The sequence below is a fragment of the Borostomias antarcticus genome, assembly GCF_949987555.1.
Source record: "Borostomias antarcticus genome assembly, chromosome: 15".
Lineage (NCBI taxonomy): Eukaryota > Metazoa > Chordata > Actinopteri > Stomiiformes > Stomiidae > Borostomias > Borostomias antarcticus.
Window position 1 is genome coordinate 16,165,921 of NC_140248.1, and position 60,669 is coordinate 16,226,589.

The following is a 60,669-nucleotide window of genomic DNA, read 5'->3' on the forward strand; positions in this document are numbered from 1 at the left end:
CCGGATCCTAACCACACATTGAGTGGAAGAGAGGTTTCCTTCATGTCAGAGGCTCCTTTTCAACTTTGTAACAGTTTTTTTGTCACACCCGAAACGTTCTCAGGCTCTCTCTCGGCCCGCCTCGCTGTGAGAGCACCCACTCTCTCATTCTCTGTGGCTTAGGATAGGCCTATATAGTCTTACCAGGCAAGAACATAGCAACCGCCTCCCCTGCGACCCCTGACCCGGCAGCTTTATGCGGGCTCGCTGTGGGACATTGTGCGGGTCTGGCGGAGGGGGTGCACCTGTGGCTGGGCAGGTGACACTGTGCTTGAGAGACGGGTCTCTAAACGAGCCTGTTCCACTCCCTGACATTGAGGTTAAAGCCATTGAAGAAAGCGAAGATTAGACTCTCTTTGTACCAGCCAGCGTTAAACAAATTAATCTATTGCTGCTCATCTGGCTGTAAAATCTCTCGAATTACTGTTTCTATGGAGCAAGGCCTGGACAGGCTGAAAACCCTAGAACCCATTGATCATTCAGTAACAATTTGTTCAAAACGAGCTCCATCACTGCATACTTTGTCAGGAATTATGAGTCCTACATTATCGGCCTAATGCGCGCCATAAACTGGTGGGATTGGATAATAGGCCTAAAGAAAGAAAAAAAACAAGGCTTGCGAACATTTCAGGAAACAAAAAAAAAAACTCCCACCCTTTCAACTAGATTTCCTTTGAGGGCTATTTGGAGAATCACTTTTGTCTATCAGTCCGCTTTTCCCCTATCAAAGTACACTAAACAGACAGGCCTACTCTTTTAAATAAAGGCGCTCATTCCGCCTTTGAAGTAGCCTAGGCCCTATGGGCTAAATTCTCATCTGAAAATTAGGCTCTCATACTGCAATGAAAATGAACGGCATTAAGGATATGTTCACAAACTGTAATAGAATAATGATTCATTTTATATCTAAGTTGCTAAAATGTAATAGGCCCATGCAGTTTTTATGAGAGAAAATGCAACACAAAGGCAGTCAGCAGAGAGGGTGTTAGGCGGGGTCAAACCGTGTCAACCCGAGTTACGTTCAGATGAGCGCACGGAAGCTGCCCCGCGTGCACTTGCGCTTGCATCGGGCCGTTTTAAATACCATTCTTTATTTCAGATCCTTTTATGAATTGAATTAAATACCTTAGTTGTATAATTATAGGCTATGGCTATATATTGTATTGTCATCTGCGTAAATTTAATTTAGGCTATTTCTAGGCTAAATGTAGGCTATTGCATTCATGCAAGAGTTGTTCCCTCAAAGACCATTATGACTTGCCTATTAACCGTTCAAAATCAAATAGAGATGACAAAATCTAAATTATTATCGACATCAGTCAGAGGACGGTGAGTGAGTCTATCATTAGCCTATTATAAAACGCTGTCTTTGTACAAGCAAGCCATAATCTGTCGCCTGTAATAGTCCGGCACTGATCATCATCAGGTTATACATTGGATTATTTGTACAGTGTATACTGCAGCATACAATGTGAGCGATTTCCAACAGCTAGCTAGCTACCAGATCGATCGACACGAGTAGTCTAATCTAGCCTATTATTATGGCAGTGTAGCTACCTTGCAAAAACTTCTAATAGTCTACGACTACGTCATCAAGCTGCGCCTAGAAATAGCACTTCCACTACCCACAAACGCAGTCATTTCAAAGGCAGTAGCGAGACACATATCTTATTATATGACAATGCAAAGAAGAATATTGACAGAGGAATTTTACTAAATCATAGGTCTGTATTATATTAATTCCTGCATCTCAATTGTATTGCTGTTTCTCGACCTGGAAGCTGACGACGCGTGTCTTAAGAGCAGTAGGCTAAGCTACGCCACATTGCACTTATGTGAAGCCTTATATCTTATCAAGCGAGTATTAATTTCTCTCGACTTGTTGCTTTAATTATAAAACATGTTTCTATGCTTAGTTTATGTCATTTGTGCGTTGATGGATGGGGTTAGGGTGCTTACTGGTAGATTGCATAATGCACGGTGATGGTTGTCTTGACCTCTAGTTATTCTATTAGGGCAGTTATTTCGCTTTGACTCCTCATGGCAAATTCCAGCATCTGCCAGTACTTCCACAAACATACAAGAACCTCTGTCAGTGTTGTCTACATCTCCTATGCAGTCAACTCTCTTTCATTCCCAGAATGTCTGCTGGCTGTCTGAGGTGGGTGCTTGGCCATGGAGCCAGGGATGTGTGTTGTGGAGGCAGTCTCAACCCCTGGAGACCGTCCTCTTTTCTGCTGCCATGCGTTGTTAGACAGAACATGACACCCTCATGGAGATGGGCTCGATTCACTCCTTTCACCACCACCGTTGACACAACAGGAGAAGCGCCACTGCCCAAAAAGAAAAAGCAGGATCCCCGAGCCCGTGCTACCATCAGCAGTGTGGGACGGAAGATCCACCAGCGCCACCTGCAGGTGATCAGTGAGACAGGAGTGGACCTCGGCACCATGCACCGGGCAGATGTCCTCAGAGTGATGGACGAGCGTGGGCTGAAGCTGGTGCCCCTTAATGAAAACAAAGACCCGCCGGTCTACTGTCTCATGAGTGGTAAACAAATCCACGAACAGCAGCTCAAGCTACGTGAAGAACAGAAAACCAAGGGAGGTATGTTATTTCAAATATTTTTTTTATTACCTTTTAAATGCAAAAGCATACAAGTGAGGGGCATTTACAATTGCATTGTAATTAGGGCCAACAATGCACAATTGTTTCAATGCATAATTTACAAGCACACCTCAATGACACAAATTCAGTATGGCCATCTAAAAACAAGCACAAATTCACAATAGCTGCTGCCACATACAAGGCGGGCTATAAGCTTTTTCAATCTGTCTGAACCTGTTCTCTGGTCTAACTGGTGGATAAGTAACACCTGTGTTCCCACTGTGGCTTGGGCAACAGCAGCATTGCACTTCTACATTTTTGTCGACCGACTGACCAACTGACAGTGAGCTAGAACTGCTGGTGACATAACTCTCCTCCATTTAACCTTGACCACACTGGTCAGAAAAGATGCATCAGCGAGTGCAGAAGTATTTTCTACAGCTCTTTCTACAGGGGCACTGGAATGCCACGTTTTAATTCTCATTTCATAACACAGCGTACAGATGAGACACCTAACAACTAGCATGTCTCCATTTCATAACACAGCATACGGATGAGACACAAAGCCTCGGATACACTAGAAGACTTTCTCAATCTTAACAGATTATGAAATGACGGAGTATACACTTGACTGGCTTCTGCTGATTTTTGTATGACAACTGAAAAACTGGGTATTACACATTTAACGACTGGACGAGTTTACACTACACGATTGCATCCAGAATCTGCTAAAAAATATGAAACGTTTGATATGCTCCGATTCGGATCAGGAGAAGTCTGTTCTCATCAAACACTTGCTGATTTAAATCTGTACCCCTCATACACTTAGATTTTGGGCCAAATTGCCACTCCGACTACCCCCAACTAGTGCAGACTGCTGCTGACTAGGACAGACTCGGCAGGATAGTGAATCGTGTATAAAACTGGGCACAATATCTTGTAGTGTATCCTCAGCTTAACATAACTAGCATGTCTCCATTTCATAACACAGCGCACGGATGAGACACCTGACAGAACTAGCTCGTCTCTCCTCAGGCCCTGTGCAGGTGAAGGAGCTCAGCTTCTCCTCTGACATCGCTGCTCATGACCTCGTGACCAAACTGAAGCAGGTGCAGAGCTGGCTGGACAAGAAGCACCACGTTAGAATAACTCTGAAAGCAGGACGCGTGGAACACACACAACAACTGGTGAGAGATTTGTCACATTTATATGGTTGTGCTTAAATTTTTTGGTTTTCACTTCATTGTTACAAAAATAACTGATTTCTTTAAACCTACAACACAAAAACCAACAAACACACCTTTCACTGTCCGAGATATAGACACGTCTTTTTAGATATAGACACACGTCTTCTCTATAATACAAATACTTAAATAATCCTAATGTCTTGTTCTGACCACAGGACACAACCCTGGAGCAGATAGTGCAACAAATGGAAGTGCCGGTGGGGTTCGTCTCCAAGCCCAAAGTCATCCGTGATGGCCGGTCTGCCATGTGTGTCCTCCGTCCACCGTCCGCTAAGGAGCTGTCCCCAAAGGGACAAAATAAGACCACCGCATCACAGAGCCCACCGGGGCCGGCGCCAGCGGCCAACAGCCCCCCAGACGTCACTTAGGACTCAGTCAAACTGAAGCAGTTCATGAAATAAAGCATCTTCCTACCGAATGTCTCAACAGTGTGTGTACAGAAAATGCACTGTACTGTAAACTATGGCAGAGGGACGGTTGTCTTTTGTTAAATGTTTAAATGACAATTTTTGTTAAATTGTGTACTACAACAAAGCTTCTCAGACAGTCATCACAGAGTTACGCAAACTGGTGTCCTGCAGAAGAGATGCCAGCTCAATGGGCTCCGGTCCATCAGTGTGTCTTTGCTCAGGCAAAGGTCGTAAAATGGACTGTTCCGGCAAGGATTGTTGTTGCTGCTGTGGAAGGCAGGTTCTCTTCCTGGGTTTGTGTCCACTCAGTCTGGAAGCAATAGATCTCTTGGGCCGAGGCTTCTTCTGGAAGGAGAACGATCGAGTTAGCACTTTCCATTACAATTGCCTTTCTAAAATGTTGAGAAACAATACTGTAGTATAAACCTTGTTTGTGCATTGACCTGGTCTATGTTGTATCACAGCCATCTGACATGGAGTATATTAAGAATATATGCTGTAAAATCTAGGACTTCAGGATGACTCAAATCATGAATACAGTATTGCGATCCCACCAAACTGCATCAAGACCTTAACCTGACGCATGCCAGATAGTTTGTTTCACACAATCATCTGGGAAGGCTTAGTTAGAAACTGTAGTTTGTTTCACACAATCATCTGGGAAAGCTTAGTTAGAAACTGTTTGGAAAAGGGCGGGCACTTTCAAGACTACTCAGCAGGTGATTGGATGAACTCAGTGTATCGCGGGTAAATCAAATTCTTACCAAAGCTAGTTGGAGAAGAGCAAAAACATCTTTTCTGCAGAGAAAAGCCTTCAATGTCGTCTTTGCTTTTCTTTCAATTAAGAAATACTCTCCTGTTCAGATGTTACTGATGCTATAAGAGCATCTGCGCTAAACTCTGCCATTATTGTTTTGGAGCAAACAGTTGCTTCTCGCCGTTGTCACAGCTAAACCGTGCCAGGTGTAGCTGCTATCATTTCCTCATAGAACACTGATTAGCTGATCATTTTCTGATCGTGCACAAACAGATCTCTATCGAGCTTTGCCAGACTGATTGTTTTTAACAATAGCCTGCCTGTGACTGTTGCCAGTGCCGAGAGATCTTTCTCAAAACTTAAATTAATAAAGACATATTTGAGGAGCACAATGTCGCAAGAGAGACTGTCTGGGTTCCTTAGTCTTGAGAGCCGATGCGCGCGTAGACTAGATCTAAAGAGTGTTATACAGGACAGTCTAGATCTAAAGAGTGTTATAGCCTACAGGACTTTGCGCAGAAGAATGCCAGGAGACGCTCGTATAAAATAATAAGCTTACTACAACACATGTAGAAAGCAGCTCTCGACTGCAGCCTCTGTAGCCTACAGGATATGTTTTGTTTTTTTGTAGACTTTTCTTTGATACAGACGACTTTTCTTTGATACAGAATATGTTGTGAACCGTTCCGTTGTGTGAACTCAAATGATAGGCTATAACGAATGTTCTACAATACCTTCCTATTATAAGCCTAATACAGAGCCACTTGTTTGTATTTGTCAGTGATGCCTGCAACAAAGAAACATGTTTTAAAGCATCAAGTAGCCGCGATGTCTATCCCATGTCACTCTGTGGGAGGGGCCTGATGGCCCGACCTGCGGGGGAGCCCCGAAAAATTGCGCAACGCCACTGGAGGTATGCTTTGGTTATTGTCTTGTTAGAAAGTCCACCTAGCCAAAATTGCCTGGTACTTGGTGGAATTCATTATGCCCTCATTCTTTACCAATGCCCCTGGACCTTTGGTATTAAAAACAGCCCCAAAACATCCCTGCCCCCCCCACCGTGGGTATCGGACCCTTTCCCTTCTATGCACCTCTGTTTTGATGCCAAACATACCGATGATGTATCTGAACAAAACTTTCAATTTGGCTCCCATCTGACCAGAGCACCTTCATCCAGTCATCATTTTAATGGCGTTTGGCTCCCAGCGCTTGCTTCTGTCTTGTGGTCCGAAAAAGCTTTCTTCAGGCAACCCTTCCACAGAGCCTGTGGTTGTGAAGGTGGCGTCTGAGGGTGCTTTTTGAAGCCTGGTGACCCCAACACGCCACCAAGACCTGACATTCCTTCCGTGATTCTTGGAGACTTTTTCTTCTCTCACCATCCTCCTCAGTATCCCGGGGTGGCAACATGCCGTTGTGCTCCTCAGTATCCCGGGGGGGCAACATGCCGTTGTGCTCCTCAGTATCCTGGGGGAGAACATGCCGTTGTGTCCTCCCATGAAGTTTTCAACGCTTCAGTCCTTTTTTTTTTTCTTTTTTAAAAATAATTTCCCTGATGTTGCTCAGTGGTATATTCAATTGTGGATCTTCTTGTAGCCATAACCAGATTTATGTAGGTCGACCATCTTGTCTCTTTTGAACTGCCAGATCTTTTGTTTTTTTCATGGTGTTGGATGCCAGAGGGATATTGCATGCGTGTTACCTCATTTTTATACCATAGTGAAACAGTGAACGAAGAAATGGCTCAAATATGGTTCCTTATGATTAACTTAAATATGTGGAATTTAATACCTGGTTTAATTTTGGTAGATGCTATGCACAATAATCTTTAAGGGTTAATTTAATTGTGAAACCTTGATTTGGAGGAAATAGATTTTTAATTAAATCAGTAAATGGTTTTCGTTGGTCCCATTGCAACATTAATATAGTACAATATTTATAACATGCTGTTATTTGGAGTGTCTCTAATTATACGGTTTAGATTTTTAGTTAAAGTTTTGTTTGTGCATTGCCTGTTAGGGGAGCCATACTGTAATTTTGGAGCCCACTGTAGATGGCTCAATTGAGAGTCAGGATTAGACATCAACTTTATGGGTTGACGCAAGGTAAAATCAACAGGTGAAACGCAAAGGAATTGGTGTGATCCCGATTTGTGTATATTTGTGTTGTCGGCTACTAAAGCAGGTATCCATTTCCTTACCTGTTTCTTGCGCTCGGGATCGTGGACAACACTGTGGCGTTGTAAGCTTTGCTGTGAACAGAGGTAGAGCTCCGCTTAAGGAGACCTGGGTTGCAAACACTAACACAAAGTTGATGTAAATGTGTTCTTGTGTGCTCTGCCATTCAAGAGCCTCTCAAGAAGTACAGGAACTAGTTTAAAGTGAATCTGGGAATTACAAGAGCAGTAGTCTGCTCAGGTGTGCCTTCCTACCTTCATGGCGAAGGTCTTCCCACAGCCAGCGTGGGCGCAGGTGAAGGGCCTCTGCTCCTCATGGAAGGAGCGGATGTGGTTCTGCAGGTTGAACACGGTGGTGAAGGACCGGTCACAGCCCTCCCGGGGACACTTCAGCACCTGCCGCTCTGAGGAGTGGACTCTCATGTGCTGCTGCAGGAACCACGAATCTCTGAACAATCTGTTGCACTCGTTACACTGGAAAAGCACTGGAGACGCAACAAGACAGCAGCATGGACAACACATTAGTTAAGAAAATGATGGGGGCCTCAAGGCTATGAAACGGTGTGAACGTGCAGGAGTTTGAGCGAGCAGTAACGTTAGTGCGCTTGTGAGATGTCCTTGTAGCCTGGGTCCAGACATTCAAATCCACCCACTCCACCGAGATCTCAGCGTTAACTGACATTCTGTCAAATATCAGGCTAGCATCATTACGGACTAGGCCATTTGGTATAAAACAAAGTTTTTTTTGTTTTTTTTTAAGCCATGAGTTTGATTGATTTTGGTAGGCAGCCCTAGTTTATCGTGGTACAAAATAGATCGATGTAGAGCACCTACTATATTTGAGCACCTACTGTATTTGAAAGTGAAAGTAAGTTTCCGTTGTTGTTACCCGCCTCATATAAACCATACACAAGCTTAACTGCACTAGCGTACCTTATAAGCCCCCTCTGTCCACTGTCTTTTTATAATCTAGTTAAAGGCCCTACGAGGAGTTTCGGGAAGCGGAAGTGTTTGAGAGAGAGAGAGAGAGAGTGAGAGTGTGTGTGGGAGAGACTGTGCGCGTTCTGATGAAACTTGACCTTGCTTCTCCCAGAGGGAGACTATTTTGTCCTGGCATACACTGCAGATGACATGTTACATCTGTCTCGCACACATTGTAGTTCCACAGCGCCGACATGTTTCAGGTGAACGCGCAGGCGTTGTCTCACGTTGTTTAGGTTAACACACATTTGACAATGACTTGGCCGTCCGTCATTGATCGGTTGTCATGGTCGGCGACTAGAAAGCAATATCAGAATTCCCCAATCTCATATTTTTACTGAATATCTGCCGATTCCGATTGCTGGCCGATGGATCTGGGTATCCCTACTGTGCATAGATACAAAGGGAGTAACATACAGTAACCCACCTCTGTGCGATTCCTTTCTGTGCTTTGTGTATTCAGTCCAGGTTTTTCCAGTAAAAGAGCAGCCATCTTCCTTACAAGGGTAACCTGCAAGGGAGATGAAAGAACACCTTTATAGTGGGTCTCACATTTGACAGCCCCCGATCACTGTCCCCCACTGGACTAGGTACAGAAGAACTGCATCAAGTCTGGATCTTACCTCTGTGAACCTTCTCATGACGGCGCAATTTGTTCGGAAAAGAGAATCTTTTCTGGCAGCCTTCAAATGTGCATCTACAGGGAATGTTGAAAAGGAGAGGGGAACGAAAGCATTCAGCAAATCGATTTTTAGTTCTTTACAGGATCATGCCCAGTTGCCCACAAGTGTCAGAACAGGGAATGCTGCCCAAACATGACTGTGAATAGTCTTTGACAACTTACTGATATGGAGGCAGTATAGTGTGTTGTTCACGTTGGTGAGACTTCAACTGCTTGTTCTTCTTGAACACTTTCCCGCAGCCCTCTGAGTTGCACTGTTACATTGGTTCATATGAGGTTAATCAACTTAACTACAATCACGTCAGCCAATCATGCACTAGCAGTCCAGTGTGTACCTGTCTGACCAGTGTGAGGAGACTCTGCCTCAATTACAAATTATTTACTAGTCCATTTTACCAATCTAGGTGTGCTTGTTTGATCAAACAAACAGGGCCCTGTTTTGATCATTTCTGCTTTGTCTTTTTCTTATACTTTTGCCATAGTATACATATTTATATCATTTACACCCAGTGCAGTTATGTGTTCAGTCACTGGGTGTTTTGTGTATCTGTGCAGGAATTGGAGTTAATTGCCAGCGCCTCCCACCAATTATAATTGACCACAGGTGTGTGGGAGCTGGGAGAGTGGCATTGGTAGCTAAGCAAGGGAAACCATAGAGCTAGAATCCTCATTTACCATTTTAGCTTTTGGCCTGCATTAGTATTTATTCTACTAATGGACAATAAAATATAATTTGAGTAAACTGCTCCTCTTAAGTGTGGGGCATTGCCCAGCCTGTGATCAAACTCACTCACCACGTATTGTTTCTGATCTTGGTTGTTGTGATTACGGCTGATGTGTTTCTGCAGATTGGTATTCGTAGTAAAGCCCTCTGTGCATCTATCAACTGTACACCTGTCAACAGAAGTTTGTACAATTAGTAGCCTACCTTAGCTCCGTAACCTAGTCATATCTTTTAAGACCTGCCAGGAGCTAATAAAGATATTCTAGCTACATGAAGTTCCCTATTGAATAATGAGGTAATTTCTTAGATTGCACTCATATGGTGAGAAAGCCCATCAACACACACAGCTAGCTATGATAACGTTACTCACCGATAGGGTCTCTGCCCACTATGGGTAAGCTCGTGCCGCGCCAAGTGGTACTTCGTGCAGAAGGACTTGCCGCAGCCGTCGCGCGTACACGGAAATGGTTTCTAAAACAGCAGAAAATTAAATTCGTGAATTAAACCAAATAGTACCCGGCCTCAGGGCTAGCTTGTTCCGGACTGTGTGGTTAGCGAGCTAGCTAACCGATACTCACCACTCCCGTATGTTTGCACATGTGGGCATCGAGTTTCCAAGCTTTGTTGTAGGATGCCAGACAGTCGGGGATTGAACATATAAAAGTTCTGAGGGGTCCTGGCGACATTTTGTCCATTTTAGAGAGAAAAATACGATACGTGATGTGGCAGTAAACCTATTTTCCTCATGATTTGTAACGTAGGCTACTCTACAGCGCCGACAACTAGTAGGGAGGGAGCCATGCTTTTATTACACATGCGCAAAGTAGACTGCATCTACGGAAGCCGGAATACTACAGAAAGTAGTAGAGTCTACTCAACGCATGGTGCTCAATGTCAGAATTTTCCTGGATTTGGTGCGGATTTCATTCAGGCCAGGGGCTTGGTCAAATGATTTTCTTACTATTAAATTTTTTAGCTGGGTGCTTGGCTGACATCTCGGAGTGGATGACGACACATCACCTCAAACTCAATCTGGACAAGACTACTGTTCCTCCCGGGGAAGGGCTGCCTGCACCGCGACCTGGCCATCACCATTGAAGACACAGTGGTGACCCCGACTCGGACTGCGAGGAATCTGGGTGTGACCCTGGAAGACCAACTGTGTCACATCCGTCACACGCTCCTGCAGATTCATGCTCTACAACATCAGGAGGATTCGCCCTTTCCTCACTGATGAAATGGCGCAGGTGCTCATCCAGGCCCTGGTCATCTCCCGTCTGGACTACTGCAACTCCCTCCTTGCTGGGGCCCCAGCGTCAGCCATTAAACCTCTGGAACTTGTCCAGAAACCTGCTGCTCGCCTGGTGTTCAACCACCCCAAGTTCTCCCACACAACTTCCCTCCTCCGTTCCCTACACTGGCTCCCTGTAGCAGCTCGCATCCAGTTGAAAACTCTGGCGCTAACCTACATGGCAATGAAAGGAATAGCCCCCTCCTACCTCCAGGCCATGGTCAAACCCTACACCCCCTCCCGACCGCTACGCTCTGCTACCTCGGGTCGATTGGTTGACCTGTTTTTGAATCTTTGTTTTTGAAAGATTTTTCAAGGTGCCCACCCACATCCATTGTATGACAAAAACGGTGATAGAGCAATTATCAGACTTTCTCAAAAGTGCTCTGCCTCACCATTTGAGTGTGGTGTGTGTGGTGAAGATGTTTTGTTTGTAATGGCAAAACTCTCACAGAAGCCTTTAAATTCCTCTGATGAGGGGTCCGCGGTGGTGTAGGGGTCTAATGCACCTGTGTTTCAGTGCAGCTGGTGCAGTGTATTTCAAAAACATCATCTTCGTGTGGAACAGAACTTCAAGGAGGCCATAAACGTCTCATCATCAATTTATTGAGCAAGCCTAACACAGGAGTCGAATCTTTAGGCAAATAATGCTTTCTCATACGAGGTGCCGCAGCTTGTAAACTGGCTTCAGGCCAGGAATCACATGACAAACAAATTTGCATACAAGGAATGTTCATTAACACAAATATAGTCACAAATGGTTCAACTGATGTTCTGACTGGTCAAGGTGTCAGCTGGTCTCTGCCCCCTGGACCCTAGGAGCTTCCTCCTGTCCTCCTAGGATAATGTTACAAACTGTAGGCTACTCACTTCAGAGGTGACAAAGGAATGCTCACTCAGGACAGACCTCACATGTTAAACTACTTAAGTTAACACAGTTCCACCTAAAGTGAAGTTTATTCATTATTCTTAATAAAATGATTACTACATGAGAGTAATACAGTATGATTGATGTAATACAGTATGATACAGTATAAAAATATACTACACTGGCCACCGGGAACCGGGGTTTGCGCCCTGCTCTTGCCAGATCCGAGTACGGCCGGATCCCCAAAGTGCGTGGCACACTGGCCGCTGCTCCCTGAGAGTGGTTCGTTTAATTTCAGAGGATTCGTCGCACCACAGCGACCACGTCTGATGTGGGAGTCATTTTACAGCTCACTTATCTGGCCCCCGGGTGATTACTGTTTTTTTGCTTCCCTCTGGAATATGTAGGGGTGGGTCGTATGCCCACCTCCCTTGTTCTCTGTAAAGCGCATTGTGTTGCCTCTGGGTATTAAATGCGCTATACAAATAAAGCTTTGATTGATTGACTGATTGATGGTCGTGGCTGAGATAGTCAGGTAGCTGTTTGTATCACACTGATGTAGGTAGTCACCTGCTCTCTCCTTTGGGTCACCGACCACCGGGTTCTGCGGCGAATCCTCTATAGCGACAATTGCACAATATGTTGGGTGTAATGGGCTACCAAAATGGGAGGCAATCAGAAATAAATGTTGTTTTTCAAATCCTCTGATGAGTGCTATTGTCTGTCCGGCGAGTGGAAGGAGTGCCATGTCTGCTGAGTTGGGCTTCCAGAGCCTCTATGTTGGTGTGTCTTTGCTGGTCTATTAGTTCGTCTGTTTCAATAAACTTTGAGTAGTAATCAACTGATGTGAGGTACGTTTATCCTCAAACAGATCTGATGCTACCTCTCCAAATGGTAGCTCTGGCGTCTCTGTTGGCTTGGGTAGCTGCCTGGGTAGCTTGTTTTGGACGTCAGCACACTTGCTGCAGTTTCTAACCGTTCTACCGATTTCAGCACTCATGGGCAGTATAGCACTTTGCAGGCTTGCTGTTTGCTCTTCATCATCCCTTGGTGAGACTGGTGTATCAGCCTTTATGCGTTGTCGTATAGTGGTGGGGGTTACCGTTACTGACTTCATGCGACCCAGTATGGCTGAACAGGAATGGGCCTTTCTCGTCTGTGGTCTGTCCAGTTATGCTGAATTGTCTGTTGGACACAGTTTACTTTTTCTTTTGTGCTCTCCTGCAGTTCTGCGTACGTCTGTGACAAAGCTGAGAAGGGAGACACACTCTAGGCCGTCCAGCTCTGGCGTGCTCTCTGTGAGCTGTGCTCTGGCATGCTCTCTGTGAGCTGTGCTCTGGCGTGCTCTCTGTGAGCTGTGCTCTGGCGTGCTCTCTGTGAGCTGTGCTCTGGCGTGCTCTCTGTGAGCTGTGCTCTGGTGTGCTCTCTGTGAGCTGTGCTCTGGCGTGCTCTCTGTGAGCTGTGCTCTGGACAACGTGTCCGCAACCTGCAGTGAGGGTGGACGTGATACTGATGAGTGATGCAGTGAAACCTCTGACAAGAGCACAGATGATACTGAGGCCTATCAATACATATACATCATTTAAGGAATGTGGTATATAAAGAATACCATTATATTTCTGAATCGAATATGAATGAATATGAATATGAATGAATATGCTGAAACCTGAGGTCTGATTATGAAATCGAAAATACCACTCAAGACTACCATCTAGTGGTCACAAGGCTTTAACATGTAAACGTAATGATAGATAGATAGATAGATAGATAGATAGATAGATAGATAGATAGATAGATAGATAGATAGATAGACAGACAGACAGACAGATAGATAGATAGATAGATAGATAGATAGATAGATAGATAGATAGATAGATAGATAGATAGATAGATAGATAGATAGATGGATGGATGGATGGATGGATGGATGGATGATGATTTTACCTACATAGTTACAGTATTTGCAGCATTGGTTTTATTGTGTGAGGTAACTGCGTGAGGTAACTACAGTTTCTGGCAGTAATCTTTTAACCATATGAAGGTTTTTGGGTCTTCAAAATCAGCCAAACAAAGCACTGAGTATACACACACACACATGATGAGAGTCCTCAATGCGCATGGTCACAGGCTTTTACACACTCATTTAGCTCATATTAATACAATAAGTGCCAGCTCCCATTTCATGGTACTGGGTCTGATATATGGATTGCCCCCTCCCCTCCACTCTCACACAGCACTTTCAGAGACTTTGGGAACCGAGGCACAATAATATATGGATAATTTTCCCCATTCTCTAACTCTGGTTCCCTCATATATTCAGTAGCCTACCTACAGTACAGCCATACAATGCGCACAACACTCACAAACTCACAGGCCCACAAATTCATAGGCTATTGAATATACTAAACATTCCATAACTGTGATGGTCCTCGGATGATGTCCAGGGGCTGATGTGGGACAGGCAGCGGATGATGTTCAGGGGCTGGTATGGGACAGGCAGCGGATGATGTTCAGGGGCTGGTATGGGACAGGCAGCGGATGATGTTCAGGGGCTGGTATGGGACAGGCAGCGGATGATATCCAGGGGCTGGTATGGGACAGGCAGCGGATGATGTTCAGGGGCTGGTATGGGACAGGCAGCGGATGATGTTCAGGGGCTGGTATGGGACAGGCAGCGGATGATGTTCAGGGGCTGGTATGGGACAGGCAGTGGATGATGTTCAGGGGCTGATGTGGGACAGGCAGCGGATGATGTTCAGGGGCTGGTATGGGACAGGCAGCGGATGATGTTCATGGGCTGGTATGGGACAGGCAGCGGATGATGTTCAGGGGCTGATGTGGGACAGGCAGCTGTTTAAGGAGCCACTTCACCCCCACCCCACTCCAAGCTCCATGTCGTTGTCTTGCGTATAGACGCTCACACGCTGAGTGGTAACAAAATCTTAATTAAGGCTCCTAATCCTCCCTGCGTCGTCTGACCAGCTCTGTGCGCTCACGTGAAACACTGCAGAGCACAGCAGGGGGGCGGGGCGTTGGCTGTCGTCCTCCACTTGTATTGATTGGGGAGGGATGGAGTGGTGTTTGTTTGTCCATGGGCTTCAAATACACTAACCAAATCAGGTCAAAAAGAAAAAAAAGAGAATGTGACATCTGATGTTTCAGATTTTTATTTATTTATTTAAACCTTTATTTAACCAGGGAAATCCTGTTGAGATTGCAATCTCTTTTGCGAAGTAGCCAAGAGTGGCTGCAATAAAAAACAAGAACATCAAGTCAGACAATACAGTAAAAGTTACAAAAAAATATATAAAAAAACATAGAGGCAAAGGATTACAACATGACATACACCCTAGCAAAAAGCATAATACATTGGAAGTGCACTATGATTACAAAACCACGTACAGTAGCAACACCCAATCACATAAAAATAGTCATAGCCTAGATGGAGAAAGGGGTTTCTGGGGGGACAGAAACCTCGCCAGGGAAGTACTTACAGGCTCCAGTGGAGTCTGTCTCCAAGCCCTTCACTATACGAGTGGGATTAGCTCCTCAAGCTTCAGATCAGCCTGCAGGAGGATCCAGGCTGGAGGGGCAGAACATGAAGGCCTGCTGGCCAAGCTGTACGAGCCCTGGGGACAGTCAACAGGAGTGTCTCGTATCAGCAGGCTGATAATGGACTTATAAATGAACATATATCAGTGAGTTAATCTGCGCAGAGCCAGTGAGGACCACCGGAATTTGGCGTAAAGAGTGCAGTGGTGGGTCACAGCTTTGACCCTGGGATAAACCTCAGGGCCCTGTGGGACACAGTGTGATAAACCTCAGGGCCCTGTGGGACACAGTGGGATAAACCTCAGGGCCCTGTGGGACACAGTGGGATAAACCTCAGGGCCCTGTGGGACACAGTGTGATAAACCTCTGGGCCCTGTGGGACAGTGAGATAAACCTCAGGGCCCTGTGGGACACAAAGTCCAGCCAGTGCAGGTGATGCGCAGAGGCGTGCATGTATAATAAGTCACCATAATCAAGCAGTGGCAGGAATGTGACCTCAACCAAAATTTTCTTAGAAAATGTTCCACCCCAGGGGGGGGGGGTATGATTGAAGGGTGTTAGATGCTGTTCCAATACTTCACCATTCTAGATACGGTGAAAGGACTAAGTGTAAGGTCCTGTTTCAGTTAGACATAATGTTTTTTTTTGTAAACCTGAAGGTTCTTTTTTAAATTGTGACCTACAGTGTAACGTGGACATGGAATGTGGCCGGAGTCCAGAGAACATTGTTGAATTCTATTTGTTTTCTCTATCAGTTTCGGCTTGTTGGTATTGTGACTTCCCAGTGTTCTGCGTATGAGATAAAGGTTCTGTCTACTCTGCACATTGCACACTGTAGGCCTATTACACCCTGTGTCATCTGAACCACGAATTAAATGGTTTCATTAAAACCCTAATATGTAACTTTTGCACTACACGCTAGATCAAGATGGTAGCGAAAGAACATTCTGTCAGCCAGATTAAAATGTTCTGCTTCATGTATACAGGTTGTCGGTTTGGGTTTGCCCTCACTCCGACAGACAGACAGACAGACAGACAGACAGACAGATAGATAGATAGATAGATAGATAGATAGATAGATAGATAGATAGATAGATAGATAGATAGATAGATAGATAGATAGACAGACAGGTAGATAGATAGACACCCAACTCCCCTCACGCCCAGAAGAAGGCCTGGTGTGGCTGATCTAATCTCAGAACGTGTGCATGCTTTGGAAGGGGTGTGGCCACGCCTCCATGGGAGGAGGCCGGTGTGTTTCCGCAACATCAAATTCTAGACTTGCTGTAAAGAAGCCGACCAGCGGCCTACAAAGACATGGCTTTCACAGAGCATCTTTCACCGATCCCTCTCGATGGCTCACAGCAATGTAGAGATATTGAAACGCTTAAAATCTTAAGTGGAGAGTATCCGAGTGGAGCATAAGTCACCTGCTTGTAATAGAAATAATAATCCTACATTAGGTTTGGTCTGTGGTCTTGGTATGGAGCATTGGGTGTCTCTTAGATCAGTCAAGGGGAGGAGCTTAGATGATTCATTCCACACAGCAGCTCCTTATTCAGCGCAGAGGCGAAGGCCATGTGGTTCAGGAGACCTCCTGCTCCACCTCTCCATGGAGCAGATGCCCTGATGGAAGACTTGTGACAAACGAGCCCAAAATGAGCGTGACATGTGTTAAACAGGCGAAGCCCCATAACGCTGACATTGGACAAGATGATGGGGCACATGGAATCATTATTGCCTACACTTAAGCCTGTGATGAATATTCAGCACTGCCCTCTGAAAGATGTCAACAAATGTCAGGATACAAACAGTCAGAGATGAGATCTTGAGAGTGCAGTGACTCTGAAGATGTCTAGAGCTGTAGTTTTAACTGTCTAGTGGGTTACTTATACCATAAACTACGTAGTATCACCGTTTACAGCAATCTGTAATACAGATTGAATGCAAAACATATCGATTTGAAATCTCACACACCCACAATATTCTCTCTTGGCTACCAGTGCTCCTGTCGATCCTTAGACACCCCAGCCTGTCCGACAAAAGGTGCAGATGATGTTAGGAAAGGCAGGGAGGAGAGTGTGTGAGTGTGTGTGTGTGGGGGGGGGGGGGGGGGGGGGCATGCCAAGGAGTTGCCCCCCTTTTACCCACCCTCCAGAACCGTGTGGACCACAGGGGCTGGGTTAATCACATTAGAGGCCCAGGAGAGAGATGGGAAGTAGACAGAACCGTGACAGCCGAGGGAGCACTGGCACGACTAATCCCGTTAGGCCGGGGAAAAAGGGGGACGCCATCGCTCCTACGAGGCTGAGGCAGAAAAAAACATTTTCCCAGGAATGAGTTCACCTGTATGGTAACACAGAGAAGTTGCCCTTTTGATGCTTATTAGAATGAAACAATCACACTTGGCACATACAAATGGGATTTTTTTCATCCTGGACAACACTTTATTGTCGGCGCATGAAAACAAAATGAGCCACAGACAGTGGCATCGCATGAGATCCTCTTTCATGGCCTCAGAAAAGCGATCCTTTTAAACCGTGCGGATCCCGTCTCTCTGACACTGAGCCGATGGGGAGGGGTGCTGTTAGTAGTACTCTCTCTGCCTTTGTAAGTGCACCCGAGTTCAAACTTAATGTAAACCTTAGCAGGCAGAGTAAGAATAGGATGCTCTCTATAAAAATCTATCCTGCTGGGTAATCCGGCAGATGGCCACAGCAGCGGACAGTGTCTGAGCGGCCGGCCACTACAGGGATAACAGGGAATGTCCGATACCCTAACCCCAACCCATACCCATCCACCGCCTGGGAGACTTGGAATCAAGATTCTTTACTCCCCTTAGCAACGCTGGGAAACTGAGCCGTCAGTTTGCATCCATCAAGTTTCGACTTAATCTCACACTCCACTTCTCTCTCTCCATTCTCTCTTTTTTATATCTTTCTTTTTGTTGGGGGGGCAGGGGGGGGGGGATTAAGCCGAGTGGTAAAACAGTGATTTAATGATCTTTCCATGGCTGTGTGCACCTCTTAAACCATGAGACAAACAAGCTAAGGCATTCTGGGAGTCACCCCCTCTGAGAACGAAGGCTCGGGGAGATTGTGGGCCTTTTGATGCAGCTTAAGCCTGGTGATTTTTTTCCCACTAAGGTCTGGGTTTGTTCTGGTCTGGGAAAAAAAATATGTTTTGGAATTTTTGCACAGGTGCATTAGAATACGAGGGAGGGGAGAGCCGCCCACTAGAACAACAACTCTGATTGTCTGATGATAATGAAGTGGGAGATAATTTGAATGAAAATGGGTTTTTAAGCATTTGGCACCAACAAATTCACAGGATTAAATGTTAATGTAAATTAATTATCTAGCAGGTTTGTTATTCGCTGATGTTGAAATTCTGTCTCCATTATAAGATATGGCAAAATTATAAAAATTTGACAATTACAACATAGCCTACTCTATGTCCAGTGAGTATGTAAAACATTTTCCTTTGTCCTTCCTGTTGAGTGAATAAGAATGTGCAGATCCCGTTCACGTAGAAGAGACCAGACCTTCCTGTGGCAAGTGATTAGAACCTGTAAAATGACATGTAATTAGATTTTTGACCCACTTGCAGATGTATTTGTGGTGGGGGGGTTAAGGAGGCATTAGGCCTGGAGAGGAGGCCAGAGCTTATACTTCATCTGAAGAGAGGCTTCTCAACACAGCCATGAAGTCTAGGCCTAGCGTCTAGAGCACGAGCCACACACCCCGTCAAACCTTTGTCAAGCCTCCTCCGGGGACCAAGTAGTGCTCTCTGGAGCCGTGGCCCTGTGGGGCCTAGTAGTGCTCTCTGGAGCCGGGGCCCTGCAGGGCCCTAGTAGTGCTCTCTGGAGCCGGGGCCCTGCAGGGCCCTAGTAGTGCTCTCTGGAGCCGTGGCCCTCCAGGGCCCTAGTAGTGCTCTCTGGAGCCGTGGCCCTGTGGGGCCCTAGTAGTGCTCTCTGGAGCCGTGGCCCTGTGGGGCCCTAGTAGTGCTCTCTGGAGCTGTGGCCCTGCGAGGCCCTAGTAGTGCTCTCTGGAGCCGGGGCCCTGTGGGGCCCTAGTAGTGCTCTCTGGAGCCGTGGCCCTCCAGGGCCCTAGTAGTGCCCTCTGGAGCTGTGGCCCTGCGAGGCCCTAGTAGTGCTCTCTGGAGCCGTGGCCCTGTGGGGCCCTAGTAGTGCTCTCTGGAGCTGTGGCCCTGCGAGGCCCTAGTAGTGCTCTCTGGAGCTGTGGCCCTGCGAGGCCCTAGTAGTGCTCTCTGGAGCTGTGGCCCTGCGGGGCCCTAGTAGTGCTCTCTGGAGCTGTGGCCCTACATGTCACTCCCTGAAATCCTGAGACCTACTGTCACACTAGTAGTCAACCATGTTCCCATTTGTATGATGGGTCCCTTGAAAAGCCCAGACCTGTGATGTGGGATCACATGATGTAACATTGGTACTTGCAGAAACACAAATTAAACTTAAGTGTTAGAACTAAGTAATTACCAAATAATGACTGTTTTGTCATGTGCTTTCTCGTTAAATACCTGTCAATTGAAGGAAGCAAAAAGTGCATTTCAGGTTTAATTTAATCTTCTCACATTGTCTCCCTGTCTCTCTAAAGGCATGTGCTTTTAAAATCTACTCACATTGTCTTTTTGTCTCTAGGTCATATGCTTTTTAAATCTACTCACATTGTCTTTTTGTCTCTAGGTCATATGACCTTTTTAAGACTTTTTAAATCTACTCTACGCATATGTAGTTCATCAGGGTCTGTTTGTGCACCTGTTGTTTTCTAAAGCAGTGAAGAGCAACTCTTGTCCTCACAGACAAATAGATCTGCCTGATTGTTATCTCTCCTCACTGCACTTCACATTCAAATACTTTACTCTCTACTGTCACAGCCAGGCGGAGTGTGTCTAGTAAAACATGTTTGAAGTAGCAGGATCTAGGATGTGTGTGTAGAATATGAGAGGAATGTCCCATTGAAAACACCGGGGCTAAGAGGGAGCAGACTGCCACTCAGTGGCCCGCATGTTGACCTGCACATCAGGTACCCCTCAAACAGTCTCAAACACCCACACACATATATATCACCGCCAGTCGCTAGCATGTATACTGGTAATGATCACACCACCCAGGTCCTGAGCCGGTCCAGAGCCGGTCCTGAGCCGGTACTGAGCCGGTCCTGAGCCGGTCCTGAGCCGGTCCTGATCCGGTCCTGAGCCGGTACTGATCCGGTCCTGAGTCTGAACAGTCTGTTCTCTTCCAGGCTGCATCCTGACATAGAACTCTGGAAATTGTCTAATGGTGCATAAAGAAGGGAGATGTGAGAGTAAGATAAGTGATGGTTTCATAAATGGTGTGAATTTTATTGAGGCGGCAACACTTTTCAAGGTGTAAGACATTAAGTGACAGTCATCCATCTGTATATATATATATATATATATATTGAAGCAGTAGCTCATGAGAGGGTGTGGTGTATGATATGATGTATGATACGAGACGCAGCCGAGTGCCGTCGACCAGCACAACCCTCGAGTGAGTTATTGCTTTTATACAACGATTACATCATTGGGAAACATTTATGGGATAAATACCGACTATTTCAGTGTCTTAATATCGATTTTAGTGAACTCTGCCAAGAAAGGTAGTTCATAAAACTATCACGTTGCTATGGAGTTTCAAAACGATGAACAATGAGCCCTAGCAACCAAACTAATACTCCTGACCAACCTACTGTAGCTAGCTATGAACGAAGCGGAGCCTACCTTTGATCTGCAACTGAGAGTTTCAAAAGTGGTGATGATAAACCAGAGTGGCAGGATACAGTACGGATAGAACAACTCAAAATTGACATTGAATGTTTCCATTTTTCTTAAGAAGAAACCGTAATATAACCAACAGACGGTTACGCAATGGAACTAACGTTTTTACAGGCAGTAATAATTGGCGCATTAATATGTCACATAGAACGGTAAAGAGGCTTTGCCCGTGGTATATCGTGAATATACAACGGCTCTTAACCGGATTGCGAGGTCGGAACTACCCGTTGTATAAATACATATATTATATATATACATACACATCTACAACATCTAACAACATGAGGGTTGGTGACATAGGACACTCAATTTTGGCCATTACTGATGAAATAATCTTCTGAAGACATAATGGTAGTGCAGGAATGTGGGTGTGGGATTGATCATTTGGTTATTTGATCCAAGTAGCTTTGTTTTGTGGGATGTGAGCTGCATCTCAGTCCACAAACAACAGATGGAGTACCTATGTCCTCAGCCCAGGCCTACAGTATGACCATAAGGACGTCAGCAAAGTCAGCAACTCAGACGGCTCTACAAACCACCGTCTAAAGCCCCTGTGATTAGGAATGGCCCCTGGTGGAGGGCGGGGTCAGAGGGACCCTAGTGGATGTGGTGTGTGATTAGGAATGGCCCCTAGTGGAGGGCAGGGTCAGAGGTCAGAGGGGCCCTAGTGGATGTGGTGTGTGATTAGGAATGGCCCCTGGTGGAGGGCAGGGTCAGAGGTCAGAGGGGCCCTAGTGGATGTGGTGTGTGATTAGGAATGGCCCCTGGTGGAGGGCAGGGTCAGAGGTCAGAGGGGTCCTAGTGGATGTGGTGTGAGCTGACTGAGGGGCGGCCTGTGGGTCAGTCTGACCACTCGTTCTGGTCCAGCTCAGAGTCTTCGTCAGAGTCGCTGTACTCGACCGCGATGCGGCGGGACAAGATGGTGGCCACGTCGTTTCCCACGGGCTCCCGCTGGGCCTGCTGCTCCTGCTGCTCCTGGACCTTCTTCAGCTGGATGCCTGACCACACACACACAAACACACACACAGTGAGCGTACACACACATACACACACATGCATGCATTGACACACATGCAGTTAACATACGTAGTACGACGGCCGCAGGAACTCTCACAACCAGATGTGAAAAATGCTCCAACACACTCACATAAACCCACCTCACACACACACACTCACATAAACCCACCTCACACACACACACACACACACACACACTCACATAAACCCATCTCACACACACACACACACACACTCACATAAACCCACACATTTTTAATTACATGGCACCTGTATCTGGTACATTTGACAAATAAAGAGCGTTGAATCACTGAAACACACACACACACACACACACACAGGGGTAAGAGAAAAAAGTTCCCCTTCAAAAGAGCAGTAAGGTCTTGTGAGAGCAGGCCCCCCCGGCTCACCCATGCGGATCGCTGACAGAAGGTCACTCCTGGCATTGGTGGCGGGCGGCGCCTCAGCCCTCCTCCCGGCGCTGACTCCTCCCAGCTGCGGGGGAGGAGGAGTAGCGAGGGGAGGCGGGGGGCCGGGTGGAGGGGGGATCATATGCGACCCTGGGGGGGGGAGAGGTGGGAGGGGGAACCCAGGGGCCCCAGGTCCAGCGTGGGGGGCGGGAGGGAGAGCCCCTATCGGGGAGCCGAAGGCCGTCTGCTCAGATGGGATGAGGGGCGCAGGTGGAGGAGGGGGGCCGGAGCTGGCGTAGTACTCCATCACACTGTCCAGAGAGAGACCAGAGAGAGAGACACATCACCACCTCATACTGACTTCATATACCTGCAGTATATAGTGTACATTAACCATTAGACTTCATGTTAGAACTTAGAGACAGCTTCTATAAGCTGTCAGTGCTTTTGATTCTGTCTGACGAACTCGGTTATTAAAATGTTACAGGTTGACTCTTTTATGTACTGTAATGTTGTTGTTCTTTTTATGTCATGTCTGTAACTGTGTTTATTTTATGCTGTTGCCTGTCTTGGCCAGGTCTCCCTTGAAAAGGAGATTTTTAATCTCAATGGGACATCCTGGTTAAATAAAGGTTAAATCCTAAAAAAATAAAATAAAATGTTGACACTGTATAAAGAAGTCTATTCATTCCTAATTGGTATTCCAGGAAGTTTACAGTACGTTGAACGCAAATATTGTAAGTCGCTTGGATGAAAGCATCTGCTAAGTGATTATAATGTAATGTGATGCGCAAAGAAAGTCAGCCAGGTAGTAAGTACAGTAGTCCGACAGGTCTTTTTTAGCGTATGTACAGTATGAACCTACCTGTAATCTGCAGCTGGAAGAGTGATGGATCCGTTCAGTCTGTGAGCAGAGCGCGGGGGGGGTGGAGATGGGGCCGGGTGGTCCAGGGCCCCTCCTCGGTAGCTGACCCCTATGCTGTGGTACTCGTGCTCCAGGTAGGCCGGGGAGGAGTGTTCGTCCCCAGGCTGGTGCTGCTGTGTCTGGGCACGGCTGGACAGAGCGTGGGAGGGCCCTGGAGCCAGGCGGTCAGCGAGGTCGGGACCATGAGGCCTGCAGGGTGACAGAGAAACGCTTCACGTTGATCATCATAGTTATCATCATAGTACAGTATCACTATGACTATGTTTTTCAAAGTGGTAAAGATATGTCCAGCTAACAGATATATTTGAATGAGCTTCAGAATGGCTTTGGGCCTCAGTCTAGAGACACTGGACACTTTGAAAACGCATCCTTCCACTGGGAAATGACTACATGACTAACTAGCTAATAACTGTGCAGAGGAGCACTAGCGGTCACTTATCCAATCATGATAAATCCATCATTAGTTCAAAGATGGGAGCGAGTTCGGAGCGTTTTCAGAGGAAGCGCAGACCTGCTCTCTGGGGACAGGGAGCCCTCAGACGACGCCCCCCGGTGGAGGGACTGAGGGTGGCGGTGATCGGGGCGGAGCTCTTTGTCCAACGCCATCATGTTCCACTCCTGGCGGCGGTTCCGTGCCTTCCTCACCTTCTTGGTCGTGCGCTGAAGCGTCCCGTCAACACACCTCTTCTGCTCCTACACACGAAGAGAGAGAGAGAGAGAGAGACAGAGAGAGGGAGAGAGAGAGAGAGAGAGAGAGTGAAAAAAAGAGAGAAAAAGAGAGAGAGAGAGAGAGAGAGAGAGAGAGAGAGAGAGAGAGAGAGAATCTTAAGTAAAGAAAGAGATGTGTGTGCCACAAGTAAGGAGCCGTATTCGAGCATTAAACTGAGAGGTGTGAGATGATCAGGAAGAGGAGCCTGTTCTCTCTCACCCTCTGTCTCCTCCTCTCCTTCCTCTTGTCCTCTGTGTCCTGGAGCATCTTCTCCTTCCACAGGTCAAAGAAGTAGGATGGGTCAGTGTAGAACCTCATGCCCTCAATATGGTCATCTCTGTGCACACAGTGAGTATTCATTTATGCCATTAATATGTGAAGATTGAAGTTATATTGTTAAAGATATTTAACAGTCAAAGTGTGTGTGGTGTTTCAGTGTGCTGTGTTGACCTGTAAGCAGAGAGGGTGTTGAGAGGGGGGGGCTTGTCGCTGGTGTTGTACATCTCCGCTATGGGCTTGGGAGCGCTGCCCTTGGACACCACCTGCTGGTCCTGAATGGTACTGCTCTTAAACGCCTTCCTCATGTTGATGTCCTGCAGAGAGACTGGAGAGCAGTACAGACAGGGTTGGGATAACGAGCTTTATATAGCAATTAAACTCACTAAAATTGGCAAAACAGCAAATATAAGAGCCATGTGTTTCAAGAAATGGTCAGGACCCACTAACTTAAGAGAGGGGGCAATCCTCTTATCTTTCTTTCCTTTGACCCTTTGCCCTTGACCTATAACCCCAACTGACCCTCCTCCACAGTGGAGTCCAGCTCGGTGACCTTGATGGCCAGGCGGTCGATGCGATCTTGCAGGGAGTTGGCCCGCAGGTAGAAGGTGTTGGCCTCGTTAAACAGCTCTCCAAAAACATCCTCTGCATGCTTACCTGGGATCAGAGGGACAGCAGGAGTATTAATACAGGGAACCCATGTGTGTCTGAGTCACAGGGACAATTAGACAGATCACTAAAGACCGAACAGAAAGGAGACACGGTAAAGGTCAACTTATACACAACGGGATAAGGGATCCAGGCTTATACAGCTGGGACTGGTGAAACAGACAGCACAATGAAATGTGCACGTCTCAAATAACGCAGACAGGAGCAAGTGATTGTGAGTTGTTAGCATATTCTTCCTCTCTCTCTCTCTCTCTCTCTCTCCAGCGTCGCTGTCTGCTTTATCTGCTTCTGTGACACTAAGCTACAGTAAGCCCTAATCTCCTGTGACTTCACAAAGCCCTACAACACACACAAACACACACACACACACACACAAACACACACACAACCACACATACACAATCACACATTCAATCAAACACACGCTTGACAGACACATATATGCTCAAATGGGAGAATCTATGGGCCAGATGTCTGTTACATCTGCTTCCTCTAATACTCTCCCCCCCACACACACACACACACGCATGCACGCGCGCACACACACACACACAATCACATACATCAAATCTGTCAATATCAACTACAATAGAATGGCTACTCAAATTGTGAATATGAAGCAGCTGTTCAGTTTGACTGGTAACATGGAGGGATGACTTTAGGAAGGCTTCTCACTGCTCAGACCAGAAAGATGCTTAGGTGGAAGAGGTTGAGTCACTATTGAACATTGTGAGGGAGTGTGATCTTTCAGAGGGAAAATAATAGAGAAGAGGTGAAGAGATGAGAGGAGAAAAGACAGTATATACGGTATATATAACACAACTTGATTGTCCATCTGCATTGGAACATTGTCTTTGCTAAGTGTGTCTTACTTAGACTGCTGAGCTGTCGTATGATGGCTGACAGTGTGTTGTTAGTGACACACTCCAGCTCACTGCCAATCCCATCAGGCAGTGCGGCGTGGCACAGGTGGCGAGGCTCAATGTTCCTCTTGACTAGCGGCATGACCTCCTCCCAGGCCACGCCTCCACGCCACCACACCCACCTGCTGGGAGACACATCACGCACTATGACCGCCAATACTACCAGACACACACACACACACACACACACACACACTATAACCCCAATACTGCCAAACACACACACACACACACACACACACACTATAACCCCAATACTGCCAGACACACACACACACACACACTATAACCCCAATACTGCCAGACACACACACACTATAACCCCCAATACTGACACACACACACACACACACACACACACGCACACACACACACACACACAAACACACACACTATAACCCCAATACTGCCAGACAAACACACACACACACACACACTATATAACCCCCAATACTGCCAGACACACACACACTACAACCCCCAATACTGCCAGACACACACACACACACACACACACACACTATAACCCCCAATACTGCCAGACACACATACACTATAACCCCAATACTGCCAGACACACACACACACACACTATAACCCCAATACTGCCAGACACACACACACTACAACCCCCAATACTGCCAGACACACACACACACACACACACACACACACATACACACACACTATCCCCCCAATACTGCCAGACACACATACACACACTATAACACCAATACTGCCCGACACACACACACACACACACACACACACACACACACACACACACACACACACACACACTATAACCACAATACTGCCAGACACACACACACTACAACCCCCAATACTGCCAGACACACACACACACACACACACACACACACACACACACACTATAACCCCAATACTGCCAGACACACACACACACACTATACTGTAACCCCAATACTGCCCGACACACACACACACACACACACACACACACACACACACTATAACCCCAATACTGCCAGACACACACACACACACACACACACACTATAACCCCAATACTGCCAGACACACACACACACTATACTGTAACCCCAATACTGCCCGACACATCACACACAAAGACCAAAAACACACACGCCTATGACTAGCGGCATGACCTCCTCCCAGGCCACACCTCCACGCTACCACACCCACCTGCTGGGAGACACATCACACACTATGACCGCCAATACTGCCAGACACACACACACACACACACACACACACACTATAACCCCAATACTGCCACACACACACACACACACACACTATAATCCCAATACTGCCTGACACATCACACACAAAGACCAAAAACACACACGCCTATCCGGATTAAGGCATAAAACAGGGCCAGTCGATCAAACCTTTTTGGTTTAAATTAGGAAACAATCCCATTAATGTTTATGTAACGTCATCCGACGAAACCCCAGATTCATCCCGCTGCACTCTCTCTACACAGGCCTATGAACTGAAACCCACATGCCTACATTAGGTAGGGTACCTAACCATATCATACATAACGGCAGGAAACCCTATTTGAGTTCAAATAAATATTCTTTCACAGTAACGCCTGTGGATGGCGGTGCTGTCAAACCATGAGGTACTGTATTATATTGAAACACAATTATATTATATGATGTTATGTTATGCATTATATTAGATTGTTTTATTTGATATTTATTATAGTCATACATGTGTTGACCACTGGCGGTTCTAGGTGGTGTCAAGAAAAGTGAAAAAAGTGGGGTGATGAGAAAAAGCTCTGAAGTCTGAAGTTCACATGTGTCTGGGAGAGATGACCTCTGCCCCCCCAGCTGGAACCCCGGTTAGCCTATTGGCTACCGATATATCACCCACACGCACTCGCGCTCACACACACACACGTTAAAATCCTGTAGCAGGCTAGACCTTTAAAGAGGCAATAATAACGTTAGGATCCTAAAGACGTTTGTAAAGAGGCAATAATAAAGTTGATCCTGTACACCTTTGAAAAGAGGCAATGATAACGTTAGGATCCTGTAGACGTTTGTAAAGAGGCAATAATAACGGTAGAGCCGCCAGGTGATTATAGGATGAGGAGCCATGTCCAGCTCCAGCTAAGCCACGAAAAGCAATCCTCCGGTCCAAATCAAAACGTGGGGAGAAATGTCTAGTAGGCTACTCTGAAATAACCTTTTGACGAAGACTTTGAAGCTACAATAAAAACGTTATTTCACAAAAAATAAATAAAAGGTTGATAATTTGATAATGCAAAACAGTCACCCAATATTACTGGAGTAAAAGACAACATCATATCTAAATACTGAGGGCAATGAGATGGAAGTCATTCATATGTAGCCTATATGCACGGCGGGAGAGATGACATGAGGGAAGTTAAGGAAGACTTTAAACTCACCCAAGTGTCCTGAGAGTAGATCTATTCAGTTGCCGTCCCGCGATGGAGTTGCCATTCCCTCATCTCGTCAGGGCGGGATCTCATCCACCGCGTGAGTTACAATCTCAGCCGCCAATCAGCACTCAGCCCCAGAGATTTGATTAGCAGGTTTTCAGTTGTGTCATCCAATCAGCTTCGCCAGACATCCATAACAACCCTAAGCAGTTTGACAGACGAGCTTCTTATTTTAGCCTACAGTAGCCCAGGCTAATGGATTCGGCTATTCATTTACAGAACTGTTTATTGTGATTTATAACATTCTGAATTTATGAAACAATTATTAGGCTACTGAAAAAAGTGACTTTGATGAGACTCACTTTGTGGCCATGTGGATGAAAATCCAGGGTGTATTTGACTGCACATTCATAAATCATCTCTGCAAGCTTCCCAAATTCGATTTAATATAATGGATCTTTGACACATTATATAACCTACATTGACCCATTGACATTATACTTAATGCATGAATAGGCTAAGCCTCTGCACAGGTCCCCTAACGAACACGCTCTTTTCTGATTGGGTAGTATAGGCTGTTAATCATTCTAATTTCTAGGCATGCAGGTTCCTCAACTGATACCCAACCATATCACCACCCACCTCTCCGTAATGCCGAGAGATGCGACAGGACGGTGGTGGGGGTTGGTTGGAGGTCAGAGGGCTTAACCGGCCCAGTGATTCTACTTCAACTGCAACACTCAGGCGCCACTCAGTTCCACTGGAAAGATCTAGCTGCTATAGGATCATAGGTTTGCTGTTTGAGGGCTTGAGTTACTACCAGTTAGGACTTTTCCCACTTTGTTTACAGTAATGGTATATATGCTATACATCCATGTTTACAGCAATGGTATGCTGGAATCAACGGTGCAATACCAATCCTAATCAGGCGTCAAACAGACTCCACAACGACGCCGTAGAACAGCTTCGGCAAACATTTCCGCCATGAGCGTAACAAGGGTGTGCACCTGCCCTTTCCTCTCGGCCGGAACTATTCGCTATTTTTCTGTGGCTGCCTATCGCTCATTTATGTCTTTAGGGGCTGCTACCCGCAGCCACAAGGTGGCACTGGCTACATAAATGATTCATAGAGATCGATTATCCTCATTTAATATCGCCAATAATGCTTACCCATCTCTATCGAAAACGTGGACAATTAAGCGACAGTAGCGCTGAATGACATCACTATGGAGACATCGGCTGTTATCCGACCAACCTTTTAAGCGCTCCTATTTGATTCTGGATGTGGGCGTGTATTAAATAGGTAGCTCATTACTGTTGAGTGACAGTTTAATATTGGGGGATACCCTTCCAGCTGAGAGTGGCTGATGTGTCACATATAGGCTAGGCCTACCGTTCTCATTACGTGTCCTTAATTTTCGTGAAACGATCTTCGCGATGTTATCTATTAATTGTAGTAGGCTAAAAGAAAATAGTGTAAATCTATTACAATCTAGCCCAACATATACTTCATTTAGTTGGCCGCCTGGATCTCCGTCAAGTCACTGTCCTATCCGGTCTGTGACATCACGGGTGTTCGTATGACGTGACATTTACACGTAACGGCAAGGTAAATCCAGCTGTAAGCGTCAGTGCGGTGTTTGCGATTCCTATCCGGTCTGTGACATCACGGGTGTTCGTATGACGTGACATTTACACGTAACCGCAAGGTATATAAAGCTGTAACAAGTGGACAAGCGTCAGTGCTTTGTTTGCGATGAGATTGGCATGTTGCTAAAGATTTAGCTTTACCAATATGCTCGTGAGTTCTCTTTTTAGAACCCTAATAAGGGTTCTAATTTCAAGCAGCCAAGGTCCTGCTGAGGCGACGCTCCAGAATGAGCCACCTCTGTTAGATTTTGATGTGACACTCCCCTGCTGGGGAGTTTTGATTTGTGTCTCATTGGTCCTGATCTGCTGGGGAGTTTTGATTGGTCTCTCCTTGGTCCTGATAGTGTCCTGGCTAGGTCAATGGAGAAATAGCCAAGGAAACACTAAGGTGGGTAATCAAAGTTTCATTGTACTTGTAATAATTCAGAAATCAAATGATTACAGAAGTTGCTCTGTCTTTGTGAAGCCTAATGACCTCAATATCCATCTGGTATTTCCTTTATAAATTAAACACTCAAACAGGTGACCAGCAGTGACGAGAGTCGTGCCTCTATTGAAGCCTTCAAAAGAAAGTGTGCCTTCTTTGAAGCGCTTCACCAGGAAAGGCCTCTTGTCCCACACCACGACAGGAAGCAGGATCTCTGTTGGAGGAACGTTCACAATCGGTGGGAAAAAGTCTTTCCAGGAATGCCCACTTCCAGCTCGGACTGTCTGGCTAAGATGGCGTCTAACACAGCCTCGTCTACCAAACCGCCGTTCTCAACGGTGAGTAGAGTAAACGGCCACGCCCCCTTGGTGTCTTCCCACCTATCCAACCCTGTGGCATCTAGCGGTGTCTCTCCCTGCAAGGGCGAAAGGTCTAAGGTATCCACCACGTCAACATCGTCCTTAGTCCGTCTGATTAGTGAGCAGACAGCAGATTTTCCTGAGACAATTCTGAAAAAAAAGATTCAAGGAAAGGCCAACTCGTACTGTATGGTGAAGAGGGCATCTGACACAGCCCGTCCTACTCAACCACCACGGGGAAACGGCCCCGTCCCTGTGACGTCTACTCGCCTATCCAACCCGGTGGCATCTAGTGGTGTCTCTACAGACTGGCAGACAGTTGGGGCCAATAGTTGACCCCATTTAGGACCCCTTCAGGACATAACAAATAACCCCACAATGACCGACCAACACCTTCCTTTGCAACTACAGTACCTACCTACCCACCTACCCATCCACCTACCCAGCTACCTACCTACCTACGTGTCCATCTACCCACCCACCCTACCTACCTACCTACCTACCTAACTACCTAACTACCTACCTACCTACCAACATCATGTCAAGGCCGCTGGGACAGCTCAGTCTATTGAGATGACACCTCTCCACACATGCCGATCCAGTATACCAGAGCTGTTCATTATTAATGTAGCCAGTCCTTTTCTTCAGCACGTCCACATATGTTATCATCCACCACCATGTGTGTCTTTACCAGGTGGGTGGCTATGTGGGTGTTAGTATTTATTCAGTGTGTGCTTGTTTTATGTTTTTCATTTCATGTGAGAATAAAGTCTCTGAACATTCTTGGCCTGCGAATCTCTATTGTATCCTGATACACGTTAATCAGCTGCGTGAACTAAGAGACTTTGTGCAATAAAATGTGTAATAAAATCAAATTAAAGCCGCAAGCAGCAGTGAGACAAGGTCCTACGGTTACGCCCCCTTAAGACTGACAGTCACGGGGAGACTGACAAGACAGGTGGGCTAGGCCACCTGGTAAATCTAGCAATACCAGCTAATGACCAGCCAAGGTTTGTAGCTGGCTCTCACCAAGCCCCCAGGAACGTCTCGGGGTTGTGACACTACATGGATGCAAGCATCAGCCCACTAGCTAAATAACGCCAGACACAAGATTACAGACTAATCAATGTATGAACAATGTCACATTGATCATGCTCAACATTAAGTTAAAATTGATATACATCTGAAACCTCCAAACGTAACATTAGCATTCACTAACTAACGTTAGGATTAGCTAATGTGATATGCTATTACCTCCATGGTTACAGTAATGGTATATATGCTATTACCTCCATGTTTACAGTACTGGTATATATTATATTACCTCCATGGTTACAGTAAAGGTATATATGCTATACCTCCATGGTTACAGCAATGGTATATATGCTATTACCTCCATGGTTACAGTAATGGTATATATGCTATTACCTCCATGTTTACAGTACTGGTATATATTATATTACCTCCATGGTTACAGTAATGGTATATATGCTACACCTCCATGGTTGCAGTAATGGTATATATGCTATACCTCCATGTTTACAGTAGCCTAATGTTATATATGCTATTACCTCCATGTTTACAGTAATGGTATATATGCTATTACCTCCATGGTTACAGTAATGGTATATAGCCTATGCTATTACCTCCATGGTTACAGTAATGGTATATATGCTATACCTCCATGGTTACAGTAATGACATATATGCTATTACCTCCATGGTTACAGTAATGTTATATATGCTATTACCTCCATGGTTACAGTAATGGTATATATGCTATACCTCCATGGTTACAGTAATGGTATATATGCTATTACCTCCATGGTTACAGTAATGGTAAATATGCTATACCTCCATGGTTACAGTAATGGTATATATGCTATACCTCCATGGTTACAGTAAAGGTATATATGCTATACCTCCATGGTTACATTAATGGTATATATTCTATTACCTCCATGGTTACAGTAATGGTATATATGCTAATACCTCCATGTTTACAGGTATCTGTCCATTTCCTTTTCCCTGGACATCAGATCCATCCTCAAGGGTCCTCAGTTTGACTGATGATACAGTATGACTACTGTTGTAGATTATTTTGCTTTAGTGCTCCGCGTGGAATGACCTTCAACACACTTTAGAAATTGAAGTTCTTCCGAACTTTGCACAGTTCAAAACCTTGATCACCAACCACTGCACCTCAGTTTGTAACTGTTGATTCTCTTGTTATATATTGTTTATCTTTTTTATCAGTTTATCTTTTATTTTTACCTTGTGTCATGTGATTCATATTTTTTTTTATCTTGTTTCATCATGTTGAGTTACTTTTAACGTGTCACTCTTTGTCATCACTGTAAATGATGGAAAGCTCAGTGTATTTTATACTGTGTAAATAAAGGTTGAGTTGAATCATGGCAGTGCTCCCATCAGTAGGACCCACCTCTGCATGACACTGTTACATCCCAGAATGACACACTTCTCTTCAACTAGGTCCAGCTTGAATGGCACAAGGAAAACTCCTTATACAATACATCAGCCTGTATTTTGGACAGATGCACAGTTCATTACTTCCTTTCACCACAAATGATGTGTTTATTAAGGGATGGGCATAATACAGACAATACAATTCCACATATGAAACGATAACATTTCAAAAAAAAGTCTGAAGAAAATGTGTGTACTTGCTGTAGTTTAAATAGCTTTAATAGTAATAAATAGTAGTATTAAATGTTTAAATTGATATGGAATTGTCAGAAGGACTAGAGAGGAACAGATGGATATAGAGAAAAACAGAGTGAATAGTGAAGGGACTGGCTGTGTTTAACAAGGCAGTTTGACTGAGAGCACAGTCTCTTTGGCATGAAGAATGAGAGGTTGAGATAAGACAGTAGTAGCAGGCTATGTAGCTAAAGTGTCCCTATAATGAAGAGGTGTGTGTGTGTGTGGGGGGGGGGGGGTTGGGTGTATGAACATTCATGGCAGGACTCGCTACGTTAAAGCCTGGAGGGAAAGATATAGTTGGATGGATGGATGGATGGACGGACGGACGGACGGACGGACTCAACAAGTCTGGAATTCTGAGGACTGACTAGTAGTCTATGACGCCATTTAGGTATCAGAAGTCTGATGTAAAAATGAGTCTAAAAGTGGGAATAGCATGAAAATATACAGCATAAACGAACATTGAATTACTCACTTCATCAACTTCACTGAGTAAACCGTTTAAGTGGGGTAGCACTTATAGCCGACTGTAGGGCTAAGTCAAATGAAAAAAACTGACATCTAAAAGCTTTCTAAATTTCAGCAAGTACAGTATGCTTAATACAACAAAAAACGCTAATTGAATTTATACTGGAAAATGGATGGGAAACACTTCAACTGTTTTTGAATGCCTACAGTAAACGCAACCTTAGGTGCAGACCTTGAAGTTGAACTTGACAGATTATATGATTACTGGAGGGTGTGTCTGTTTAGGGCCGGGGTAGCTGTGGGGGGGGCAGGAGGACCTTAGGGAGCAGCTGTCAGACATGTGTGCCGTGTAAGAGTACAGCAGGGAGGGGTGGATGCAGGAGGGGTGGATGAAGGTGGGGAAGCGGAAGGGGTGCTGAGCAGAGGAAGAGGCTCTGGAGGGTTGGGGGTGTGGGGGAGATTCTGGCCGTTGTAGGGTGAGGTGGAGCTGTATGGGCATGGTGGGCCCAGCCTGGCTGGTGCTGGGAGGGCAGAGGGATGTGAAGGACCCACAGGAGGCCCCGGTGCTGGCGGTCATGGGCAGGGTGTCCTGCTGCTGCTGTGGTTCTCCGGGTCCGACCTGAGGGCTGGCCGGGTCCAGTGTGTGGAACACAGCCTGCTGCCTGTGGCTCAGACAGATGACCAGCGCCACCAGGGAGCCCAGGAGGAGGAACGCCCCGAACACGGATCCCAGGATCACGAAGGGAACCGAGACAGGAAGACCTGCTGCAGAGGGGACAGACAGATAACAGAAAACAGACAGAGAACAGCGTTGGGACGGATGGGAGAGACAGACATGAGGATGATGAGAGAGAAACCTCATGGCCTTCCTGATTATCATCCATTTCACTTCAATAGTATTATGAGCTTCAATGAATGATCATTCATGAGAAAAACGGTCAAATAGCTTAGGCAGCACAAAAGTTTACTTTAGTTTATTTCGACTCAATATAATAAAATACATTACATGCATTTTAAAAAGTAGTCAGGGATAAACACAAGAAAGAAATTTACTTATTTCCATTGTGGTCCCTGCTGTTTACATACACCACATCTATATCTAATCTAATCTATATACAGAAATAGAGACGAAATATATAATCTTGCAAAAAAAATCTAAACTACCTGCATTTTATACAAACAACAACAACATATCCTACTGACCTCTAACATTACTCTGGGACTTTTCCTAAAAAATAAACATTTCTTAGAAAAGTAAGAAGGCTAGGCCGCTCCTTGGCAGCCAGTCAAGTTTTAAAATGATTCTCGTGGGGAGCTACTGAGAGAAGACATTGACTAGCCTATTCTTAACTGCACCAGATTTGATCAACTGCAATTTAGGATTTTCGCACGCTATCCTGCTCATACAGTAGGCTAGGCCTAGGCTATAGTAAATTATTATAATTTGGTCAGTTATCATCCATGAACATAATAGCCATCCAAATCTCTGAATACAATAATGTGAATCATTTTACCTGTGTTCGTTGTATCCTGCTCACTGTCAGATCCGGATTGTTGCGAGATCTCATGACTGCCGCAGGTACCCTGATCCAGTCGCGCGCCAAGGATTGCGCAACAGTAGCGCATCTCGCAAGTTCCGCAGCATATCATCGCCCTTTTTTGATCAAGAAACTCTGGGCAGTGAAAACCGTCTCTCCATAGAGAATTTGTGTCTCTAAAACCATGGCAATATTCCCCAATGGTCCTCTGGAGTGTCATGTCCACGAACAGGGAAAAATTGACTAAAATCCCTATGAAAAAGCATAGGGCCTGCATCCCGTAAAAGCTATCAATCGGTTAAAAGAATCTTCCGGAAAAGTGATCCTGAAAGACAGAAAAGCAATGTTGCGGACCAGTGCTAGCCTGGATACACCCTACCAATCCAGTCTTTCAACTCTTTGTAATCAAAAATAGTCTTCCTATGACGCCATTCATTAGATGAATGTTATCTGTGTTTCCCCTACAGAATTTGTGTCATGCCACATTGATGAACAGAATTAAAGGCCCACAGGACCGATCTAACTGGCGGCGGGGATATTTTGTCAGCTCAAAAATCTAGGTGACATATTTGACTCAGATCTTAATATAGGCTAACTAACAAAAACATATTTTACACTTAAGAAACATTTCTAAGGTGCAACCTTTTCTCTCAGGTCTACACTGAAAGATGAATGCATGCTTTTGTCACTAGCAGGCTGGATTTCTGTAAACTCTTGTCTGGTCTGCCCCCAAAAAGGTTGTTAGTAAATTACAAATGATATAGAATGCTGCAACAAGCGTCTTCACCAAGACTAGATGAGGGCACACATCACACCAATCAATGCAAACCTGTTAGTCTCAGAATACATTACATACAATACATGGCACAGTTTAAAACTGCCAGGTCCAGCCCGGCTTATGTGCGTGGTTGGCGTGTTTTTATTGTTCAGGACTGGTAGGACGGAAGCTAGTCATGCCACTGAAATAGCTGTGAATTGAAATTACATTAAATAATGTGATAAATTAAGATAGGTCTTGTCGCCTGGACACATCAGTTCCAATGCTTCCAATGCTAATCCAGCACAATAAGAGTGGTATAGCCAGTTAGCTCATGAGCTCACAACAACTAGCAGCAGCTTCCATAACATTAATGGTAGTGGTCAGTGGCTAAAGCAGTTACACTGATGATAACATAAAGTCATCCCCACCGGGTCTTGAACCCCGGTCACCTCCCTCCACCCACCCACCGGGTGATTTCTGACTACACCTCTGCAGTATTCATTTAGAATACATGACCTCCTTTATTAATAGTCATTGTAGATGGTCCATTTAATCCTATAATGCATCATGCAATATCATAAGTCTCTATTTTTGTGTGATTTTGGCATTTTCGGGCATGAAGGGGTTAATATCTGAAAATGCTCAAGGGATAACACCGAGCACCCTCCTGTATTTTGAAGAGGTACCCCCAATATCTTTCTACTGAGGTGAATTCTGGGGGAACATGTGTAGTATGTAGAGAATGATCTGTTATAATTACACCACACATTAGATATGTTTTTTTTTTTCATACTGTTTTTGTAATGCACATGTGCATAAGTGTGGGTGCATACTCACTGGGTGGGGATGCACTTGTTTGATTTAGTTAGATACATTTTGTGGGGGGAAGAGCTGCACCCCTTTTCCTGTTGCTCATGTTTTGTTGCCCATATCAATAAATGGACCAACACAATGCAAACTTGAGTTGTGTGTCGCAGCTAATAACTCCTGCTACAAAAGTTGTTTTACAGGCCTGGCTTGAAAGGGTTAATACTAATCATTTGGAATGCAATACATTTCCCATCATCCCTTGTATGAAAAAACATTAGAGAATGTAAATTGGATGCATTTAATTTATATATTCAGCATGGAATATCATAAATCTCTATTTTTGTGTAATTTGGGCATTTTCGGGCATGAAGGGGTTAATATCTGAAAATGCTCAAGGGATATCACCGAGCACCCTCTTGTATTTTGAAGAGGTACCCCCAAGCTACAAGAAACAGCAAAGAAAAAAACTCCACCCGACAAAACAAGGTTCACCTATAAATCGGGCTATGGCTCCCGGACTATATTCTTCCCTGGTAAAGAAAGACCCAGGACTCACCTTGTCCTGGTTCTGCCTGGTCCTCTCCATGACTGGGAGGGCCTTTTCACCCCTATTGCCTGTCCTGCCTGTGCCCTCCTGCCCCTGGAGGTGTTACAGAGCAGGGCGGCCATTTTCCTTGGGATCCCTCACCCCCCAGAGCCCACGACTATGAGCGAGCTCCTTTCCCCTGCATGCCTGGTCTGGCTCTGTTCGCTGAGACCTCCTGCTGTCAGCCTATTCAGGTAAAGGCTCCTAGCTGAGCTCTGCTCCCCTGCTCCCTGCATGGAAGGAGGCGATGGCCGAAGGGATTCCTCCGCTCGAACCCTCCCTAGACTCCTACCTCATTACGGGTACCAGAAGCCCCACTTACCGGGTCCCAGCGACTGCGCTACGGCGCATTTGGTGGAGAAGTCCTACATCATGGGGGCACAGGGTGGCGCCACAGCCAAGTGTGTGCCCATCCTCTCCGCCTATATGTCTGGTTGGTGGAGAAGGAGAAGATGTCGGCGGAGGATAAAGTGGAGTTCGCTATTGCGAATTTGCTTTTGGGTCAATTCTTCACCTCACCCAAGCTTCGGCTGGCTACCTGTGCCGGTGACACCATGGCCACAACAGTGGGGCCACAGTGCCATCTTTGGCTCAACATGACCAACATAAGGGATGTGGACAGGGCCGAGTTGGTCAACACTCCTATCTCTCGAGAAGTTCTGTTCGGATCGGCCGTGGGCTCTGCTACGAACCGATTTATGTGGATGGAGGAGGAGAAGAAACATCTTTCGAAGACCCTTTCGCGCCCAAGAGCACTGGTCGACTGACCTCGGGAGCACAACGGGAGAATGCAGCTGCAGCACGTCGAGAGGGAGAACATCAGGCTCCTTATGTTCCTATCCACGAGAGGAAGCATCAGAAGCAATGACATTGAGTCGGGAGGCCAGCTGTATCCCTAGCTAGTGTTAATGTGCTTGAAGTGGTTGGCCAGGGGTTCCACGGATCTCTGTCTGCTCATGGGGAGGGGTGTATGTAGCTGTAGCTCTGCGCAGAGACGTTACAGCCCAGGGGAGTGCAGGGAGCTGAGGGGACATTAGCTCTTAAAGAGGGTAGGGACCAGAAACCACCCTGACGACCAGTTCTGTCTGCCTTTCGAGGCGGGCCTGAAGTGGGCTGCGATTCCAACTCTGCAGTCATGTCAAGCAGCAGTCACCCAGACAGCAATCCGATCAGTGCCATATACAGGCCAGATCTGGCACTTGTGGCTTAGTTCCGGCCCATATATGGACCAGATCCGCTTGCTATCTGGGCAGGGCCAATCTCCATCACACACAGCACAGTTCTTGGCATCAGTGCCTCAGATATGTGTACGGCCACTGTCAGACAGCTATGTGGCATGGAAGCGGGAATGCGTTCTCTCCCGGTGGCTGTACGGAACGCTCCGACGGGGTCACGACGGGGTCACGCTGTTCAACTCCGCCGTCCTCTGCCTCCCTGTGGGGGGATGTTCGAGGCCGTGATGTCATCTCCGAGAAAGCCACCACTTTCCAGATGGAGGTTTTAAAAAAAACTCAAGTTGAAAGGGGCAGTGACCATCGTCCCACAAATTTACAGAATATATTCCATTATTTACAGGGACAATGGAACAGACAGAGAAGCTGATTAGGCTGCGACATGCAAATGTCTCTTCAAAAAAACAGGAACGCTGCCTAACAGGCATGGGAGTGAGTTATTTACTGATTGATGTATTTGTCTCGGGACAGTGATATAGTATTCATTTAGAGTTAGAGTTCATTTGCAAAAACATATCTCCATTTGGATTTTTGACCATTTCTCATTAGCCTATATGTATTTAATTATAGTGATTTTATATTCTTATTTTAAATCATATTTTAAAAAATCCATAAATCACCTAAACATGCCATGGTGACGGCACTGTTCCGGTCGTTTCCGGTGGAGTGGGGAGTCTTTCCCACATTGCCTTTCCATTTACATACACTCCCCATCGATTGAGAGAGCCCTCCACAGCTGCGAGTGACACTTCATTTGGAGTGACCCTCGGTGGTGGAGTGGGAGTGGGTAGGGCTGGTTTGGGATTGGGCCACTCGGTGGTGGAGTGGGAGTGGGTAGGGTCTGGTTTGGGATTGGGCCGAACAGAGGAACGAGGGATTCTATTCCCATTACTTTCTCATGCCCAACAAACCAAGCGGAGTGAGGTCCATCTTGGATTTAGGCAAGCTTGATTGATGTGCAGCCAAACAACCTTTCCGTATGCTCACCACAAAGCACCTATTGGAATGCATTCACTTCGGCTCTGACTCTGGCTGTGACTCTGGCTCTAACTCTGGCTGTGACTCTGGCTGTGACTCTGGCTGTGACTCTGGCTGTGAGTACGCTGTGACTCTGGCTGTGACTCTGGCTGTGACTCTGGCTCTGACTCTGGCTATGACTCTGGCTGTGAGTACACTGTGGGCCTGAGCACACCCCCATGACTTGGTGGCACAGCACATGGTCACCTGAATGTCGGAGCGGACCTCATGTCCCGGGGGGGTCCTCACCAGGATGACTGGCAGCTCTATCCGCAGATAGTACCGTGACTATGAGAGTGGTTCGGGAGGGCTAATGTGGACTTGTTTGCATCTGGAGTGAATGCGCACCACCAGCTCTGGTTTTCTCTGAGTCAACAGGGCGACCCTCCGTTGGGAGTGGAGGCCAAGGGGGCTCCTGTGCACTTTCCCTCCAGGGTCATGCACCCTCCTGCTGTTGGCCAGGTTGCGGCCGGAGAGACTGTTGGCCAGGGTGCGGGCAGAGAGACTGTTGGCCAGGTTGTGGGCGGAGAGACTGTTGGCCAGGGTGCGGAGAGACTGACGGTTATCCCGGTGGCTCCTGACTGTCCAATGCCGCACTGGCAGGACGTGTTGTCCCCGGCACGGGTGATGATCTGTCAGCCAGCCGTTCTGGGGCAGCCTCTTGGTTGCTGAGAGGCTGAGGCTGTCGAGCCGCGGCCACTCTTATGCTGTTGTCCTCACGATGCAGAGCGCACGGGTGGTCTCCATTTCCAAGGTTTACGCGGGGAAGTGGCATGCTTTTGTGCAGTGGTGTGGGAAGAAAGGAATCAAGCCAGTGAGATGCCCAGTTTTTACAGTATCTGCTGGAGAAGCAGTTGGCAGCCACTACTATTAGAGTAGGCTTCGGCAATATTGACTTGCCATGAGGGTTTTGCCGGGGGCTTGGTCTTTGCTCATCCCCTGATCAAGCTCCAGTTTCTACAGGAGATGTTGCGGCTGTTTAAAGCAGAAATGAAGTCCACAAACAGGATCCTGGCTACCCACAGATGGCACTTGAAATCACAAAAGGTATGTTTTAGACCTAGCTATAATGTTTAATCTTCTTCTTTAAAAAAAGAGGATCTTCTTCTTCATCGTTTGGGATAGTTGTTATGGTCCTCTCTCCCCCCATGCTCTGAGGATCGTTACAGAGTCACTCGCCTTACAACGCGAGGATCTGTCCTTAGGAGGCAGCTCAGCTACGACAGGATGCTATAGATGCTGAGAACCTGAAGAGAACGGACCACTGGTTATCCACCATGCGCAGCCTGAACAACAGCCTGACCAGCCTGACCAGCAGCCTGAACAACAGCCTGACCAGCCTGACCAGCAGCCTGACCAACAGCCTGACCAGCCTGACCAGCAGCCTGACCAACAGCCTGAGCAGCCTGACCAGCAGCCTGACCAACAGCCTGACCAGCCTGACCAGCAGCCTGACCAACAGCCTGAGCAGCCTGACCAGCAGCCTAACCAGCAGCCTGACCAGCAGCCTGACCAGCAGCCTGACCAACAGTCTGAGCAGCCTGACCAGCAGCCTGACCAACAGTCTGAGCAGCCTGACCAGCAGCCTAACCAGCCTGACCAACAGCCTGACCAGCAGCCTGACCAACAGCCTGAGCAGCCTGACCAGCAGCCTGACCAGCAGCCTAATGGCCTGTTCACACGCTTCCGTTCCGTCAACGTATGGCGGAAGGCGTGTCTGCTGCACGCAACAACAATCAAATCCCGCTTTGCGATGACGTATTTCTCTGTCAAGACATCTGATTGGTCGGCAGCTCCGGCAACGCATCTGAAAGTTGAACATTGCTCAACATTCGACGCTAGCAACGCAGGCAACGCAACGCACCGGGACAACAACGGAACCAGAATGCTATTCGGCTGCAGCCATTGAAAGTGAATGGCATCCGTCAATGTTGGCTTATCAAACGCAAGCGTGTGAGCGGCCCGTAACCAGCAGCCTGACCAGCCTGGGGCCTCATTTATCAAAGAGCGTGTTAATTCAGGTGTAAAAGAGGGCGTACGACGAAAACGCGGAAAATGCGAAATGTAGCGTACGACGAGAATATTTACACGCTTTTCGGATCTATCAAAAATGTCGTACGCCATTTCCTCCACGAAAAATCCGACGGTGGCGGAGGAGAGAGCGTACGCGCACGCGTCCCGTGTTCCGCCCTCTCCACGCCCAAATTCAACCATATATGGTCAAAACTCTGACAGCGCACAACGTGGATACCCCGGAAGGAACCGACATAATATAGCGTGGAGCATAGGACAGACAAAGACGTTTATGGAAAAACGCGGAAAGAAGAGAAACTTTTCGGAGACGGAGGTGCATGTGCTTGTTGGTGAGGTCCACGCGAGGAAAGAAAATCATCTTCGGAAGGTAAGCTATTTGTACGAGCCTACATTTGTCTGATTGCTCCTACAGTTTAGGTAGCCTACTGTACGTTTCGTGCATCCTGTATGTGGCGTAGGCTACACGGACATGCTGTATTATGTGGCTGTGAGGAAAGCAAACATTCCACACATTCTGTGGTAGGCTATGATTGATTCAGGACCAAAAACAGGGAACGATAACACAGATGACCACTTCATAATGTTAGACCACATTAAACATTTTCCCCTCTGGGAAATTAAGACTCATCTAAATCACCCGGTAAATCACACTTAAGAATTTATTTGGCTGCCAACAGAAAAACATATCAATTGAATATGGCTACACAATAAAATGTTTAATGCATAATCAAGTTAACTGACAAACTCAAAGAAAATGACTGAAATTGTTTCTCCAGACTCTGACGTGGGGTGGGACTCAGAGGAGGGGGAGTCTGCAGTGGTCCTTGACCTGACGGTCGTGCCCCCGCCGGTTGCAGCCTCTACATCCAGTGCCACGACCTCCAGTGCCTCCACCTCCAGCGCACCGGCCTTCACCTCCAGTGCCATCTCCAGCGCCTCCGTCTCCACCGCCCACGCCTCCACCTCCGGCTGCCAGCGTCCCTGCCTCAAGGGTCCCTGAGGGCTGGGCTTCCTATCAGACGCTGTGCTGGAGGCTCATGACCCTAGAGGCCCAGAGGGAAATGGCAGAAGGGATTGGGGCAGTTGTGGGGCAGTTGTTCAGCAGTTGGTGGAGGTCACCACACTACACCACCAGAGCCAACAGGACATCCTCACTGCACTTCATTCCCTCACACATGCTGTCACGGACCTCACACTGTCACTCACTACCACACTCACGGACCTCACACAGTCACTCACTACCACACTCAAGGACCTCACACAGTCACTCACTACCACACTCACGGACCTCACACATTTACTCACAAACGCACTCACACACCTCACACAGTCACCCACCAACATACAATAAAATGGTAGAAATGTGAACCTTACTTGTTTGTGTCTTCATAGCTGGTGCATGACCTCAGTGTGGGCCCTTTGGCCCCGCTGGTAAACCTCATGACGGGGAGGGGGCTGAGGGCTTGGTCCTCATTTTGTGGTGGGGTCTTGACTGGTTCTCATTCTTATCCGCTTTGAATATACATCTTGGCAAACATAACAGAATGATGTACAAGGAGGGGACAGATACCTAGTGAAAGTACTATTGGTTGCTAGTAAAAAGACAATAATGAGGGCTTGGTATAAGGTGGAACCCCCAACCAAGGAGCAGTGGTGGGTGTTGTGGAGGAGATTTATGAGATTTATTTATGCATTGAGGATGCAGGAAGGAAAGTTTGAAGGGAGATGGGGAAAATGGATGGATTATAGAAGGAAGTGTGATGATACCACTAATATTAAAATTGTCATATTTGAGTAAGAAAAAAAAGCTGCATGGATGGAAGTACCCATAAGCTGTTATTGTAAGTTTTTATGTTTTATTGTATTGTCGTTGTATGGATGGAAAATGCTAATAAAGATTAAAGTAAATAAGACAAAGAATATGTATCTTGGCTATGCACACACCAACAAGCCAGCCGTCACGCGCAGCGCCTGCCTCCAGTCTAGCCCCTACCCTGCTGTGCGCCAGGGTGAATGAGTCATGCGTGGAGCCAGGCCACCGTGCCACTACACTTGTGATGAGCATGTCACATATGATTTGGGTATTTATAGTGTGCACATTTTAGCGATTCACATAGACGTATTCATTCACTGATGGTGCCCTTATGTGGGTGCAGTCGCCATCGCCGTCACCTCTTTGGAGTTCTATCTCGGCCAGTAGGCCGAGTAGCGCCGGATTCATTTAGGCTCGCATTACGCACAGGAGGACTGTCATTTATATGCTTACCAAACAGCAAACAGGTCCACATGATCACATATTACTGACAATCTAATTGGTCAATTATTGCCGTTTGATGGAGTGCCTGCATTAGGTGTGTGACATATAGCGCGGAAAGGTTTGGGACAGCGCATAGGTTCAGTTTGGGGAACAAATCCATATCGGACCATGAATGAGCCGGTTAGAGGACACGTCTAATCTTGCATTGCGATATATGTTTGTGCTGAATTGGGCTATTAGCCTACATGATTGTGCGTTCAGAAACTGTCGCTCTTCTTCTCTCCATCAAACATTGTAATTCACCGACGCACCACCTGCGTCGCCAGTTCCCCCTGTGTTCAAAAAGGGTGTAGAAAACCGTGTAAATCGGTAGGACAAGTTGAGAGGTGTCCTACAAAAGCGCGTAGAAAGGCGACTAAATTTTCGCCCTTTCGGCTTGATAGATCGCAATGTGGGGGGGGGAAATGGCGTAGCCTACGCCTGAAATCGCGAAAAAGACCGTGTAAAATATGGCGTACCTCAATGATAAATGAGGCCCCTGAACTCTAGCTTAGAGGTCACAATAACAACAACAACAACAACAACAACAATAATAATAATAATAATAATAATAATAATAATAAATGTTAAATAAATAAATACATTTTAAATGTATTTAAAAAATAATATTTTGTCTTTGTATTGACTGCAATGTTATATAGTGTTTTTACGAGCAAATAAACACTTACTGCCAGATAAATAGCTTTAAACAATTTTCTTAGGGGGCCTAAGACAGTATGTATGGGTTTTATGTATCCCTCTTAATGAATGCATTAATGTATTTCTTATTATGGCAAGTTTGGTCCTCCATACCTTTCGTGATCTGAAGATGATTTGTAGGCTATATAGGAATGTAAATAATTTGTACAGCGTTTCAAATAAAGGATATAAGGAAAGGAAACAAGGACAATCTGGATTCGTGACTACCATAAACGGCCAATAGAGGACGCGTAGAAACTGTCGTGTCACTGCTCCATTTTGGATCTTGGAGGCCCATCGCTTCCATTGAAAGTCGGGTCTATACGAACCACAATGGCTGTTTTCTCCAGATAATCTTGTGCCTGTCAGCTGACCAGTGTAGTGAACCAACCTCCTGCTCGCTCAGACGTAATTTCGAAAGACCTTGGACCATTGCATATCAAGACAAGGTAACTCAACTCACTAAATCGCATTAAGGTTTTTTAATTTAGCTGGCTAACATTAGTATTTGGTTTAGTGATATTCAGATGAGCATCTTGTTATGCTAGCTAGCAAGCATTAGCTAGCTAGCTAATGTTATGTTCCTATTACTAATGTTACTACTATCGGTTTTCCAGGCAGCTAGCTAGCCATCTTTCCGTGTGCTTGTCACCTGACTGACACCAAAATCAGCTTAAGCAAGGCGAGGGCTAGGCTAGCTGATGTTAAAATATTCATTCATTGTCTGTAACGTTAGTTTACCATACTGCCAGTGCTTTGGATGGCCTAACGATATGTTGTATAAGCTCTTTAGCTAGCACTCAGTAGGCTACGTAACGTTAGCTCCATCCATCATCTATAATTGCAACTCAATTTAGCTTTACTCAGTCTTTTACACTAGCATACCTATCTTGTGTAATTGATAAGGCTGATAGCTACAGAGCATGCTCTGCACATTTGTGTGTTCACGACTGACTGAGCCTGAGGCTCACGCGACATATCAGATATGCTTTTAAAATATACACCTAGTAGGTGACTCAGGTCCTCTGTCATTGAGCTTCAATGTTTGCACGAGTCTGTTTGTCACTTCTGCTAAATCTAACTAAAGCAGATGGCTGTTTGCGGATTTTGAAATTCTCTACAGTGAATGGTCTGTCTCGGAATTTGCAGGTCACACTTTCAAGATGGACACCTCCAAGCTTCCTAAGATCCGTGATGAGGAGCGAGAAAGCGAGTTTGGATATGTACACGGGGTATCTGGTCCAGGTGAGTTGTCTCGTTTCCCTCTGTCGTGTGAAACTAAGACTATTTTGCTTCAACGTAGCCCACCCACGTCTGCCTCTGTAACACTAGTCTCGCTACTCTGCGATTTCACTTTGTTTTCACCATGTTTTCTTTCTTTTTATTAATGACTATTTATTTTTCTTCCATCTGTTCCTCCCAGTGGTAACTGCCACGGCGATGGCAGGAGCGGCCATGTACGAGCTGGTCCGGGTCGGCCACAGCGAGCTGGTGGGTGAAATCATCCGCCTGGAAGGAGACATGGCCACCATACAGGTCTACGAGGAGACCTGTATCCTTTCACAGCTGCACACACACATTTCAGGAAATAATGAATGAGCCCTTAAAGAACTTATTTTGCCCACAACTGGTTTCCCTGAGTATTTAAAAACCAGGAAGCAGAAAATGAAGGCAATCGCATCACAATACTGCAATATTCCTTCATTTTGTATCTGATCTAACACATAAGAGCAATTATGTCTGTATCTCTGTCTGTCTGTGCCAATGCTGTCGTTGGCCTGACTGCTTTCATATTTGGCACGGTTACCGGCAAGGATCCCATGCAGACGGTGACAGAGACAGATGTTTTATTTTAGTTATTAGTTCTGACTAAATGGCCGATCAGAACAGTAGTAGATGTTTCATGAAATTGGTCATCCTATGTTTGATCTAAAATCGACCAAATGTCAAGAGGTGGACATCATTGTATTCCTCTCGACCCACAGAATCTAGCCATGTGCTTTAGGGCAGTTTGGAGTCGGTTAGTGTCATTATAAGCACAGAGAATTCCCATTCACCACCATTCAGTTGGGACTTAGTTCAGGAGCAAAATACATTTCCCCATTCATGGCGACCGGTTCAATACCCATCTCACAGGTTCTGGGGCGGCAACAGGCATATAATGGACTAAATGACCAATTACTGATTGGGTGCTCCAACTAGTTTAAAATGATCCTCTATTTAGACAGGGTTAGTCTATTTTGACTTAAGTCTCTTTTACAAAACCACAGTGTGAACAAGTAAGAATCAGAATCCGTTTATTGCCGTGCAGTTTTACAACATACCAGAGGGGGACATAAGCCTTGTTGAAGAGGTTGATGGCCGTGGGGAAGAAGCTGCCTCTGTGGCGTGCAGATGCGGTCCTGATGGACCGCAGCCTCCTGCCTGAGGGGAGTGGCACAAAGAGATTATGGCCGGAGTGGGTCGGATGCAATCTCCCTGGCCCGCTTCAGGGTCCTGGAGTTGTGCAGGACCAGGACAGAGGGCAGGTTGGACCAGGACGCAGGGCAGGTTGGACCAGGACGCAGGGCAGGTTGGACCAGGACAGGGGGCAGGTTGGACCAGGACAGAGGGCAGGTTGGACCAGGACAGAGGGCAGGTTGGACCAGGACAGAGGGCAGGTTGGACCAGGACAGAGGGCAGGTTGGACCAGGACAGAGGGCAGGTTGGACCAGGACGCAGGGCAGGTTGGACCAGGACAGAGGGCAGGTTGGACCAGGACAGAGGGCAGGTTGGACCAGGACAGAGGGCAGGTTGGACCAGGACAGAGGGCAGGTTGGACCAGGACAGAGGGCAGGTTGCAGCCGATCACCTTCTCTGCGGATTGGATGACGCGCTGCAGTCTGGCCCTGTCCTTGGCTGTAGCGGCAGCGAACCAGATGGTGGTGGTGGAGGTGAGGATGGACTCAAGGATGGAGGTGTAGAAGAGAACCATAATTTCCTTTGGTAGACCGAATTTCTCCAGCTGCCTCAGGAAGTACCAGTCCTGTACCAAGTCCTCTTCTCTAGTGTTGTTCTATTGGGTTTTCCTTAACGTGTGCTTCAGCTGGTGTGTCTGTTGGAGACCCTGTGCTCCGGACAGGCAAGCCCCTCTCTGTGGAGCTGGGACCGGGAATCATGGGCTCCATCTTTGACGGAATCCAGCGTCCTCTGAAGGACATCAACGATCTGACTCAGAGCATCTACATCCCCAGAGGGGTGAACATCGGAGCCCTCAACAGAGACCTCAAATGGGACTTCTCCCCCGGCCAGAGCCTCAGAGTAAGGACAATTGTATTTTGACATTTGTAAGGCGTGAGGTAGGTCTGTATGTTGTCTTTTTGAACCTGAGTAGATCAAGATTGAACTATCCTCTTTTTTATTCCTCCTCCTCAGGTTGGCAGTCACATAACCGGAGGGGACATTTATGGCATGGTGGTTGAGAACTCCCTGATTAAGCACAAGCTGATGCTTCCACCTCGTAACAGAGGCACGGTCACCTACCTGGCCCCACCCGGAAACTATGATGTCTCTGTGAGTCACTCACTTTGGTTGCAGGTTATAGGGCATAGATTAAGCCTAATCCTAATCTAAATATGAACAGAATTGTATTTCTAGACTAGGCATATTAATGTATAGTTCTGCATGGAGATTGTTGACAGAATTGACACTGTGTGTGTGTGTGTCTGTGTGTGTCTGTCTCTGTCGGTCTGTCTGTCTGTCTGCGCGTGTGTGTGTATGTGTGTGTGTGCGTCAGGACGTGGTGCTGGAGCTGGAGTTTGAGAGCGTGAAGGAGAAGTTCACCATGATGCAGGTGTGGCCCGTGAGACAGATCCGTCCGGTCACAGAGAAGCTGCCGGCCAATCACCCCCTGCTCACTGGCCAGAGGGTTCTGGACGCTCTCTTCCCGTGAGTCTCCTTCTCTTCACTTCTCCATTTTCCTTCTCACTCTTTCCTTCCTTAATCGTTTTAGTCTGTCTGTCATGTTTGAGACTTCTCTTTTTGAATGAAAAATGTGACCAGTATTTTTGTCCTTAAGTAGGGCAAGGTCATGTTTTCTTTTTTTCTTCTTTTTTTAACAGATTATGAGACTGTAAATTGTAAGCTTTCAAATGATGTGCTATCCATCGAAATCTGCAAATATTTGAAGAAGATATACTTCTGTGAATGTTGGTACACCTGAAATCACTAAGCAGAGAAAAAAATGCCTCAAAGACTCAGAGCTGTTCACACTTCTCAGTCAGATAATGGGTGGTATGAATGAAAATCTATACTTGGTTTAAGTTAGATTTCAAAGAACACGTGATGTGGTCGTTTGATTTCAAACAAAAGACAATAGTATGTTACGATTTGCAAAACGGACTCCGCACAGGAAGTGTTTCCTACGCGAGAGTGAGGGACTGGGACTTGAAAGAGATATCTTATAACGTGAAAAAGGAAGTGACAGTTTCAGGAGGAAGAGGATAGGGAAGTGATGTCATACAGAAACAAATTGTAGTTTTAACAGACTGATTCTAGGGGAACGAACTACAACAAAGAACAGTCAGGTAGGAAAACAAAGAAAAGAACAAATGGTGTGGGTAACATTAGTGAGACTGAAATTTCATTCACAGTACACAATAGCTTGCCTACCTTGTTAACAAAATAAGACTATTTAGTGATCCTAAAACTGTTGTTTGTTATATTGAGTGTGTTCTTAAATTTTCGTAATATGAAAACATACAAGTAAATCAAGTGACCGCTAGTGCATTTTGAGGATTTCTGACATCAGCACCAAAACACCAGACTGGGTCACCAACGGTCTGCTTTAAGCTAAAGCCACCGGAGAACCTTCTCTCTGAGTGGTTCCGTCTCTGCCTTGGCTTGCAGCTGTGTTCAGGGAGGAACCACAGCTATTCCCGGGGCCTTCGGCTGTGGGAAGACCGTGATCTCCCAGTCCCTGTCAAAGTACTCCAACAGCGACGTCATCATCTATGTGGGCTGTGGCGAGCGGGGGAACGAGATGTCTGAAGTACTGCGGGATTTCCCAGAGGTCAGCGACTGATGCTTCACATTGGTTTAAATGACAGGATTGTAATGGATCGACAAAAGCTGTTTAGGGGTTGTGGGGTGGAGGGCCCACTGCAGCAGAGGAAACGTGTTCATCATTCTCCACTGCAAAGTAGACTAATACAGATTGTAAATTGAGTACTCAGGGAAACGGGGATGTACAAGCTGGTTTTCATTCTGACTGACTTCCTTTGTCCAACAGCTTACTATGGAAGTGGATGGGAAGGAAGAGAGCATCATGAAGAGAACAGCTCTGGTGGCCAACACCTCCAACATGCCCGTGGCCGCCAGAGAGGCGTCCATCTACACAGGTACCCACCAGTTGGTGAGACGGGCTGAGGCTGCTAGTCCACCAGGGGGCAGTATGTAGCTCAACAGCGCCAAGCTAACGCTACTCACAGGTGCTTCAAGCGCACTGGGAAAGCTAGTGGACTGGCTAGGCTAGCGACAGCTCATGTTAGGACTGAGTATCGTGTTTTTACAGACTGCAGATAACTAGCTGAGGAAGATGGCTAGCTAATGTTATCTGTCTATGCAGTCTTGCCAAAAACCGACCGTCGTCGTCGTCAGAACAGCCTTTTATAGCCTGCACTTTAGCCCAAAAAGCTCCAACTGACAAAAACAAGCTTGTGGTACTATAGCGCTAAAAAGCTCTTGGAACACAGATCTTGTTTCTAGAGCTCATTACCAATTGTAAATGAGAAAACAGTGCCAGCTCTAAAATACAGCTCGCCGGTGGACACACACTCATACTCTTCATAACTGTTGGTAGAAAAAGAGCATTCATATATTATTATTTTTCTACTGGCAGAGTAAAGTAAGGGGAGCTGGATTCTACTGGCAGAGTAAAGTAAGGCGAGCTCGATTCTAGCATCAAACGTCCTCAAAGCCACGTTCACATTCCTTCCACTCTAAACCTGAACTCGCTGTGTTGCCATTGAGTCAGTTGTTGGAGTTCGGGAATTTAAAGCAGCGCAGATCTTTTTGTCCATATTAGAAGTGCAGGTATCTCCAGTGGGCAGGGTGTATAACAGTATTGTACAGAGCAGTGCAGGTATCTCCAGTGGGCAGGGTGTATAACAGTATTGTTCAGAGCAGTGCAGGTATCTCCAGTGGGCAGGGTGTATAACAGTATTGTTCAGAGCACAGGAATCATCAAAACCATCACCACGCTGACTCCATGTGTCTGACTGCTGACTCCATGTGTCTGACTCTGTGCTGACTGTGTGTCTGACTCTGTGCTGACTCTGTGTGTCTGACTCTGTGCTGACTCTGTGTGTCTGACTCTGTGCTGACTCTTGTGTGTCTGACTCTGTGCTGACTCTTGTGTGTCTGACTCTGTGCTGACTCTGTGTGTCTGACTCTGTGCTGACTCTGTGTGTCTGACTCTGTGCTGACTCTGTGTGTCTGACTCTGTGCTGACTCTGTGTGTCTGACTCTGTGCTGACTCTGTGTGTCTGACTCTGTGCTGACTCCGTGTGTCTGACTGTGCTGACTCCATGTGTCTGACTCTGTGCCAATGCAGGGATCACTCTGTCTGAGTACTTCAGAGACATGGGTTACAATGTGAGCATGATGGCTGACTCCACCTCCCGCTGGGCGGAGGCTCTCAGGGAGATCTCAGGCCGATTGGCTGAGATGCCTGCTGGTGAGTACACCCAGCCAATCACAATGGAGAGTGGTCATTTGTAAGCCAATCATAAGATATGTGACAAAGTATGAACTACTGTGTGGGGTGTGCCTGTAGACAGTGGGTATCCTGCCTATCTGGGAGCCAGGCTGGCCTCCTTCTACGAGCGTGCAGGGAGAGTGAAATGCCTGGGCAACCCAGAGAGAGAGGGCAGCGTCAGCATCGTGGGAGCGTAAGTAGTAACTCTATCTTCCAGCAGGGGGCATTTCTAAAATTAGATAGGTGGATGAAAATGAACCATATTTTACCGGGCCATGGCTACCTGCCAAAGTGACTGGTGGAATTGATCAATTTACGGCTAGTGTCAGATTTGACCTGCATGTGACGAGTGTTCACTTCAAACCCTGGCTGGGATGGTGGCAGTTTGATATATTTACATTTTACCTTCATTCAACCAGGTGAGTTGGCTTCTCATTTACAGCAAGGACTAGGACACTGAATGATCTTACTTTCTGTTGCTATTACCACCCAGTGTATCGCCCCCTGGTGGAGACTTTTCTGACCCTGTGACCTCAGCCACACTGGGTATCGTACAGGTAAATCTTCAGTTCTAGATAAACATCATATATGGTGACATTATCATATATGGTGACTATTTATGATTTTTGTCTATTTTGTCTATTTTTATGGTAAATTTGGCCATTTGGTGTGTGAATGTGTGTGTGAATGGGTGAATGAGAGGCCGTTGTAAAGCGCTTTGGATAAAAGTACTATATACTGCAAGTGCAGTCCATTTACCATATGTTAATGTAATGTACATGTAAATCTAATTTACATTTACTATATATAAAAACAAATATTACATATATTTACTATATATAAAACACTTACTATATGTAAAACACTTTGAGCTGCATTTTTTATATGAAAGATGCTACACAAATAATGAGTATCATCAACTTCTCACATCCTGTTATTCTTCTCTTTCTCTCTTCTTTCCCTCCATCCATCCCTCTCTCTCAGGTGTTCTGGGGTCTGGATAAGAAGCTGGCCCAGAGGAAGCACTTCCCCTCTGTCAACTGGCTGATCAGCTACAGCAAGTACACGCGTGCGCTGGACGAGTACTACGACAAGCACTTCCCTGAGTTCGTGCCGCTGCGCACCAAGGCCAAGGAGATCCTTCAGGAGGAGGAAGACCTGGCTGAGATCGTCCAGCTGGTCGGCAAGGTGAGGCCAAGCTGGGGAAGAGTGTGCTGTTTGTTTTCTCTGTATTCCATGGCTCTTTAAAGTACTGTACGTTTTTCAGAGCCCCAAAATAGAAATAAGCCAAACCTGAACCTCAGGTCATGTGAGGTAAGGGTTAGGAGGGCTCTGGACTGTTGTGCTTGTGCATTTATTCCCTTTCACAATCCTTTGTCATCTTAATAACAGGCGTCTCTGGCTGAGACTGACAAGATCACACTGGAGGTTGCTAAACTCATCAAAGACGACTTCCTACAACAGAATGGTTACACTCCGTATGACAGGTGAGCGCAGAGAGAAGGACAGACAGGATTTTACAGACAGCTGTTGTCTAAGCTCTGGTGTTATTTGTAATTTTAGTGTTATTCTTTTTTTTTTGTGCATAATATGAGATTGTGACTGACCTTTCTTTGTTTTTGGGATGTTTTTCGTGACACAGATTAGGTGGTAGTCCTGGAAAAACAAAGGTCAATGGAGATTCTCTATTGAAAGGGATTCTTTGACTAGATTTATCCAAACCTGAGAAACCTGCATTTTTATGCCCACCAAAGCCATGCGTAGTCCTGTCTGTGCATAGTCCTGACTCAGTGTAGTCCTGACTCAGTGTAGTCCTGACTCAGTATAGTCCTGACTCAGTATAGTCCTGACTCAGTATAGTCCTGACTCTGTATAGTCCTGACTCAGTATAGTCCTGACTCAGTATAGTCCTGACTCAGTATAGTCCTGACTCTGTATAGTCCTGACTCAGTATAGTCCTGACTCGGCGTAGTCCTGACTCGGCGTAGTCCTGACTCGGCGTAGTCCTGACTCGGCGTAGTCCTGACTCGGCGTAGTCCTATACTGACTCTGTATAGTCCTGACTCGGCGTAGTCCTGACTCGGCGTAGTCCTGACTCGGCGTAGTCCTGACTCGGCGTAGTCCTGACTCGGCATAGTCCTGACTCGGCGTAGTCCTGACTCGGCATAGTCCTGACTCAGCATAGTCCTGACTCAGTGTAGTCCTGACTCAGTTAGTGTTGTCACGATACCAAAATTATTACTTTGATACGATACCTGCCCAAAATATCTCGATATCGAAACGATACCATGGTGAAAATCTAAAACATATGGAAAAGTAATGGAATAATAGATGACAGAACATGGAACTTGGCCTTCTTTAGTGCTCTGTTCAGTCTTTTTGCATTTTTTGAGTCTATCATATTTCCTGTAGCTTTCAAACACAGCTGGAAGGGAAGGCTGCCTCGACTGGGTGGTTTGGGATTGTGCTGGCATCTGTTTGTCTGTGTGGGGAGAAATCAATAAATTATGCCTATGTTGTTGCAAACTGTGAGATAATCAGAAGAACTTGAAAAGCTTATTATTATTATTATTATTTAACCCAGGCCTATTGAAGCATTTTTGCTATTACAAATTATCAGAAGAGATAATTGTCTCACGGTTAACAGTTCTCTCGCTCTAGGAGGTCAGAGCAGGTATTGATTTTTTTTGTCACACGTGCGCTAGGCAGAGAGCTAGGCTTGCAGCCAGGCTGCAGCTATGCTAGCTAAAAGTCTCATGCTACGGATGAAAATTAGCTTCTCTAGCTATCATCTGGTGCAATAAATGTACTGTGCATTCATACATTCCAACATAAGGTAGGCTTAATATACTTTGGTTGTATTCAGTTACAGTACTGGTGTTGCTGCTGTGTGTGTCTTATCTTCTATCACATTCGCTAAACCTGTCGCTCTTTGAATTGTTTGTGTAAGTCGGCATGACTGTGTGCAAGATGCTTTGCCAGGTTGGTCGTATTGGCTCCCTTGGTTTGTATAGATTTGTAGCATCGTTTCCAGATGGGCTTTGTAATCCGTGGGCCTGCCCTCACTGTCGGCTCTGTAAGCAAAATATGCCAGATTTCGCTGCGCACATCAGCTTTATCGACAAGCTGTGGACGGTCGACATCTGTACTTGTAGCCATCTCAGGTTAGCTACCGTCCTCTCGAACATGCTGCGTGCATATGAGGGGGGAAAAACTGTTGCGCTGCAGAGTGACAGAGCGAGGAGAGAGAGAGACAGCGCGCACACCCACACACACACATACTGCCCCGCGACTCGGGGATCTTGGGAGAGAGAAGCAGAGCGCTATTAGCCTACAAACAAACATGGCTTCACTGTCGCATGAATGCGACTCAATATATACGGCTCTTATTTCTTAAAGTATCGATACTTTAAATTTGGGTATTGTACCGTTTTTGACGACAGAGTATCGCGGTACTTTCCTAGTATCGATACACCGTGCAACACTAGACTCAGTATAGCCCTGACTCAGTATTTCAGTACCCCTCTACAGATTCTTGAAAGTACTACCATTATTATAAAGAGTATTGACATCTTTCACAGAATTGTGAGAATGATTGCCATGTTCCTTACAGAATGATGAGTGATCAAAATGTTATTTTCCATGAAGGTTCTGCCCCTTTTACAAGACGGTGGGCATCCTGTCCAACATGATCGCCTTCTACGACATGGCGCGGCACGCGGTGGAGACCACGGCCCAGAGCGACAACAAAATCACCTGGGCCATGATCCGCGAGCACATGGGAGAGATCCTCTACAAGATCAGCTCCATGAAGTTCAAGGTGAGCAGCTGCTACAGTAACTCACCAGCAGGGATCGGGAGTGTCTGGGAAGACCGATGGAAAGTGTTGTGACTGGATAGCAATGAGACAACGTGAATGAACTCCCTTTGAGCTATGTGGACTATACAGAATGGCTGCTGTGACTTTAACATTTTCAACAAAAAGATAATTAGTTTGATTGACCTAGTCTTTTTCAACAAAAAATATAATTGGTGTGATTGACCTAGTCTTTTTCAAATTGAATTGACTTGGCAATCCTTCTTTCTGGTGCATCTCTGCTCTACTTCCCCTCTCTACCCCTGAGTGAGGTATCTAAGCATCCTCATATATTTGGTTTGTTCTTCGTCGTGGCTTTAACCCCTCTGGTCTCATTAACGGTTGTTACAGGACCCGGTGAAGGACGGGGAGGCCAAGATCAAGGCAGACTACGCCCAGCTCCTGGAGGACATGCAGAACTCCTTCCGCACGCTGGAGGACTGAGCCCTGAACCCTCTCTCCCAGCACTCCCAGACCAGTGGAGAGCAGTGCAGTATCAGTGGCCCTGTTGTGAATGTCTGCTTCGGCCATGTGTCTCACTGCTGTTAACGTTAATTCACCCCCCACCCTCCCATCGACATTCCAACATGCTTAAGTCCTTCATCCCACCCCATGCTCTTGTTTATTTGAGCCCGATGGCCTTCTACAAGGAAGTACTGGAATCCTCTGGGTTTAAACTTGAAGTCATCCATACCAAATGTCATATGGAGGACGGCCCATATTACCATTGTAGAAACACCAGTGCTGCTCGGCCCATGAATTGCATGGATGTTCTTGTCTTCTCCAGTCCGCCATCTCTAGCAGGCTGTTGGTACTACTGTAATACACCCCCGTTAGTCAGTTATTAGAGGGCCCCAAGCAAGCGCTGCGTTCACACTGAACGTCTACTAGCTGCAACAGAGATGTCACATCAGGGTGTCACGTTTGTGTCCTAGATGTGACCGAGGCCGTGACCGATCGTTGGCTAATGGGAACATGCACAGGGGTTAAAGGTTAAAGGGACAGAGGCCGCTGGGTTCAGGAGGGGGAGGCCTCATCCTCTCCCTGCCTCTCACACTTTGGTTTTCCCTTCTCTGTGGATATATTGCTGTTGTTATTGTTGCTATTGTTGTTCACTTTGCTGTTGTTATTTTTGTGTATGTGTGAGTGTGTGAGAAAATGTGTTATAGAACTCCATTTGTCTCAAATGTTCTGGTATATTTATGACAATACTGTATGTTGTATTTGATCTCAAAATGAATCAATAAATCAGTGGATGAAAATCAGACCAAACTCACCATTTCAACAACATCCATTCAGCCTGAGTCAGAACAGCCTTACTTTAAAACTGCATTAGAGGCATCATACTGTGTCATCATACTGAAAACACCATGGGACAGGATATCGGAGAGGTTCTAACATGTCTCAGATCATATATGCACCATGGGACAGGTTCTAACATGTCTCAGATCATATAAACACCATGGGTCAGGATATCGGAGAGGTTCTAACATGTCTCAGATCATATACAGTATGCACCATGGGACAGGATACCAGAGAAGTTCTAACATAACTCAGATCAAAACGGTAGCAAGTGAAACCATTTCACACACAAAAATAAAATTCTTAAATACAATGTCCCACCCCAGTGATTCAGATCAGAAGAGACAAACATGAAGGAAGATGGGATATTAGTCCTTTACCAAGCCTTCATTGCAATGTGGCCCTCAGAGCTGCTTCTAGGAATTTGGGGCCCAATGAAAAATATATCCCACTGGGCTCCTCCTTATAAAATATATAAAATAAAATATATCCCACTTGGCTTCTCCTTATAAAATATATAAAATAAAATATATCCCACCGGGCTTCTCCTTATATAAAATAAAATATATCCCACTGGGCTTCTCCTTATAAAATATATCCCACTGGGCTCATAAAATATATAAAATGAAATATATTCCACTGGGCCCCTCCTATTTTATTTACACCCTTGATAAAGATCATATAAAATAAACCATGCAACAAGCTTTTTTATGTTCAAAAGTGCAGAAAACACTTTTTAAAACTTTAATAATAATGCATTGATGTGACCACAATCGAATGGTTCACTTTTATCCTTTAAAAATTAAATAAAATTTAAAAAAAAAATCAAGAATCACTATTACACTGTATATTCACATCCCAGTTATTAGTAGGCTACTTTGTGGTTCCTCCCTTGACCATTAAAACAGCAAGTAGTCGTCTTCAGCAATATTGAGGTTATGGAACCTCTTTGGGGGGGGGGGTCCTCATATAACTGACTATGTCCTCAACCATTCCTCCACGTTGTTCTACTTCCTTATATTCTTGGATTGATGTCTATGGACATGTACGTCCGTTAGTAGCATAAGATTTAGGCCAATACCGTTGAACACCAGCAGAGGGCAGTAGAGATTGATAATAAATAGGATACCATAGAATAGAAAGTTTATTTGCCATGTGTAACAAGTAGGCTACAGGTACAGGTACATTGGAAGTTTTGTCATCAGTAGCAGCTGTTGCAGATGGGGAACCCTTTCAGCCACAGGTTCATCCCACCCGTGGAGGTATGTATGTGTATGTATATATGTGTATTACTAGACATATCTATACAGCCTGGATGTATGTATATGCCGCTACAGCCAAGGACAGGGCCAGAGTGCAGCGCGTCATCCAATCCTTTGAGAAGGTGGTGGTTGAGTGAGGTTGGTGTGGAAGAACTTGACTGACCCGCACAGAGCCCTGACCTCAACCCTTTCCTTTCCCTTTTATTTATTTATTTATTTATTTGAACAGGGGCAGTACACATTAATCAACCACAGGGGTAAATGTGTCAGTCTTAGCAAAAAAGCTAAATTTCAATTTCAACACCTTTGGGATGTTGAATATTGTTGATTTTCAGAGAAATGCCTTTTAATATGATCCTGTTAGCTATTTCCTAATTATGATGATTGACCTCTGAGTATGGCTGTCGGCTTGAGTTTTCGGTAAGAAACGGTGTCCCTCTTCCATAGACTTATGAGATAAAGACATTCCATGGCTGGTACACTCTGGGCCAAACACCATTGTTGTGGTTAGAGATAAAGGCCTGGGCGCCGAGGCGGCGTAGGTTAATGGGACAAAACAAGGCCACAGAAGAGACCAGAGAGACAGTCTTATCGGAGAAGAGACGAGGGAGGGGGGACACTCAAACCACATAAGAACGTTGCAACGAGACCAATGCTTTGATTTGGGTTCAGAGAGCATACAGAGAGGTCAACTGTACATTAGGCATGCCATCGTCTTTTGTATGTAAAACCTTCTGGAATAAACCGCTTTTGCTGAGGCTCAAATCCCGTGTTGGAGAGATTCATTTGGAATACACCGGAAAAGGAGACACTGGACTGTGTGGTATTGAGTGAGATTGGGGCCGTCTTTTATTGAAATGAAAACACAACGCAGAGCTGAAATAAGGACAATAATAAAAGACAACGAGATTCATCAGGGATGAACTAGAACGGAGATTGCGAGCTTGGCTCTTTCGTCCAACTTCAGTGTCAATGTCAATATCAATGTCATTTTATTTATATAGCACAATTCATACAAATCACATAAAAGGAGAAGGATAAAAACATATATCATATGAACACAGCGAGAACAGTGTTTGTATGTAAACACAGTGTCTGACCTCACAAATGCTCTTCTGGATGAATGGGCAAACATTCCCACAGACACACTCCAAAAACTTGTAGAAAGCCTTCCCAGAAGAGTGGAAGCTGTTATAGCTGCAAAGATGGAACCAACTCCATATTAAGGCCTATGAATTTAGAATGGGATGTCATAAAAGCTAGTGCATTTTCCAACCTTGCTGTAATTCCACTGATGAAATGTCAAATTTCCCCCTAGGGGGATCATTAAAATATCTATCAGTACTAATTCTGCACCACCTGGGAAGACTGAGCAAGGTTATTGTGTTTGGACACTGTCAAAAGGACTCTGTTGGTGCTCTAGGACCCTTAGCTGCCAAGAATCGCTCTTTTATCAAAAGTCTGGGTGTTACGTTTGATAGTGCTTTTAAATTTGACAAACAAATAGCCTCTGTAGTAAAAGGCTCCTTTTTCCAGCTAAGGCTCCTGTCCAAATTAAAGCCCTACCTCTCTCCAAATGACTTGGAGAGGGTTATCCATGCTTGTATTTCATCCAGGTTGGACTACTGCAATGGTCTGTATGTGGGTCTAGACCAGCTCTCCCTGCGACGCCTGCAGCTAGTGCAGAACGCTCCTGACTGGTAGAAAGAAGCAAAACCACATCACACCGGTGCTGCTCCCCTGCACTGGCTCCCTCTCCTCTTCAGGATTGACTTTAAAATACTGCTCCTTGTTTTTAAGGCACTGAATGATCTGGCCCCTCAGTACTTAGCTGAACTTCTCCATGTTCACACCCCAGCTAGAGCACTGAGGTCATCAAATGAGCTCCAACTGGATGTCCCAAGGTCTAGGCTCAGGACTAAAGGCGAGCAAGCTTTTGCAGTGGCTGCCACGAAGCTGTGGAACAGCCTGCCGCCACAAATTCGGTCTGCCCAGACCCTAGACATTTTTAAATCACAGCTAAAAACTCACCTGTTTTCACTGGCTTTCTAAGGCTAGTTAAGCCATACATCCCTGGCCCTGGTATAACTGTGTTGTTTTTAAATGGTGCACTACTGTAAAGCACGTTGGTGCAACTTCAGTTGATTTTAAATGTGCTATATAAATAAAGTTGACCTTGACCTTGACCACCTAGGTAAGTTGACACCTTCACCACATTCACCACCTGGGTATGATTTTCAAACCAAAAATGTTCAATTGGATTCAGGTCTGGAGACTGAGACTGAACAATTACAAGATCCTGCTGCTCACCCACAAATCCACCAACGGACACACACCTCCCGTACAAGAACTCACACACCTGCCTGTCTACAAGAACTCACACACCTCCCTGTCTACAAGAACTCACACACCTCCCTG

At 45.9% G+C, this 60,669-nt stretch overlaps 4 protein-coding genes across 4 annotated transcripts; 2 read left to right on the forward strand and 2 right to left on the reverse strand.

Annotated features, from left to right (window-relative positions):
* Window positions 1-1,648: 1,648 nt before the first annotated feature.
* mtif3 (mitochondrial translational initiation factor 3) lies at window positions 1,649-4,416 on the forward strand. Its single transcript, XM_084449539.1, has 4 exons — window positions 1,649-1,763; window positions 2,180-2,646; window positions 3,682-3,833; window positions 4,049-4,416. Exons 2-4 carry the CDS (start codon window positions 2,181-2,183, stop codon window positions 4,259-4,261), a joined length of 831 nt encoding a protein of 276 aa, XP_084305665.1. The 5' UTR covers window positions 1,649-1,763; window position 2,180; the 3' UTR covers window positions 4,262-4,416.
* Window positions 4,417-4,428: 12 nt separating this feature from the next.
* gtf3aa (general transcription factor IIIAa) lies at window positions 4,429-10,306 on the reverse strand (the record flags this gene model as incomplete). Its single annotated transcript, XM_084450294.1, has 9 exons — window positions 4,429-4,648; window positions 7,258-7,308; window positions 7,489-7,718; window positions 8,642-8,725; window positions 8,838-8,911; window positions 9,059-9,150; window positions 9,691-9,790; window positions 9,991-10,091; window positions 10,199-10,306. 9 exons carry the CDS (start codon window positions 10,304-10,306, stop codon window positions 4,433-4,435), a joined length of 1,056 nt encoding a protein of 351 aa, XP_084306420.1. The 3' UTR covers window positions 4,429-4,432.
* An 11,679-nt stretch (window positions 10,307-21,985) lies between these two features.
* wasf3a (WASP family member 3a) lies at window positions 21,986-26,156 on the reverse strand (the record flags this gene model as incomplete). Its single annotated transcript, XM_084450295.1, has 8 exons — window positions 21,986-22,143; window positions 22,573-22,883; window positions 23,438-23,686; window positions 24,009-24,190; window positions 24,426-24,543; window positions 24,657-24,810; window positions 25,005-25,139; window positions 26,024-26,156. The coding sequence occupies 8 exons, from the start codon at window positions 26,154-26,156 to the stop codon at window positions 21,986-21,988; spliced, it is 1,440 nt and encodes a 479-aa protein (XP_084306421.1).
* Window positions 26,157-45,474: 19,318 nt separating this feature from the next.
* On the forward strand, window positions 45,475-56,853 carry LOC311319033 (V-type proton ATPase catalytic subunit A). Its single transcript, XM_084450477.1, has 15 exons — window positions 45,475-45,544; window positions 46,245-46,340; window positions 46,519-46,647; window positions 48,181-48,395; window positions 48,510-48,647; window positions 48,871-49,022; window positions 49,983-50,145; window positions 50,365-50,473; window positions 51,688-51,810; window positions 51,910-52,024; window positions 52,325-52,388; window positions 52,816-53,019; window positions 53,224-53,318; window positions 55,480-55,651; window positions 56,039-56,853. The coding sequence occupies exons 2-15, from the start codon at window positions 46,259-46,261 to the stop codon at window positions 56,129-56,131; spliced, it is 1,854 nt and encodes a 617-aa protein (XP_084306603.1). The 5' UTR covers window positions 45,475-45,544; window positions 46,245-46,258; the 3' UTR covers window positions 56,132-56,853.
* The last annotated feature ends 3,816 nt before the right edge of the window (window positions 56,854-60,669 follow it).

Bases quoted from the DNA above. Each gene is read 5' to 3' on its own strand.
- mtif3 (XM_084449539.1), top strand. From the start codon at position 2,181: ATGTCTGCTGGCTGTCTGAGGTGGGTGCTTGGCCATGGAGCCAGGGAT. The intron at 2,647-3,681 runs GTATGTTATTTC...GTCTCTCCTCAG, and splicing joins AGAACAGAAAACCAAGGGAG to GCCCTGTGCAGGTGAAGGAG. The intron at 3,834-4,048 runs GTGAGAGATTTG...TTCTGACCACAG, and splicing joins TGGAACACACACAACAACTG to GACACAACCCTGGAGCAGAT.
- LOC311319033 (XM_084450477.1), top strand. From the start codon at position 46,259: ATGGACACCTCCAAGCTTCCTAAGATCCGTGATGAGGAGCGAGAAAGC. The intron at 48,648-48,870 runs GTGAGTCACTCA...TGTGTGCGTCAG, and splicing joins CCGGAAACTATGATGTCTCT to GACGTGGTGCTGGAGCTGGA. The intron at 51,811-51,909 runs GTGAGTACACCC...GTGTGCCTGTAG, and splicing joins ATTGGCTGAGATGCCTGCTG to ACAGTGGGTATCCTGCCTAT.